The following is a 72,089-nucleotide window of genomic DNA, read 5'->3' as shown; positions in this document are numbered from 1 at the left end:
GTAGAATCGATTCATGGAACGCCTGGGGTACTCAAGCCGTCTAGATTGATGAACCTGCCCTTGCCTCAACGTAGAACGCCGAATATCAGTGGTTGATGGGGCGATTGGGGCATATGACTTAGTCGGCACCGAGCTGTTGACGCTTCAATATTAATGAGATTGCCTCAGAGGTGCTGCCCTCGTAGGGAATAAATGGACGTGTACTTCGTGAACGAGGGTCCTATTTATGTGCTCAGTCAGCAAATCAGTCCAGCTCTTTGAGGAAGATTAAACAAGTGAGAATGTCAAATAAGCTTTTCTTCAACAGCAGAGGTGAAGCGAAGACACTAGCTGAGCTGGGAGGTGCCATGAGTCGAAGCGGTGAACCTTTATGCACAAACAGTAGGACTTCGAGGGATCGGGAGAGACACCAATCTCCTTGTCGTCGAAGTAGGTTGCCCAGGAGGGACAAACAACCACAGCGTAAGTCTCCTCAACCCCGTCCTAGAAGGGAATCCGACGCGACTCCTCGCCCATTGAGTTTTGCGGTCTTCATGAGTAATAAACCAATGACAGAGGCGGATTCGATCATTTGAGATTCAATTGTGGTAGTCGAGTTTGCTCGACAGTTTGTTCCACCCGAAGTCTAGCAGTCGATGGTAGGTCGGCCGGACATCGAAGTGTTTCGTGAAGGCGTTCACGGGACGGTGAGGGGACTATACACGGCTTATGAGATCGACATGCGTCTCCGTGCCGCTCGCCGCGACATAGAACAGAGAGATGAACGCATACGGAAGTTAGAAGCTCAGGCCGAGAAGGCCGATCATGAGCTAAGGAAAACCAAGTCTGCCGAGCCCCAATCAACCAGCCACCCCAACCCGGTTGTCGAAGAGAGGGTTACTCAAAGGCTAATTGGTGATGCGATCACCGATCGTAATACGGCTAGCGTGTTCGCGATTAAGACTGCAAGAGCCGCGGCATATGAAAAAGGCTTTCATGACGGCCGACTGATCGGAATTTAGAAGACCAAAGAGAAACTCGCCGAAGAAGTTTACCGATGTGAAAATAGTGGCTTTAAGCACGATTGGATCAAGGCATCTCAAGCCACGGAAGCTCTCCGAGCGTCGAGCATTGATTCGGCATTGCCACTCTACTGACGTAAACATTTTCCGTTTGCCACTTTTGAAGTCGAGAAGAGTGATGAGGGCGACGCCGTATAAAAATACTATGTAATTATGTAATTATTGCTTGATTGAATAAAACGTCCTATTTTAAATGTTTTATTGTAATTTGCATTCCGCACATACGTGTTTGCGTGTGTTTCATTGTATAAACATTGACCGGCCCAAGTCAACTAGGTATTTAATTCCGAATGGTTATATGTCGGCTTGTCATGAGCATTCTTCATTAAATATATATTTGGTATACGTCAGGCATGGTCAATGCACCGATGAGGCTCCGAATTCGAAGGCTTAATCGGCCCAAAGGTGTCATGCACTAGGGGCTCCGAATCTGGAGACTGTCAGCCCATCTATAATTGCCGTTTAGATAATTAGGCCATTTTAACTCCAAAAAGCCGAAAATTAGTACATGGGGTGGCTGTGGCCAATATCGATCGGCGTCTGCCTTTTGGAGTTCTGTGTTAATGAAATCGCTTCGGGGTCACTGCAAGGATTATAAATAAATCGCCTCAGACTTTGTGCGCTAGTAATCTTCACTTACTGTGTTCAGACTCGATTTAAAACAATTTTGTTGCGTGGGGTTAGATAAGTGTGAATGTCAAATGGAGTTTTCTTCAACAGCAGAGGAGAAGCTCGAACTTTGGCTGAGCTTAATACTGTAATGAATCGCAGTAGAGAGCCCACCCGTGTGAGAGGTAGGGCGTTCAAAGAACGGGAAAAACGTTAGCCTCCAAGTTGTTGAAGCAGATCAACCCAAAAGGAGAAATAGCAACGGGGAAGTTCTCCGCAACCGCAACCCAAAAATGAGGCCGACGTAGCGCCGCGACCGTTGAGTTTTACTGTTTTCGTGGAGAATTCCTTTCTTGTCCTGGATCTTGGCCTTGGCGTTGTCTATGGTGTCAAAGCTCTCTACCTCGAGGGTGATTGTGTTGCTGGTGTGAACATCATGGATTCAAGCGCGGTCAGATCAAAGCATTTCAAGCTGCGGATGCTCTCCGTGCAACAGGCGTTGATTCGATGCCGTCGCTATACCAACGGGACCACTTCCCCTTTTTCGCCTTCGAAGAGATGGGTGAGGATGAAGGCGACGCCGTATGAAAATAGATATTGTAATGCTCGAACGCGGATTGCGTTTTTGTAATTATTGTTTAATCGAATAAAATGTTTTATTATAAAAGTTTACATCTCATTCTAAATTTTTATGTGCTTAATTAAACATCTAATTTCGAATGTTGGCACGTTTTGTTTTGTTTATGCGGTTGTGCCGGCACAACTTACATATCCTAGCTTTGATGTGTAAATATTTTTTCATTCTGGAGGGTGCTCCGAATTCAGAATATTACTCGGCCCTTGAGCGTCGCCCGGTGGGACACTATTTGGTCTGCCGAATTTGGAGGCTTTATCGGCCAAAGACGTCATGTGCCGATGGGGCTCCGAATCTGGAGGCTTTTCCATCCCAAAGGCGTCATGCGCCTAAGGGGGTCCGAATCCGGAGGCTTTTTGGCCGATCGTGATATCCACAAAGGGCGCTCTGAATCCGGAGGCATTTATGACCTAAAGACGTCATGCGCCGAGGGGGCTCCGAATCCGGAGACTTTGGCCAATCGTGATATCCACGAAGGGCGCTCCGAATCCGGAGGCTTTTTCGACCCAAAGGCGTCATGTGCCGAGGGGGATCCGAATCCGGAGGCTTTTTGGCCAATCGTGATATCCACGAAGGGCGCTTCAAATCTGGAGGCTTTTTCAGCCCAAAGGCATCATGCGCCGGTGAGGCTCCGAATCTGGAGACTTTTTGGCCAATCGTGATATCCACGAAGGGTGTTCCGAATCTGGAGGCTTTTTTGACCCAAAGGCATCATGCACCGACGGGGCTCCGAATCCGGAGACTTTTTGGCCAATCGTGATATCCATGAAGGGTGCTCCAAATCGGAGACTTTGTTTGCCCAAAGGCGTCATGCGCCAAGGGGGCTCCGAATCCAGAGGCTTTTTGGCCAATCGTGATATCCACGAAGGGCGCTCCGAATCCGGAGGCTTTTTCGACCCAAATGCATCATGCGCCGACGGGGCTCCGAATCTGGAGACTTTTTGGCCAATCGTGATATCCACAAAGGGCGCTCCGAATCCGGAGTCTTTTTCGGCCCAAAGATGTCATGCGCCGATGGGGCTCCGAATCCGGAGACTTTTTGGCCAATCGTGATATCCACAAAGGGCGCTCCGAATCCGGAGGCTTTTTGGACCTAAAGACGTCATGCGCCGACAGGGCTCCGAATCCGGAGACTTTTTAGCCAATCGTGATATTCACGAAGGGCGCTCCGAATCTGGAGGCTTTTTCGGCCCGAAGGCGTCATGTGCCGAGGGGGCTCTGAATCCGGAGGCTTTTTGGCCAATCGTGATATCCACGAAGGGCACTTCGAATCCGGAGGCTTTTTCGACTCAGAGGTGTCATGCCCTGACGGGGCTCCTAATCCGAAGACTTTTTAGCCAATCGTGATATCCACGAAGAGTGCTCTAAATCCGGAGGCTTTTTCAGCCCAAAGGCATCATGCACCGAGGGGGCTCCGAATCCGGATGCTTTTTTCGTCGGAGCACTTTTTAACTAGATTTCGCAGTGGGTGGGATTACAACTTTTTCAACAAGAATCCTTGCATTACAAAAATGGAACATGTACATGGCGAATCATTTAGAACTGGGATCATTCCCCACAAGTCGGGTTTAATGACAGAATTTTTGCACGTGCGCAAAGTTCCAGGGCCATGGCAGACTCCTTCCTGACATATTTCTGAGCTGATATGGAATCTATCTGATAATGGCCGTCTCAATTAGGACCCAATTTTTCATCAACTGGTTTCTTATCATCCAGAAGTACCTTCAGGATCAACTCTCCCGGTGTGTAGCGGCGCAACTGAACACGCTAATTATACGACTTGGCAAGCTGCTGCTGGTATCGCCTAGGGCTTCCGTGGCTTTTCACTAGGGAGCCGTCTGACATCGTCAAGGCTGTTTCGATTCGGCACTTCAGTGGAGTTGACCTGTGGCTCCGTTGGTGTCTTTCCAGAAAGGAGATAACATGCTTGTGCGGATTGCTGGGAACCACAGATTTGCTCAATGCCGTGTTCGGTCAGGAAGCGTAGCAGCTGATGATAGGTGCTTGGCACGGCCTGAATAATATGTAACCAAGTTCGCCCTATGATGAGATTATACGGCGAAGGGAGCTTGACGACCAAGAATTCCACATCCACTGTTTGGGAGCCCGCTCAAATGGGTAACGTGATTTTCCCCAACGGGTACTCTGGATTTGCAGTGAAGCCAAATAATGGATAAGGAGTCGGAGACAGGTCTGATTCGTTGAAGTCGAGTTTGGTGAAGGTCTCATAATACATAACCTCCGAAGTGCTTCCTTTGTCTATGAGGACACGTTCAACGGTAAATCGGTTAGGCGCGCCCTTGGGCTTCAATGCTACAGTTCAGACTCAAATGTCATGGTTCTTAATCTGATCTCACAATGTTCGATGTGAGATTGATAAATCACCAAAGAGTCCAAATCTGGCATATCGTTTTGGAAAACTGATTTTTGTAAAGAAGTGCCAAACATGGACTGCTTTGCCAAATACAGAGTCGCCACCTAAATATTTTATTTTGGGGGAATTTAGGAAACCCTGACTCGTGCCTAAGGCCATGTGTCCGTCATCACCAAAGTTGCCTCGGCTCGGGAACTTGGGTACGATTGGGGAAGGTCATTTAATGAGCACCCCCGCTCGCTTGATCAAAGATCGGCCTGTACTAAGCATGATATCTTGTTTTTGACAATACATGTGCTCTTATTCCGATTAATTAGCTAGAATTACTATGTGATGCGCACAACACATAAGTATAGACTAGATCGCCTAATTTGGAACAAAACATCGCATATCCGTTTGTTTGGAAAATGGTTTAAAGTTTGCTACTCATAAGTAGGCTAAAATGCGGATTTCAATGGATTGTCCCAATTCAAGTAATCCAACCTTCACCCACAGGCATTCGGGCAGTTAATCACGTAAGCAAATAGCCTCATGGCAAACATGCTTTCATGGCAACATTAACACACATGCAATATGCCAAAGCATAAACACTCACAATGTACTCCAAACCAAAACAAGGAACTAGTTAGAAATCAGTGTATGATCCTAGTTCATGTTAAAATGGCTAATGCAACACATACAAAAATGAAATTAAGATAGGCTCAGCTATCGTAAGAATGTCATGTGAGATGCAACTTGGTACATATATTCAAATTGGAATTGAAATACAATGCAGTTAACATGATGCGCCGAGCCCGGTGCATGCAATACAGATGAATGGGTGCAGACATGCTAGAATAAGGTATGCTAAATGAAATATGTCCTAAAACTAACCATCGTAAGCGGTTAAGTAAAAGGGAGAAAGAAATGGGGATTGGAAGACATGCATCACACACACGCACGCTTATTACAACAATACGCCCTCTCGAGGGAGGGACCAAACAAGAAGCTAACTGGCTAATCTAAGCTAATTAAACTAATTATTACTCAACAAATTAATTAACTAATCCTAGTTGACTAATTATTACAAAACGAATCGAATAGCTAACGCATTAACTAATTAAGAGTACAAACCAAAGCAGAAGCTAGCTATCTAAGCATGGCAGCTAAGGAAAGCAGTAAATCAGGAGGTTCTCGAAGGAAGAAGACTGGATGCCTGCTCGGTCGCCTCGTTCGGAAATCCAATGCTATGCCCCGATTTGCCTCTGTTTTCATTTGTTTTCAGAAACTTGCACCAAGCTCCAGAAAGATGAAACTCCACCTTAGGAATCCTGTGGGAGGGTGGCCGACCACTTTTGGTTCCTAGAAACACCTGCCAACCACTTTTGGTTGTTGAAAAACCAGAAAAGTGGTCGGCCAGCTACTTTTTCTGGCTGGCCGACCAGTTGTTGCTGCCAGACTCCAGTTTTCTGTAACAGAGAGCAAGAAAGGGCATGGCAATGTATTTGCAAGATATGTATGCACAACCACCCTCCCTATCATGTTATGAACTCAAGGGAGTGTGGTTCTCGACTCTCGGGCCACCAATCGTGCATTTTCATGCATGATGGCCAAGAGGCAAAGTTGCACAATTCAATATGAAAATGAATGCACAAGTAAACACATAAAGCCTAAAACTCTATCATGTATGATCAAGAGCGTCGGTGACCGAGAATTAAGGCACGTTTCATCACTTTAAGTATGAAACGCCCCTTGTTTCCCGTGTTTGAACTAACACCTATTCCAAACACGATGCAACACATAACATGGCATACACAATGCGAATAAACTACATGGCATACTCAATGCAATGTGACATGATTAACTTAACAAAGCTAATGGCATGCGAACAATGCTAATGCATGCATGCACAATGCAATGCTACAAGGACAAATTAGCAATGTTAGGGACATGCACACACAATGCAAATATTAGTTAGCATGCACAATGCAATGATGTAAACTAAGCATGCACAATGCAAAGTACAAGGCATACATAATGCGATGAACAATGTGGCATACTCAATGCAGTATACATGGCTTGTTCAATGGACTTAAACTAAAAAGGGTAGACCTCAGTCATGCCCAAATCAGTGGCCATTGGTGATGAAATGAAGGCACATAAAGCAAGGCATGCATGCACAATGCATTGGCCATCAAAGAGGCCAAAGAGCACAACTCTCAAGAGTGCTTGATGAGTGACAAAAGTGAAAGTGTAACAACACTAAGTGCACTAAAATGAAGCAAGAAATGATGCCAAATCATTCAAACAACATAAGTAAAGCATGCTAGGGTCCTAAGGCATGAAAGCTAGCAAAGAGCAACACAAAGGAGGCATGCAATACATGGCACAAATGCATGAGCTAAGCATGGACAGAGCTCAAGTAGGTCAAAACAAGGACCTAAACATGCTGAGATGAGGGCCCAAAAGCCTAGGCATGCAAGCATGCAAGCTAAGGCCATAATGCACAACCCTTAGAGGCATTCAAAGCATGAATGAAGTGGGAACATAAGCATGCTATAAGCACTGAAATGTCATGTTAAGTGATGCCAAATCATGTACACAACACAAATGAAGCATGCAATGGTGCTCAAAGCTTGAGGCAAGCAAGAGCATTTGTACTAAAAGTATACAAAATATGAAGCATGTGATCAAGGCAACCCAAAAAAGTCCTAGTACATGTTAGAATGAGTCTAAAACATGCATGGAAGTGGGCCAAAACATGCTAGCATGAAGGGCATAAGACATGATTCATACAAGGCAAATAAGACGGATTACACTGCACCTATTAAGACCAAGCATGGACTGACTTAAGCAATAAAAATAAGAGTTATATCATGTCAAAATAACCCCAAATAAATACTGAAGTGAGAGCTCACAAGCTATGGCATGAAGGCATACGCAATGATTCATGTTAAGGTATAAAGGTGGAAACCCTCCAACGCATTGAATGTGTGATAAATGCAAGTGCATGGCCATGAAACATGGACTGAAATCACATAACAAGTGATGCCAAATTATTCAAATAAGCCAAGTAGAGCATGCTAGTGGACTTGGTGTACAAAGCTAACAAGCTAGATTGAACTATAGCTATACAAAGCATGTCATGCATGACCAAGACAACCAAAATCAAACCTTAAAAATGGTAAAACATGAACAAAATCTTCTTTAAGTCAAGCCAAAAGCATGCTAAAAAGACAAGTCAAAGCATGAAGCATGTTAGGCTATTTCAAGGAAATGCACTACAAGTGCAAGGAGCATGCAAAGGCTAACCAAACCAAACCAAAATTGAGTCATGACATGGCAAAACATCACCAGAAACATGCTGAAATGGAAAGAAAACAAGCTAGAATGACATGCTACTTCATAAAGCATACAAAGCTAGCTTATGTGATTTACACTACAAGTGTATTAACCATGCAAGAGCCAACCAAACCAACCCAAAATAGATCTAAGGTATGTTAAAATAACACCAAAAACCTACTAATATGGCCCCAAAACAAGCTAGAAACACATGCTCAAACATGAGGCATATAAGACTAGATTGTGTGATTTACACTACAAGTGCATTAACCATGCATGGAGTGACCAAGACAAGCAAACACAGTGGTATGCCACAGCAAAATAACCACAAATACAAGCTAAGATATGGTCTACATACACTTCGTAAAGAGATTTCAGTGGTGAGAAGGCCAATACAAGGTGGTCCCGAAGCTCACAAAAAGGCTCAAAAACAAGGCCAAATAAGGCCTAAGAGGGGGTAAACAATCCCAAACACAAAAGTGATCTTAAACAAACTTTTTAAGTGTGCAAAAATAGAACTTTTATCAGTTATGAGCTAAGCTTAAAACAACATACAAGATAGGCTAAAATCTTAAGCAAGAAAGGGGGATTTAAAGGTCAAAAGCTGACCCTTGAAGACCCTCTTTATAACTGCAACTCCAGCAGGTTTTTCAAGCTCAAGGCAACTCAAGAACACCAAAATCAGCCCCTAAGCACCTCAGTAGAAAAAGGATGGTGATTGAGTGTGTGTTTCTGTGTTAAAGTAAGACAAATCTACACTTTCGAACACAAAAATGAAGAACAAGAGTGAAATAGAGACAAAGCTATATGTAACTCTCTTCCCTTAGATTTTCTGAACCTGGAGGAGGGAGGAGGAGCCTCCCTCTTATAGAAGAGGAAAGCCAAAGCTTCTTGGAGAAGCTAAGCTTGAATGCCATCCCTCCATACACGTGTATGGAGGATGGCTCAAATGCTCTCCAACTATGCCAGCTGTCCCAAAATATCTCCAAAAAGGTGCCAAAAAGCAACCGACCACCTGAAGTGGTCAGCCTGCTAGTAAAAGTGGTCGGCCGACCACTTTAAGTGGTCGACTAGAGCAAAAACTGGTCAGCCATAGGTAGGAGAGGTCAACACACTAAATGCAAGGTAGTAGTGTGGTGGTCGACCAAAAAAGATGGTCCAAAGACCAAGAAAGCCAGTTATCTGAGAAGAAAACTAGTTGTAAAAAGAAAAAGTGGTCAGCCAGGAGAAATATTGGTCTCCCACCCTTGTACCACCTTCCAAACAAGGAAAGCAAGGTTTGTACCGAAAACAAACCAAAGCGGATGCAAGACGAGAAATCGGGAGGCAAAACACGGGGCCAAAAGCCCCGAAAACTAGCTGACGAGCATCAAAAGTGGTATGCAACCACAAAAGTGGTCTCCCAGACCACAGTGTTCCTCTAGGCAAAGGTAACAAGGTGTGGTTCAAAAATCATGCCAAACGGAGAATGTTAAGCGGTCCCGAGACAAGACACGCGACCAAAGGCTCCAAAAATCGAAAACTAGTCTCCAAACGGGAAAACTGGCCTACGACCACGAAAAGTAGTCTACGACCACAGAGAGATGGTCTACAAGACCACTCCCTCCCTCCGAGAAGGGAAAACAAGACTTGGTCTGCAAACCGAGTCAAAGCACAAAGAGTTCAGAGGCCCGGAGGCAAGGCTCTCAGCCAAAACTCCGAAATCTCAGAACGAGCACAATATGCACCATCACCGAGCACTCAATCGATGACGTCTGAGTCTTAAGGTCGGTCAAAAATGGGGTGTCTACAATGTAGTTCAATGACCAATGGATCAATGTGGAGGAGTGTTATGCCGATAAGATCAGAATCGTCGAAGATAATACTCGAAGCTTCGTAGGGCCATTTTGTTGGTATGCGTTGCTTCGGGGGGGTTGACTGAATGGCGTGTATGGTAAGAGGCATTGGAAGGCTGTATATCATATGAATGACACCGAGCGGAGGTGAATCCTGACGAAGGGCAACTGTTTTCATTGCACTCTTTCAGACATGTTACTAGAGCTGACCATCTTGCACCAATTTCTCAAGGTGGTCTTTCAAAGCATAGCAACTGTCCGTATCATGACCGTGATCTTTGTGATATTCACACCACCTATCCCGTCTTCTCATGTCAGGAGGTCCCACCATTTTGGACGGCCATTTGAAGAACGGAAGATGTTGGATTTTGGACATAACTGAGCTGATTGGCTCTAACAGCTCTGTATATTTCTTGTTAGCGCACTTTGTGCACCTACTATCAATTTGCAGTTGCTCATTTGCTCAGTGTGAGCATTGATCGCTTGATCGGCGAGAATCCTGTCTCTTGTCTCGTTTAGCCCGCTGTCATGGTTCAGGGCTTTGAGGTGGTACGGAACTTATTGGCTGAGCAATTTCAGGAGGGGCCGTTTTGTTGGCCATGTGTCCGGCTTTAACCCGCAAGGCGTTATCTTCCACTTTGCAGTATTCCTCTACTTTCTTCATCAACCCCCAAACTATTTTTGGTGGTCTTCTAGTCAAAGAACTGCGGAGGGCACTATCTGGATGTAATCCCATTTTGAAGGCGGTGATGGCCATGGAGTCGTTGCAAGCGTCATCAATAAGATTAAAGCATTCCCAATATCACGCCAAATATGCTCTTAGTGTTTCTCCTGGCAGGATTTGCATTGCCCAGAGAGAGTCGGCTTGTTTTGGCTGGACCTCGTTGGTGATGAATTTGGCCCTGAAGTATTTTTGTAATTGCTGGAAAGTTTTGATCGAAGTCGGCTCCAGTTTATAATACCACTTGATAGCCAATGGTGCCAAACTGCTGGGAAATATTTGGCACATGAGGGCCTCGTCATCTGCATGCAATGTCATGGCTTGCTTGTAGTGGCGGATGTGGTCGGTGGGGTCTGATTTGCCGTTGTACAAGGTGAATGACGGTGCTTTGAATTTCTTGGGTAGCACTGCTTTTGCAATCCGTCATATGAAGGGATCATTTTGATCTTCGTCCGAGTTGTTTCTTCATCGCTTGTGCCTTATACGGGGACTTTCTTCAGAAGAACTGGTGGTTTCAGGTCGCCCCTTCTTCCTGGGCTTCGAGGATAATGAGTCGAAGTCGCTATCAGTGTCGTCTTGTCGGGGTCGAGGTCATCGACCACCTGCCTTCGGAGATCATTCCGGATTTAGGCGTACAACTTGTTTGGACTTTGCCACTTCCAAGGCCAAATCTTCACGAAGACGTTCGTTCTCAGCGATCATGTTCTCCAACCTCTGTTCATTTTTCTTTGCTTGTTCCATGATTGCCTGCATTGTCTCATAAGTCGAGGGTGAGGCGAAGTTCAAGGCACGTCTTGCGGCGATAGTCTCCGGTCCAAGCATGTTTGTTGGAGTGAGGTCATCTCTTTGCGTGCTTTCATCAGTGACTATTGGACGATCTTCTGTTACGCCTACCATGGATATATTTGAGTATTCCCACAGACGGTGCCAATTGTGGAGAAGTGGTTTAGGAATACTCTTCTGATCTTGGGGGACACTAGCGATCCTCTTCTAGTCACCTGAAAAGGAATAAACACTCCGGTCGGGGGTGCCGGAATTAGCACTCCGATGGGCAAGTCAGTTTCTAATCTCTGAATTGCTTATATTTTAAGTAAAGTGTAATAATTCTCACATACCTTTCTCTGATGGGTGATCCCGTATTTATAGTATTTTCTTTGGGCCTTTAGGCTGGGCCCATCCTTGTTCCGTCACATGTACCTCTACTCGGCGTCTGTTCTACTGACTGGGATACTGGTTATTTTATTCGGCTCCTTGATTGGCTGCGGTATATGCCGAATAGAGGTTATGTTTCAGACCAGACTCATATCCGTCCCTATGGGTCTAATATAATCCGGCTCCCACAGAAGTGATTACGGCCGATCTTCAAGATGAAGTTGCATACATATCCCAAAGATGGGAATCAAGCCTTACGTAGTTCGATTCAGGTTCACTCGAGTATTTACTCTCTCCTTTTGTGCTCCGACATTTGCCATAGTCACCCTTTAGGGTTTTCAACCTTGCGAGCTCAATTTTTCTTTGTTTCTAATTTTTCATGCTCTAACTTTTGTCTAGGTTGCCCTTCTGGGTTTTCGGCCTAGTGAACCTCTCAGGGATAGTATTTCTTCAACTTGTCCGTGTTGATCAGTTGTGAAAATTCAAAACCATCTAAGTCTATGAGAATAACAACTCCACCAGGCCAGATGGTTTTGATGATATAAGGACCAATCCAATTAGGTATGAACTTACCCGTAGGGTCAGGAATGAAAGCTCGGTTGTCTTTCAGCACCATATCCCCTTCTTTGAGATTCTGGGACTTAACGTTCTTGTTAAAAGCCCTAGCAATTCTACACTGGTAACCCTGAACGTGATACAATGCTTTCGGCCTTCTCTCGTCAAACAACATCAGCTCATCAAATCTGCTTTGTTGCCAATCCGCCTTTGTTATCTGACACTTAGCCATAACTCGCAGCAACAGGACTTCTATTTCAATTGGCAGAGTAGCTTTCATCCCGTAGATGAGAGGATAAGGAGTTGCCCCTGTAGACGTCCAGATTGAAGTTCTATAGCCCCAAAGTGCAAATGGCAATTTATTTGGCCAGTCCCTGTAGGTCTCAACCATCTTCTGCAAGATATTCTTGATGTTCTTGATGTTCTTGTTGGCAGCTTCAATGGCTCTATTGGTTTGTGGCCGGTATGTAGATGACTTATGAAAAGCCACATTGTACTTCTCCAACAAGTCTATCACCTCTTTCTTGAAGTGGGAGCCATTATCTGATATAACCTTGTTTGGGACTCCGTATCAACAAATGATATTGTTTCTGATGAACTTGGCCACATGCGATGCTTTCAACACTGCATAAGACTAAGCTTCCACCCACTTTGTAAAGTGATCAATTGCCACCAAGATATATTCATGCCCATTGGACCCTTTTGGTGTGACTACGCCGATGACGTCGATGCCCTAGACTGAGAAAGGCCATGGCGAAGTCATGTTGTACAGTTTTGACAGCGGGATGTTCATGCGATTATCATGAATTTGGCATTTGTGGTATCGCTGAACAAAACCAATACAATCCTCCTCCATAGTGGACCAGTAGTAACCTTGCCTGAGAATCTTTCGGGCTAACATCACTCCATTCATGTGCGCTCTGTACTCTCCTCCATGGATGGCCTCCATCAAGCGCTTTGGCTCCTCTTCTTCGACACATAACTTGTGCAATCCCAGATAACCTTTTTTATACAGTTTACCTCCGCAGATGATAAATTGGACGGCCATTCGCCGTATTCCTCTTTTGTCCTTGGCATTCGCCCCTGGTGGATAAATCTCTTTTTCCAAGAAGTTCCAAATATCGTAGTACCAAGGGTTTTTGTCTTGTACTTCATCTATTATGGCGATAGTTTTATAAGCCGACGTATATCTCTGCTCAATGACAATCGGACGCATCCGGACTCCAAGTGGGATGTCTACCATAGAAGATAGAGTTACTAAAGCATCAGCGAACCTGTTGTTCTCTCTCAGTAGATGCATGAAAGTCAGCTTTTCAAACCTAGGAATCAGAACATCCAAGGTCTAGTGATAAGCCTTTATCTTTTCTTCTTTGACTTTCCAGTCTCCATTTTCTTGAGAAACAGCTAAGTTCGAGTCCCCGATGACATCCAATCTTTTTGTCCCTAATTCCAGGGCAGCTTCCAAACTAGCGATACACACCTCATATTCTGCTTTGTTATTGGACACCTTGAATCGGAATTTGAAGGCTAAAGGTATATGTGAGTCATCAGGTGCTATCAGCAACACACCTATCCTATAGCCATACTGATTGGACACTCCATCAAAGTACATCATCCAAGTCTCCTCATCGACTTGCAGAATGACTTCATCTGTGAACAGGTATTCCACTACCTCATCCCCCTCTACTAGGTGGTCTGCCAGGAACTCCGCTACGGCTCTTCCCTTGACTGACTTGCGGGTGACATATTTGAGATCAAATTCGAAGAGGAGACGCAACCAACGGGCTAGCCTACCCGTAAGCGTTGGTTTCTCAAAGAGATATTTTATTGGATCTAATCTCGAAACCAAGATTACAAAGTGAGCTAACAAGTAGTGCCTCAACTTCCTCGTAGCCCATACCAAGTCTAGGCAAGCTTTCTCCAACGGAGTATAGCGGGTCTCGTGATCTAGCATTTTCTTGCTCAAATAGCAGATGGATTTCTCTATCCTATCCTCAGATTCCTGAGCAAACATGGATCCCATAGTCGTGTCTATTACTGACAGGTACAAAATCAAAGACTTCCCCAGCTCTAGCGACGACAACACAAGCTGATTTTAAAGGTACTGTATAATCTCTTCAAAGGCGAATTGACATCGATCATCCCATTAGAATTTTTTCCCTTTCTTCGGGAGACCAAAAAGTGGTTCACAAGTCAAGGTTAATTTGGAAATAAACCGTCTTATGAATTGCACTTTACCTAGAAAGCCTTGTACCTCTTTTTCAGTCCTTGGTGGTGGCATTTATAGAATGGCCTTGATTTTGGAAAGATCTACTTCGATGCCCCTCTGTGTGATAAAAAAGCCCAACATTTTTCCTGTTGTTACACCGACAGTACATTTTTGCGAATTCAACCTCAGTCTGTATTCTCTGATTTATTGAAAGAATTTCTTCAAGGCGGTGTAGTGGCCCTCTCTTTCTTTGGACTTGACAATCATGTCGTCCACGTACACCTCGACCTCTGTGTGGATCATGTCATGCAAAATAGTGGTTGCAGCCCTCTGATACGTAGCCCCAGCATTCTTCAGCCCAAACGGCATAACTCGATAGTAGTAAGTACCCCACGGCGTAGTAAATGCATTTTTCTCTCTGTCCTCGGGCGCTATCAGAATCTGGTTATACCCGAAAAACCCGTCCATGAAGGATAGCGATGCATAGCCCGTAGTGAAGTCCACTAACTCATCAATGTGTGGTAAAGGAAAATCGTCATTCGAACTGGCTCTGTTCAAATCCCGGAAGTCCATATACACTCGAATTCTACCATCCTTTTTTGGCACTGGGACGATGTTAGCCAACCAAGTCGGATATTCAGATACTAACAAGAAACCTGCCTCGATCTGCTTGGTGACAGCTTCTCTGATTTTCAACACCCAATCCTGATGGATTCTTCGCAATTTCTACTTGATAGGTCAGGCCTCAGGGTCAAGAGGGATCCGATGATGTACAATCTCAGGATCGATTCCAAGCATGTCTTCATAGGACCACGCGAAAACATCTTTGAAATCTTTTAATAAAGCGACTAAGCGCTCACACTCCTCCAAAGACAACATGGACCCGATCTGGACCAGACACGGATCCTTCTCAGTACCTACATTAATAGGAATGATTTCATCAGCACAGGGTTTTGCAAACCTCTCATCCTCTCGATTAATCAAGTTTTTCAAAACCAAAGGAATTCCTTCCTCTTTGTTTTCTTTAAAATTCTGAAAATCTTGGTTAATACAATAAATAAGCGGCACAGAGAAATACTCAAAATCGACAGCGCTTTCATTCATAAGGTCTAACTCTTTAGTTAGAACCAACCCGAAAGCAAAAGAAAATGAGGACCTGAACAAGACCTTGGCATTCGGGTTATCACCCCCAAGAATACCAAACTTAGACTCAGAAGAACCGGAATCTGATTTTGACTCCACAGCCTCTGTGGAATCAGATTCTAGCTCATCACCCGACTCAAAACTAGATAAGTAGCCCTCTTCCAGCAACCAAATAAGAGATGGTGCCTTCGATGCATCCAAAATGTTGCTGGATGGGTTCACACCGGGTTGGTCCCCAATTATGGAGATGGTAAGGTTATCCCTCAAGTTCTCTGAGTTAGCCGGAGGATCTATTAGGAGATACGCCAATGCTGTCCCTATTCCAAGCTCACTGTTGTCGGAGTCATTTTCCATGCTCTGTTCAACTTCAGCACTTGCCTTAGCCTTTTCCACGACATCACTATCTTGCAACTACAGGTCAAAGAAGATTTCAAAGCCGGAGATACGCTGCTTTGCAAAATTCATCCAGGGCTCGGGAAAGCTGCAAAAGGGGAAATCTTCTCCCTCCCGAACAAAGAAATCATTCAGCGTTCCCCGAATTGGCCTATGAATGAGCTTGTAGTGTTTCCCGGCCTGCTTGGCTCTGGCTCTGCCAGTCATCTCTTCTCTTTTCCTGATCCAGTCTTCTTTAGTGGGTACATATCCCAGACCGAAGGCATGTGCATTATGTGACACATTGGCCAATGTCGTGACGCCTTTCCAGACATTTCTTCCAAACCCCATTCCTGGCAGATGCTGCAGTTTGTTCATGACATAGATAGATTGGACGCTGACATACATACCCTCATCAACGGTAAAGATGGTTTGCACTACTCGAGCCTCGGCTAAAGTGAACCCTGAGAGGAATACATCCTTCTCGCCATGAGCGATCTCCAGCACTAGTGTAGTTACTTCTGGCGGCGGGTGAATGGATGAATTCCCAAAAATAATCGCCACTCTTTTCTCGTGAGGGTACTTCAACATTTAGTGGAAGGTGGAGGAGACAACTTTCACTAGATGCAACCAAGGTCTCCCTAGCAGTAAGTTGAAGGTGGCTGGGACATCCAAGACATGGAACTCGACATCCTGCTGAGCCTACCTAGACTCTGATTTGTATTATGCCCATGACCTCCCTTCTTGAATTATCATATGCCCGGATTATTTGGGCTCTGGGCACAAAGTTTTCCAGTCTAAGGCTGATGGCATAAGTTATGCGAGAAGGACAGACAATAATAGCTGAACTGGTGTCTATCAACACCACTGGTACCCATATTTCCCTGCACTCAACAGCTATGTACAGGGGTTTGTTGTGAGCCGATCCTTCCAGCGACAGTTCTTTGTTAGAAAAGGTTAGGGTTGGCCTAGCACCACCTGGGAAGACCAATCCCACAAGTCGTTTAGGGGTAGTGTCAATGGACAATTTAGCTTTGTCCATTGCTGACAGTACTACCTGTCGATGCACCCAGGAGGCCATGAGAAGACCCCAAATTGAGATGTCAACTTGGATTTTCTTCAGTTGCTTCAACACTGCCTCTTCTTCTAACTATTTCTCTTTCTGTTTCTTAACCGCTCTGTCTTTCTTAGATGCCTCAGCTTGATCTAAGTCCGGTGGCCTGAAATACCACCCACTTCTTGTCATGTGATCTATCTCTTCTGCATACCAGGTGTTGTTTAGGAGGCACTCACCCTAGTCCACATCGGTGTGGGCAAAAAGTAGATCATCATCCTCCCACCATACACCTCCGGCAGCCAACAAACAATTGTCCGGCGCCGTTTCTATCGATTTCACTTCACAGGCTTCCGGCACAGGGTGTTGGGCCATTACAGCTTTCTGGTTGTCTTCAACCCTCTCTTGTGCAAACTGCTTCAGTGCAGCTTCATGTTCTGTATCCACAGTACTCACAATGCCCAGTTCCTGAGCTGAATTTCCCACGCTGATGTTCTCCAGCAGTTTCTCCTTTTCAACGGTCGTTTCGGCCACTACAGCAATTCTTGCTCCCTTTTCCTCCGGTTTTGTTTTAGCTCCTTTCTCCCTGTCTAGTTCATCACTCAACCACCTAGAGTTGTCCGTTGATCCATTCAAATCGAACCAATCAATCTACACATCCCTTTGATCTTGTTCGTCGAAGAACTGCAGGTTGTCAAAGTCGTCCTCAAGTTCCACCAAATCATCTAACCCTTGGCTCGGGCTATCCTATCTAACCACATTGACCTCCACTACAGTTGGCAATATCACTTCCGGCTTGGCTTGATCAATCGGCACAATGTAGTAGCTTGGATTATACACCCCTTTAAGCAAGTCCTCAGAGCACTCAGGCAACGAACTCATACTCTCCTCTAAGGCCAACCTCCTTTTTTCCTACAACTGTCACCACCACAAGCTTAGGTTGAAGTGCAGACATGTCCATCATGCATAAATTTGTGCTTTTAGGAATGAACACCGTCAGTCTGTATAGGTGGGAAGGGGTAAGATATACACTGGGGTCATAGGGGATGGCCAGTGTATGGATTAGATTTAGATTTTGAGGTGGGGGAACTTGATTGTGAGCCGGGAGAAGGTTTGTAGTTACATTTGCTTTCTGGGGTGGTGCGATCACCTTATTATCAATGAGGTCTTGAATCTCATGATGCAGCCTGAAGCATTGGTCGATGTCGTGACCATGCTGTTGGTGAAACACACAGTACTTTGCTGGGTTGTGTTTCGATGGAAGAGGATCAAGTAGTAGGTGTGGCTCTAATGGTTTTGTAACTCCCCAAACTCGCCCCTAAAAGTTCTGGCATGACCTATGCAGATACGGACACATAACCTGATATACATAATATATGGGGCCTGAACGGAAGCATTTACTATTACAAAATAATATAGAATAACATCCATTGAGCTAAAACTAACATGCCAGGATCACATACGTGAGAGCCATTGATCTATATACATACCCATACACATAAATGAGCGTATATCCAAACATTGGTAAAGAAGGGGTATATACATACATTTTAACCTTAAATAAATAAATAAAGTGCAAGCCAAAATTTTAACAAAACTTCACATAAATGCATGGGCTTGGTCTGGGAGTCTGGGCATACTGAGGTTAACAATTGAAGGGTGAGCGTCAAGGGTTAAGACGGACTTCCAAGTAATTACCTACAGAACAGACATAACACAGGGTGAGCAAAGCTCAGTGAGTAATAGTACATAAATGATTCAATGCTCAACTTGAAGTATAATACATATCAATGCATGCATAAATAAAGAGGGCATAAGGTTAATTGATTCTGCACTAATTTCATAACGGCCTTAGGCCCAGTCTTGAAACATAATGACTTAAAATATAATATCTTGAAACATAATGGCCTTAAGCCCTTGAACATAGTGGCATCAAGCCCTTGAACATAATGGCATCAAGCCCTTGGACATAATGGCACGAAGCCATGGACATAATGGCACGAAACCCTTGAACATAATGGCATGAAGCCCTTGAACAATTTGGCATTAAGCCCTTGAACATACTTATATGAATTCAAGAGTTGTCTCACGCGGATTCTAGAGGTGACTCACATCGTAGCACTTAGTTCCGCGTAGCACTTTGTTTCATATCATAACAACTTATACGGAATGGCCATAGGCCTCATAACTTTCACATATGTATGGACTCAAGAGGTGGCTCGTACGAATTCTAGAGGTGGCTCGCCTTGCAGCACTTAGTTTCGTACAGCACTTTGTTCCATATTAGAAATACAACATGGCCATAGGCCCAGATTGGCTTTAAGCCTAGTTCATATATGTATGGACTCAAGAGGTGTCTCACGCGGATTCTAGAGGTGGCTTACAATGTAGCAATTAGTTCCGAGTAGCACTTAGTTCCATTCCCTTAATCAGTAGGTCTTACAGACCCAACCATTCATATCATGACATAACATACTTGGAAACAAATTCATACATATTCTTTATACTTGAATCATAATTAGAAATCATACTTGATTATACGTGGCACGTCAATAGCACTAACAAATCAATATAAAGCATTCTTGCTAGTTCCATAAAGGAATCCCCCGATACTGAGAACTTATAACATACATGAACTTGTAACATACCTAAACTCATGCATACTTGAACTTGTAACATATGTAAACTTGTAACATACGTAAACTTGTAATATCCTTGAACCACGGTATTATTACCCCCGGGTAAGGGCCGTGTGCTACAGATGTCATGAGTACTTTACATATATGGACAACTGTTCATTAAGTCAAAACGTAACATATCAGAACATAGAGCCTTTCTTGAGCCTTTCTTGAGCCTTTCTTGAGCCTTTCTTGTTATATCATGTCATTACAGTACACTTAGCAAGGACAAAACAGTTTACATCATAACGTGAGTCACATGACAAGGTTGTTGATATTTAATTCTGTCTTCAGGTTGAGTCATCCGTAAATCAATCTGTGGTCTTAACTAATTATTCATTAAGAGATGGCGTAGTTCACTTGATCTATTAATAGCATATAGACGCATACACCTTTGTTTGATCGTTCATATATGTTACCATAGTTGACTTGTACTTAACAGAGCACTAATGGTAGCCGTTACATTATTCACATGAGTTAACATAGTTAACTTAAGTTTAGCAGGACATTCCTGATAATTATTAATGAGAGATAAGCACATTTACAGATTGAATGATTTCAGAGATACGTGAATACCATGGTTCCATAGTGCTTGTACGTTCCCTTTGTTCATCATGAATCACTATAGCTATCTTGCAAATAACAGAATGGTAGTTTTCTTTGTCAACAGTAATACCACTCAATAATGCCTCTAGCTTTTCCAATCAACACATTGTTAACTTAATTACTTGCAAGGAGCAGCATATTAACGATAAAAATCATTAATGATAATTGAATGTACGACTACCGTACTACTACTCACATCATTGTGGCGGAGCACTACTTCCCCCTGAAGCGTGTCCTACACACATGCAAAGTTCACAAATTAACTTCCCTTTTTCCTTGTCAAATTACTTCCTAACTCATTACGTTTCGAATGAATTTACAGCCATCCTAAGATCATCATAAAAATATTTTAAAAATATCAGAGGGTCAAGCATGTGAAACAAAGCCAAACATTTTTTTCAGCTTGGGCCGCACATGCAGCAGTGAGCCCCGCACGTGCGGCGATCTGGGCAGATTACAGTTCGAAATTTCAGCAAAACTCAATTTTTGGTGAGTATTTTTTAGGCTCAAAATAGATCTTTTAATTGATGAAACATGGTTCAAAAATCATAAACATAAACATTACAAACATATATCAATCCCAACATAAACATTACATAACTTATCTTGACCACATCTCCAATCAACCAAATGACAAGAGCATTCTTCAATTCAACAATTGGCACACACAACTTTAATTACAACCCCAAATCTTACAAATGAAAGGGGGAATTCTTACTCAAAGTTAAGAAAAGACTTAATTAAAACAAAATTCGCATACCTTGAACTTTAAACCCTACAACTCCTCTCAATTCCCCCATCTTTCGTCTTGATGAGTTTCTTCCTTTCAAACCCTTTCTTTCCTTCTCTAATTTTCTTCTCCCAGGAGATATTTGAGCTAAAAGGCTCTTAAGTCCCAATATATTATATATATATATATATATAAAGTTAAGTTATATAAGACAAACCTTAATCAATTTTATCTCTCCAAATCAAATTTCTACAAACATACTTATTAGTACATAAAAATTATGACGATCTCAAATATAAAATAAATTTCAGATTATCAAGACTCTAAGGTGTTCAATTTCTGATCTGAACATCATAATTGTGACAGATATGTTTTCTTAAAACAGATATGGATCTATAATTACAAGGTTCACTTAATGTAACTTAATTTCTCATGAACCTTCATAATAAGCATTTAAAGGCACAGAATAAAGGGACTAAAAATATATCAGAAAACATATACGAGGGTCGGGTTATTACAGGTTTGAGGTGCTCTTTTTTTATCGACACCTTCATGGCTTTAGATAAGGGCATGTAGAGTTGGGTAAAGGTCCTTTAGGATCAAGCAGGGTTGTTTCAAGTTTGTGGAGCTGTATTGGCAAAGGGATTGGTGGTCTTGGTTGTGGTGGTGACAACGCTCACATCCAATGGCCGCTCAACTGTGCTACCACTAGTGGTTGCATTGGAACTACGCACAAAATGCCTTTTGGCCTGCTCTTTCTCATCAGTAGTCAGCCCTTGTTTCATGGCGTCTTCAATCTGAACCCCTATCTCATGGAGCTCGGTGAATGTCAACAGAGGTAGGACAATCATTTTCTGCAACAATTTCTTATGCAGATTACAGACTACCATCCTTATCTAGTCTTTCTTGGAAGGCCATATTGTCACGCCTCCAAACCGCCCCTAGTAGTTTGGTGCCGTGATGGCCAGTAATCCGAGATTACCGGAGGCCGACTTATAAGAATCACACACAATCAGAGTATGAAATATGGGGCTTACAAGTGCGGAAGCAATATATATATATACAGAATCTAAATAGTCCATGAGAGCCGTGCTTACGTCCAATGAAATGACATACATTTTTACAAAGTCTTATAACTTAGATACAGTAAGGAAATGAGATACAAAATACATCTTGACCAAAAGGCTTCTCAAGCCGACATATACAAGTGCACATGAAATATAAGCTAAGAAGCATAATCTTCAAGATGGTACAAAATGCTAATCCAAAACACGTCGGCAATGCACCCAAAAACACATCGGCTACACGTCTAGGCCTCATTGCCTTCTTGCTCATCACCTACATATATATAGAGGGGGTGAGCTTGGATACTCAGTGAATGATATTAAAAATAAAGGTTTTGCATGATTGATATCCAAGATTCTTTCAAAACAATACATAGCATACTTTACAATCAAGGGGGAAATCAAGTTCATTGCCGGCCTTTCAAGTTCCTTGGATGTTATTACATCTACATATTACAAGTGCGATGACATATCAAGACAAGAGTGCAGTTGCATTATAGTCCCCTGCAACTAAGGACTTTCAAGACAAGAGTGCAGTTGCATTATAGTCCCCTGCAGCTAAGGACTTTCAAGACAAGAGTGCAGTTGCATTATAGTCCCCTGCAGCTAAGGACTTTCAAGACAAGAGTGCAGTTGCATTATAGTCCCCTACAACTAAGGACTTTCAAGACAAGAGTGCAGTTGCATTATAGTCCCCTGCAGCTAAGGACTTTCAAGACATGTCATCAAAACAAGATAGTGTTTAATATACAAGTAGGGATAGTCATTCATGCTAGATCAAGTACTTTTCAAAACAAGGCAAGACGAGATTTATGAAAGCAAGTGTAACATAGCTTTATTAAAAATACCACTCACATAGTTTCTTCACACGTCGGGGTCGAGATGAGCCCAAGTCCTACAAACACAGGGCAAGCCTATTGAATGCACTTCAACAAGTTTCGTATGTATACAAATGATTTCGGAAAACATGCTGGGCACCAACCAGGTCTAGGCCGAGGTTCCACACCTCCTCGCCGAGGTGTGTTCCCGAGGGCCACATGCAAGGAAAAGAGGTCGGGAAACTCTGGGTTTCCCTCTGCTGATGAACACGAAGAACATGAGTGTGAAAACATGAAAAATACGAATGTTCAATCATAATCTGTCATCACAAATCTGGAATTTTCATGCTATGAGTTTGAAAACACGGACCTGGGTACCCGTACTTGGAACTCTTGCGAAAATAAACACAAAAACATGATTCTTTATGCAAGTTTTCGGATCAAAACAAGACTTTCTTGAAGAACACATGAATGTCATTTTCTCTTTCTAAAATCGAACTTCAAAACAATGCATGGTTTACAAATCGTATCCGATCATGCAATGCAATAACATGAACATAGAGGACATCATGAGCAGATCAAGAATCTAACCTTAGAACACGGGTCTAACGGTTCGATCTCTAGGAATCAAGCTTGAAGATCTACTTCCTCACTCTAAAACTCCTTCTTCCTCCTAGAGCTTCTCTCTCTACAAGGCAAGGTTATGATACCAAATGATAGTTTTCTTTACCCGGTTTTGGGGTTAACCCTCTGCTAAGACACGTGGCGGCGACTGGTTGGGTTTCCCTGAAAAAGGTGGCTGACAGACCAGACAAAGCATGGTGGAAGGGTGTTCAACAAGTAAAGCGGTATGGGCTCTCTGACGAGGCAATGACATCGGCTAGTAACAAGGCGTATTTAACAAGCTACACAGAATGGCACTCCGGCAAGGGGTGACATCGGCTAACAAAAGGACTTCGGCAACTAAGGTGACAATGACCCCGGCTAGGAAGGACAACACTTGACTAAGCTGTGCCACATCTTGGCCTAGATGCGCCACACCTCGGCCTAGGTCATACCACTCCAGGACGAGATCACTTGGGTGCAAGGTAACATCTCGGCTAATGTGGCAAGGCGAGAACGGAGGTCAACAAGGGGTCCCAAGATATTTCTAGACTGAGGATGACCTCGGCTTGGAATGATCTAGGCGTAACGTAACCTAGGCTTGGAATAACATCGGCTAGTATAACTCAGGCAAGGTGTGACCTAAGTTTCACATCAAGGAAGGAACAAGACAAGCACACTACACTTAGACAAATCACAAGGCTTCAAAACAAGGCACGGATCACATCCGCTCAAGCGAAACAAGTCACAAACATACACATGCAAGCTTAACAAGTCATAATTATACCGATGCTCATGAACACGATGAGGACATAAAATGTGGGTTCCTACAATCTACCCTCCTTGAAGAAGTTTGGTCCCCAAACTTAAGTTACCTTGTCCTACGAATAACTCCGGGTAACGGATTTTCATCTCCTCTTCCTTTTCCCATGTGGCCTCCTCGCCATAATGCTCCTCCCATTCGATTTTCACCATTGATATCGACTTGTTTCTCAACTGTCTCACTTGTCTATCGATAATTCTCATCGGCTTCTCTTCGTAGCCCAGGTCTTCATTAACTACAACCCCGGAGTAATCTATTACATGCAATGGGTCTCGGATATATTTTCTCAGCATTGAAACATGGAACACGCTGTGGACTTGGCTCAATTCTGGCGGCAAAGCGAGTCTGTAAGCAACGGTGTTAACTTTCTCAAGAATTTCAAACGGCCCAATATATCGGGGTGCAAGTTTACCCTTCTTCCCAAATCTCGAAACTCCTGTCATCGGTGAGACCTTCAGAAATACGTGATCCCCAATTTCAAATTCTAACTCCCTCCTTCTTTGGTCGGCATAACACTTCTGTCGACTCTGTGCAGTTTTAATCCTCTGCTGAATGAGTTTGATCTTTTCGGTTGTCATCTGAACCAACTCGGGGCCAATTACAGCTTTGTCTCCTACTTCAGCCCAACATATCGGCGATCTGCACTCCCTTCCATACAAAGCTTCATACGGCGCCATGCCTATGCTGGCTTGATAACTGTTGTTGTACGCGAACTCTACTAATGGCAAATGCGATTCCCAACTTCCCTGGAGATCCAACACGCACAGTCTGAGCATGTCTTCGAGTGTCTGAATCGTTCTTTCTGTCTGCCCGTCGGTCTGGGGGTGAAAGGTTGTGCTAAATCTCAACTCTGTTCCCAAGGCTCCTTATAGACTCTGCCAAAATCTAGAAACGAACTTCGGATCTCGGTCTGACACAATGGACATCGGCACTCCATGAAGCCTAACGATCTCATTCATGTACAATTCGGCAAGTCGGTCGGCATTGAATGTAGTCTTGACAGGCAAGAAGTGAGCTGACTTAGTAAACATGTCGACTATAACCCAAATGGAATCCATACGTCTTTGCGTCCTCGACAAACCCACTACGAAATCCATGGAGATGTGCTCCCATTTCCACTCAGGAATTGACAAGGGTTGAAGAAGTCCTGCCGGTCTCTGGTGTTCTGCCTTCACTTGCTGACAACACAGACACTGAAATACAAACTCGGCTATCTCTCTTTTCATGTTTGGCCACCAAAAGGTCCGCTTTACGTCTTGATACATCTTGGTGCTCCCTGGATGAATGGCAAACTTGGAACTATGGGCCTCTTGCAATATCTTCCTTTTTAACTCTGGTACGTCGGCCACGCACAATCTTCCTTCAAACTTAAGCACTTGATTCTCCATAGTGTATCCCGGCCTCGGCTTTGTGACGAATTCATCAATTACCTTCTTGAGGAATTTATCCTCCCTCTGTCTGGTCTTCACTTCCTCAATAATGGTCGGTTCCACCGAAACTGCTGTCACGCACGCCAAACTTCCAACTAACTTCCTGCTCAATGCGTCGGCTACGGAATTTGCCTTACCTGGGTGATACTGAATCTGCATGTCATAATCCTTCAGTAGCTCGAGCCATCTTCTCTGCCTCATATTTAACTCTTTCTGAGTGAACAAGTACTTCAGACTCTTGTGGTCGGTGAAGACTTGGCAAGATGTTCCATACAAGTAATGACGCCATATCTTCAAAGCAAAAACCACAGCAGCTAGCTCCAGATCATGGGTAGGATAATTCTTTTCATTGGGCTTCAACTGACGTGACGCGTACGCTATGACTTTACCTTCTTGCATTAACACGCAACCCAAACCTTTATGTGAAGCATCACTGTAAATCTGAAATTCCTCATTAGCTGATGGTAGTACCAAAACTGGTGCTGTAACTAACCTCGTCTTCAGCTCCTGGAAGGCCGATTCTCTTTCATTGGTCCATTCGTAAGCTGCTCCCTTCTTAGTTAGTTGTGTCAGTGGTACTGCAATCCTCGAGAAGTCCTTCACAAACTTTCTGTAATAACCTGCCAAACCCAGAAAACTACGAACCTCGGACACGTTGGTCGGCGTCGGCCAATTCACAATGGCTTCGATCTTACTGGGGTCAACTGATATACCGTCTTCATTAATCACATGCCCTAGAAATGAAATGTTGGAAAGCCAAAACTCGCATTTACTTAGCTTGGCGTACAACTTTTTATCCCTCAAGGTCTGCAGGGCAAGTCTCAGATGATTCTCGTGCTCGCTCGTACTCCCGGAATAGATCAATATGTCGTCGATAAAAATAATGACAAACTCATCTAGGTACGGTTTAAAGACTCTGTTCATCAAGTCCATGAATGCTGCTGGGGCATTGGTTACTCCGAAGGGCATTACCAAAAATTCGTAGTGGCCATATCTTGTCCGAAAAGCAGTTTTCTCGATGTCCTCGGCTTTAACCTTCAACTGGTGGTAGCCTGACCTAAGGTCAATCTTGGAAAAGACTCGTGCTCCTCGTAGTTGATCAAGCAAATCATCGATTCTAGGCAATGGGTACTTGTTCTTAATGGTCACCTTATTAAGTTCTCTGTAGTCAATGCAAAGACGAAGTGTGCCATCCTTTTTCTTAACAAATAGAACGGGTGCTCCCCACGGTGAAGTGCTCGGCCTAACAAATCCTTTGTCCAACAATTCTTGTAATTGCGATTTCAGTTCTCTAAGTTCGGCTGGGGCCATTCTGTAGGGTGTTTTGGAGATGGGTTGTGTTCCTGACAGGATGTCCACGGTAAACTCTATTTCCCTATCGACAAGGTGGCCAGGCAACTCATTCGGAAAGACATCGGGGAATTCCTCAACAACGGGTATGTCGGCTAACTCAACACTTCCATTCAAATCACTTAATATACTGCATAAATAACCCTGACATCCTTTTTGGATCAACCTGTAGGCCTTCATGGATGAGATTAAGTAAGGTGGGGGTACTACTCCTTTACCTTGGAAAATGACCTCAGCTTGACTTGGGGTCTTCAATGTGACGCTCTTAGTAACACAATTAATGGATGCTTGGTTCGCTACTAACCAATCCATTCCCAATATGACATCGAAATGGGTCATGCTTAATGGCATCAAATCAACTAACAACTCTACACTCTCAATCATAACAATACACGCCCTATAAATGGATGTAACAATCATATTTCTCCCAGATGGAGTAGACACAGATAATACGTAATCAAGGGGTTCTAATTCTCTATTCAACTTCTCGGCGAATATAGTGGACACAAATGAATGCGTAGAACCCGAATCAATCAATACGTATGCATCTTGAGAACAAATTGAAAGGGTACCTGACACTACCGCCTCGGCATTCTGGGCGTCTCCGGGCACCAATGCAAAAACTCTGCCTTGCCTTGCCTGTATTCTCCCGACGTTGTTGTTCTGTGCAGAGCCCGAGGTGCTTCCATTCCTCTTTCCATTGTCAGTCCCTGCCTTCGGGCAGTCCTTCACACGATGACCTATCTCGCCGCACTCATAGCAAGCTCCTGTTGCCCAACGACAAACCCCGAAATGTAGCTTTCCACAACTTGCGCACACCGGCTTGGCGTTACCTTCCTGATTTGAGTTGCTGGAACTGTTTGTGCTCATTCTCTTCTTGGCATTGAACGGAACTCAGCGATTATCATAATTCTGTCTCTTCCTCTGACCCTCACCTGAACTCTGGTATCGGTTCAAATTGGCTTCAGCCAGGATGGCCTTGTCCAGTACTCCGGCGTATGTCGGCATATTGAGCATATTGACCCGATCTTGTATCGGTCCACGTAACCCACTTTCGAACTTCCTCGCCTTTCGGTATTCGTCGTCAACCATATGAGGCGCATATCTCGCCAGTTCAGTAAAGGCACGATCGTATTCTGCGACTGTCTTGTTCCCTTGCATCAGATTCTGAAACTCCGTGGTCTTTCGGTCTCGGACGCTAAGGGGGAAATGCTTGTTATAGAACAACTCCAAAAATTTTGCCCAAGTCAGACCCGGATTGCTTTCTCGGACCATCATCCACCACCTACGAGCATCGTCGTCTAATGTGAATGCTGCCAGAGATACCTTCTGGGCGTCTGTACTGGGGAAGATCTCAAACAACTTCTCCATCTCTAAAACCCACGCCTCGGCTTTCATTGGTTCTATACCTCCTTGAAATCTCGGCGGTTTCATTTTCTTGAACTCTCTGATCAGGGTTATCATGTCGTTCCCATACAAAGCCTGCTGTAGAGGCACTTGTGGCACTGGAGGGGGTGGAGCTGTATAACAGCCATTCGTCCGCTCAACCTGCGCGGAAGTCGTACCAGTATCCTGTGGCCTAGGTTGTCTCTGCTCACGAACCAAGCCTTCGACTAACCTTTCCAACCTCTCCAATCTATCTTCTGAACGATCTCGGCCAACTGGAGGTCTACCTCTCCTCATGATGCTAGGAGGATGCAAGATGAACTTTAAAAATAACTGAACAGATAATACGTATACAAGTAACAAATGTCTATGCCGAAATGATGCACACGTAGTCAAGTAGCAAGTAATATGATGCAATCCTAACATCATTCTAAGGAAAATCCTATGCTCTTTAGGACTCAAGGTGGGTGATTAACGTACTATAAGGAACGCGTGCTCTGATACCATTCTGTCACGCCCCCAAACCGCCCCTAGTAGTTTGGTGTCGTGATGGCCAGTAATCCGAGATTACCGAAGGCCGACTTACAAGAATCACACACAATCAGAGTATGAAATATGGGGCTTACAAGTGCGGAAGCAATATATATATATATATAGAATCTAAATAGTCCATGAGAGCCGTGCTTACATCCAATGAAATGACATACATTTTTACAAAGTCTTACAACTTAGATACAGTAAGGAAATGAGATACAAAATACATCTTGACCAAAAGGCTTCTCAAGCCGACATATACAAGTGCACATGAAATATAAGCTAAGAAGCATAATCTTCAAGATGGTACAAAATGCTAATCCAAAACACGTCGGCAATGCACCCAAAAACACATCGGCTACACGTCTAGGCCTCATTGCCTTCTTGCTCATCACCTACATATATGTAGAGGGGGTGAGCTTGGATACTCAGTGAATGATATTAAAAATAAAGGTTTTGCATGATTGATATCCAAGATTCTTTCAAAACAATACATAGCATACTTTACAATCAAGGGGGAAATCAAGTTCATTGCCGGCCTTTCAAGTTCCTTGGATGTTATTACATCTACATATTACAAGTGCGATGACATATCAAGACAAGAGTGCAGTTGCATTATAGTCCCCTGCAACTAAGGACTTTCAAGACAAGAGTGCAGTTGCATTATAGTCCCCTGCAGCTAAGGACTTTCAAGACAAGAGTGCAGTTGCATTATAGTCCCCTGCAGCTAAGGACTTTCAAGACAAGAGTGCAGTTGCATTATAGTCCCCTGCAACTAAGGACTTTCAAGACAAGAGTGCAGTTGCATTATAGTCCCCTGCAGCTAAGGACTTTCAAGACATGTCATCAAAACAAGATAGTGTTTAATATACAAGTAGGGATAGTCATTCATGCTAGATCAAGTACTTTTCAAAACAAGGCAAGACGAGATTTATGAAAGCAAGTGTAACATAGCTTTATTAAAAATACCACTCACATAGTTTCTTCACACGTTGGGGTCGAGACGAGCCCAAGTCCTACAAACACATGGCAAGCCTATTGAATGCACTTCAACAAGTTTCGTATGTATACAAATGATTTCGGAAAACATGCTGGGCACCAACCAGGTCTAGGCCGAGGTTCCACACCTCCTCGCCGAGGTGTGTTCCCGAGGGCCACATGCAAGGAAAAGAGGTCGGGAAACTCTGGGTTTCCCTCTGCTGATGAACACGAAGAACATGAGTGTGAAAACATGAAAAATACGAATGTTCAATCATAATCTGTCATCACAAATCTGGGATTTTCATGCTATGAGTTTGAAAACACGGACCTGGGTACCCGTACTTGGAACTCTTGCGGAAATAAACACAAAAACATGATTCTTTATGCAAGTTTTCGGATCAAAACAAGACTTTCTTGAAGAACACATGAATGTCATTTTCTCTTTCTAAAATCGAACTTCAAAACAATGCATGGTTTACAAATCGTATCCGATCATGCAATGCAATAACATGAACATAGAGGACATCATGAGCAGATCAAGAATCTAACCTTAGAACACGGGTCTAACGATTCGATCTCTAGGAATCAAGCTTGAAGATCTACTTCCTCACTCTAAAACTCCTTCTTCCTCCTAGAGCTTCTCTCTCTACAAGGCAAGGTTATGATACCGAATGATAGTTTTCTTTACCCGGTTTTGGGGTTAACCCTCTGCTAAGACACGTGGCGGCGACTGGTTGGGTTTCCCTGAAAAAGGTGGCTGACAGACCAGACAAAGCATGGTGGAAGGGTGTTCAACAAGTAAAGCGGTATGGGCTCTCTGACGAGGCAATGACATCGGCTAGTAACAAGGCGTATTTAACAAGCTACACGGAATGGCACTCCGGCAAGGGGTGACATCGGCTAACAAAAGGACTTCGGCAACTAAGGTGACAATGACCCCGGCTAGGAAGGACAACACTTGACTAAGCTGTGCCACATCTTGGCCTAGATGCGCCACACCTCGGCCTAGGTCATACCACTCCAGGACGAGATCACTTGGGTGCAAGGTAACATCTCGGCTAATGTGGCAAGGCGAGAACGGAGGTCAACAAGGGGTCCCAAGATATTTCTAGACTGAGGATGACCTCGGCTTGGAATGATCTAGGCGTAACGTAACCTAGGCTTGGAATAACATCGGCTAGTATAACTCAGGCAAGGTGTGACCTAAGTTTCACATCAAGGAAGGAACAAGACAAGCACACTACACTTAGACAAATCACAAGGCTTCAAAACAAGGCACGGATCACATCCGCTCAAGCGAAACAAGTCACAAACATACACATGCAAGCTTAACAAGTCATAATTATACCGATGCTCATGAACATGATGAGGACATAAAATGTGGGTTCCTACACATATGATCATCACTGAAGCCTTAGCCCTCCACCTCATCACAATTTTGAAAAGTCCTCCTTCAGCTCCTGGCGCGTTGCCTCGAGATCTCGAGTTATGACCTCGATTTGTGTGTTATACGTATACTGTGCAACGAAGGCCTCGGCTATTTCCTCCCAACTCTACTTCACAGAATCCTCCACCTTCGCATACCATAAAGTTGCTATTCGTGACATGGTCTGACCAGAGAGAGAGAGAGAGCTTCTGCAATCTGATCAGGCCCATCGGCCACAGGATGTCTGAAAATAGCCGAAGATGAACCATAGGGTCTTCGAAGCCGTCGAATCAATCAATGTGTGGCATTTTGAACCAATCTGGCAATGTCACTGCAGAGTCGGTATACTCGTCTTCTATGTCGAGAATAGAATTAACACCTTGTGCTCTCTTGAAGAGCTTCTCCAGTTTGTTGACCTTAAGCACAGTCAGGTCAACCTCAGACTCAAATGGAGCCTCAGTTTGATACATAGGTGCTTTGGAGGCTTGTAGTGGGATCGGCTCTACCAGATTGCCCTGATTCTTAACATGGGTAGTGGCTCCGAGTGCTGGGATACTTGTAGGAGGTGCATGAGATGCAGAAACTGCTGCCGACTGTGGTTGTTGTTGTTGCAGCCTGTTTATTACCTCAACTTGATGTGTCGTGACCTCGACTTGATGAGCAATGTCTTGCTGCATGGTTTTAACTGTTTGCTAAAGGTGGTAGATTAGTTCTTCCATGCTCACTGGGGGATATTGTGCCATCGGGATTGGCGAGTGATCTCGTACTAGACTAGATGTAGAAGACTATCCCTAAGCCTGACTAGATGCAGGTGAATTGAAGGGTGACTGCTGTAGAAATTGGATTGGTGAACTCTCCCTAACTCTTCTCCGTCTAGTAACCAATAGGAGCGGAGTAAACAAGGGTTGTCCCCTAACAAGATCTCTGGCTTTGCAAATCCTTCTAACTCGAGTCCAAAGCGCTTGGGGGATATCCGAACTTTCCCAAGCTATGGTGTTAAACTACCTAGCAAAAAGAAATAAAGCAAAAAAAAAAAGCAATAATCAGAAACCGCACAGCATCTTAGCTCAGATGTTAACAACACACAGATGTAATCAAAGCTGTAGGACTGCACTCAACACTGAATTCTACCCCAAAAATGAATACCCAACTTGCAACTGATACGCCCATTCCTGTACAGTTTCATTGTAAAGCACATACCAGTTAAGTGAGAACCAAAACAGCCCTATGAGGGGGTAGGGTTACCCTATCCTAGTTTCGTTAGGAACTAGGGTTCACTATTCAAACAAAGTGGTTTCACATAATCCTGTATTCGGGTGAGCATCCTGTCCTAGTTTGGAATAGTCTCTACGGCTTTCGATATGCAACTAGGCCAAATGGTCAAAAAGGTACCTTAGCAAGACTACCTAATATACCTCTCGCACCTAACACCGAGAAGTAAAAGAAGGATCAAACGGTACAGCGATAGTCCAGATCCAAGGATTGTGCTCCCATCATGGCAAAGCTCATGACCGGTTAGCCTTTTAGCAAGCTTTTCAGGCAAGCCCCCGGCAAACCGTCCAGGAATAGCAGATGGTAAACATAGTGACTTAAACGCACCAATGCAAATGCAATGCAAAGAAACGTATAAGTATAGATAAAATTTCACATCAAAAAGTTCAAGTCAAATTCTTTAATTCCCCAACAGAGTCGCCAAAAACTGTAGCTCGACTTTTTTGCGCCCCTTTTCAGAAGTCGAAATAAGCCCTACAGTATTGAACTTCGGCGGTTCTAAATCTGATCTTACAAGTGCAATGTGAAATAAATAAACACCAAAGAGTCCAAATTTGGCAAATCTTTTGGAAAATCGATTTTGAATCAAATTGCCAAAAATGGACTGCTTTGCCAGATACAGAGTCTCCACCTAAATATTTTTGAAAAATTTAGGAAACCCATGACTCGTGCCAAAGGCCACGTATCCGTCATCACCAAGATTGTATCAATTCGGAAACTTAGGTACGAGAGGGGAAGGTCATGAATTGAGCATCCCTGCTCGCCCGATCAAACATTGGTCTCTACTAATTATGATATGAATCTTATTTACATTATATGCTCTTGTTTCGGTTTATTAGGCTAGCATTACTATGTGATGCAAACATACACAAGTATAGGCCAATTTGCAAGAATTGGAACACTTGATTCATGTTTGTTTTGAAAATTGTTTCGAATATATACCACTTGAAAAAGTGATTGCCTATGAACATTACTCAAATTATTCCAATTCAAGCAACTAGCCTTCATCCACAAGCATTCAAGCAATTTATCACTTAAGCAATTAGCCTTATGGAAAGCATGCTAAACATGGCAACAATCATATTCGTGCAATATGTTAAAGAAGGTAAAGGCTCACCTAGTACTCCAAGCTAGAAGAAAAATGAGTTAGAAAAATGCATGATCCTAACTTATGTGATATGACTAACGCGATACATGAGATATGCAACTAATACTCTACACTACTAATATGACATATGAATCAATTAAATAACATGCGGTCTAAGCACATATTCAAAGAAGCACTAAACTAATAATGCAAGTTAGAATGATGAACCGAGCCTCGGTGCATGCAATACAAGTGGATGGAAACATGAAGTATGCTAAACAAAATGTGATGTCGTAAACTAACCATCATAAACTAGTAAATAAAAGGGAGAAAGATGTGGGGTTAGAAGACATACACGTTATTACAACATTGCACTCTCCCAAAGGAGAATGCAAATGGATTAACTAACTAACTAAAGCTAAGCTAATTATTACAAAACAAATTAAATTAGCTAAACTTCTTAACTAATTATTACAACAAATGAATTAACTATTCTAGTTAACTAAAATAATTACAACACAAAAACGAACAACTAATTAATTATAACACTTTACAAAATTAACTAGCTACTGTAGACACCCCATTTTTGACCGACCTTAAGACTCAGACGTCACCAATTGAGCGCTTGGTGATATTACATAATGTGCTCGTTCAGAAGTTTCAGAGTCGCGGCCGTGAGCCCTGCCTCCGGACTTCCGAACCCTCTTTTGTGCTTTGTCTCGGTTTGAGAACCAGGCTCGGTTTTCGTTGTTTCTTTTCCTGAGGGGAGGGAGAGGTCCCGCAGACCATCTCTCAGTGGCCGTGGGCTACATTTTGTGGCCGCAGGCCATTTTGCCCATTTCAGAGTCTGGTTTCCAGTTTTTCGGGACCGTTGGCCGTGTGTCTCGGTTCGGGACCACCTAACCATCTCCGTTTGTTCTGATTTTTGGCATACTTCCTTTCTACTCCCCTTTTGAGGGACACTGGGGTCCAAGAAACCCACTTCGTGCCCGAATACCACTTTCGGTGCTTAATAGGCAGTTTTCGGGGCCTCGAACTGCGCGTTCTGGCCCCCGAGCTTTCGTTTTGCATCGGTTTTTGTTCATTTTTGGCAGGTACCTCTGTTTTATCACCGGGAAGGCCGTAGAAAGGTGGAAGGCCAGCAATTGTTTCAACAACCAGTTTTTGCTCCTCCGGCGCCCTCCGACGCCCGTTTTTTCTCACTTCCGAGCTGATATTGAACAACCTGGAGCCACTTTCTTGAACTTTGAACCACATACTTGTGATGTACACACATGGGAGGACCCTAAAAGTTGGTGGCCGGCCACTAATTCCATTTGACCCTTTTGAACCCCTCCTTCCGAGCCAATGTTGAACACCCTTGGGCCACTTTCTTGAACTTTGAACCACATACTTGTGATGTACACACATGGGAGGACCCTAAAAGTTGGTGGCCAGCCACTAATTCCATTTGACCCTTTTGAACCCCTCTTTCTGAGCCAATGTTGAACACCCTTGGGCCACTTTCTTGAATTTTGAACCACATATTTGTGATGTACACACTTGGGAGGATCCTAAAAAGTGGTGGCCGGCCATTAATTCAACTTGACCCTTTTGACCCCTAGCCGGCCGGCTAGGGGTGGTGGCTGGCCGGCCACCTTCAAGTCCAAAAACCAGCCGGCCGTGATCCTCACAAATCACACTTTACAGCTGTATAGCTTTATCCCCCAGAAAATATCTGTATCCGGGGGATATTTTTTGGGGGAAAACTTACCTCCTTTTCCCCCACCTTTTCCCCACCTTTACACCCTCCTCTTGTTCCATATAACCAGCTGCAAGCCTTTGTATTAGGGGTTAGAAAAATTGTCTTCAAGTCTTGCATCCAAATCTCCCTCTATCTCTCTCATTTTCTCAAAAACATCCAAGTTCTATACCTCATTTCTTCATCAACACCAAACACCATCACCACCATTCCATTTCCAGCATTAAGGAGTGTTTCTCAGAGGCAAAAGGTGCTGCAACTTGGTCCAAGAAGCAGCCAAAGAGTGGTCTACAAGGGTGAGTTGCCATTTCCCCCTTTTGAGCTTATTTTTGGTATCATTTCTTAGACATATATGATTTTTGCTTTGAGCTCCAGCCATAACTGAAAGTGGCCTTATTTTGAGCTCTTTTTCACTTTTTCTTAAGGGCTCAACCCTGTTTGAGCCCCCCATCTTGCACTTGCTTCAATGTCTTCCTTAAATGCTATTTTCTTGCATGCTTTGGCAGCCTATCATGCTTCGGTTTTTGGTCTTTTTACAGTACTAAAAATATTCTTATTTTGGTCCATTATTCATGTTTTATTAAGGGCCTTTCATGGTTTGGGACCTCCATATGCTACTTCATGTTATATCCCTCCTTGGTCCCCTTTTCTTGCATGCTTTGGAAGCCCATTATGATTTCATTTTTGGGTGTTTTACAGAACTAAAAACAGGCTTATTTTGAGCCCCTCTTCAACATTTAAGAAGGGCTCAACACTGTTTGGGACCTCCATGCTACACTTGCCTTTATATTCCCTCTTTGGTCCCCATTTTTGCATGTTTTGGCAGCCTATCATGCTTCGGTTTTTGGCCTTTTTACAGTACTAAAAATAGTCTTATTTTGGTCCATTCTTCATATTTCATTAAGGGTCTTTGGCCGTTTGTGGAATATTTTGTATACTTTGTGTTATAGCCTCTTTAGAGCCTCATTTTGCATTGCATTTCTAGCATGTTTGTATACTGTTTTGGGTTTTTTACAGTTCTATAAATATGCATATTTTTAGTCCCTCTTCAATGTTGTAGAAGGGAATTTTTCAGTTTGGGCTGTGCATATACCACTTGCCTCTTTGGCCACCTTTTGGCCCATTTTCTTGCATAAGAGCTTAGCCATATCTATATTTGTTTTTGGGATTTTTACAGTTCTATAAATGTGCATATTTTTGGTCCCTCTTAAATGTTGTAGAAGGGAATTTTTCAGTTTGGGATTTGCATATACCACTTGTTTCATTGCCCTCTCTTGGCCCCTATTTTTGCATGCCATTGTTGCCCTATCCTTGCTTGCTGTTTGGCCATGATTTGTACTGGTAAAATGCTTATTTTGGGGCTGCCTTGCTTCTGTCTTTTCATTCAATGTACCAATTATGCATGCTTCGTATAGCGGTAGTTCATTCTATGCGCCTAATTTGCATTTCGGGAGAGATTCCATGCATCGGGTGTGTTTTCGCCTCATTTCGAGGCTATTTTTCCCCACTTTTCATTGCTGAAAATCCATTAACATGTTTGCATGTCATTTTTGCCATATTGCATTGCATATACCATTGCCTCGGTTTGCGTGCCCACGTGCACGCATTTCGAGGCACTTCATTTTCATCCATCGGCCTCTTATGTGAGTGTGGCTGAGGCTCTCTCATGTTAGTATAAGTCCATGTTGCATTCTATATGCCATTTTTACCATATTGCATTGCATATGCCATTGCCTCGGTTTGCGTGCCCGTGTGCACGCATTTCGAGGCACTTCATTTTCATCCATCGGCCTCTTATGTGAGTGTGGCTGAGGCTCTCTCATGTTAGTGTAAGCCCATATCATATTTTCATGTCATTTGCATTGCGTATGTCATTTTCTCAGTTTGCGTGCCCGTGTGCACGCATCTCGAGGCATCTCATTTTCACAGCATAGTGCATACTAAGTTGTATCTTAGATCGCATTCATGCATTTCCTCAGTTTGCGTGCCCGTGTGCACGCATTTCGAGGCATCTCATTTTCATAGCATTGTGTATGTTAGGATTGTATCTTAGTTGCATTTCATGCATGTCATGTATATTGCATCGTGTTCGGGATAGGAGTTAGCCCGGGCACGGGAAACGAGGTGCGTTTCGTACTCCGAGTGACGGAACGTGTCTCAATTCCCTAGTCACCGACACTCCGGATCATCCATGATGGAGTTAGGTTCTTGTTGTGTTTATACAAGCATTCATTCTATATTGAGTTGTGCAATTCGACTCCTCGGCCATCATGCCTCGGTATGCGTGATTGGTGGCACGAGGATCGAGGCATGCATATATTTGTGAAAATACATTGCTATGCCCCTTTCCTGCTCTCTGTTGCAGCAAAATGAAGAATCAGCAACTTTTCGGGACTTGGCACGCGTTTCAAGAATAACTGCTAAACAGAGGCTAATTGGGGCATCCCGGTGGATTTCCGCGCAAGACAGCCCAGACATGCATCATTCATCAAAAGCAAGGTAGACCCTGGCTTGCATGCCAGTTTTTCAGTTTTCTTAGTTAATTTGTTAATTAATTAGGAATTTGTACATTTATTTGGACTGTAATATTTGGACTGTAATATTCTTTCATTTGGGACTGTATATTTATTCGGACCCTCTGCGCGAGGGCATAATTGTAATAAGTGTGCGTGAGTGTGTTGTATGTCTTCCAACCCCACGTCTTTCTCCCTTTTATTTATCCACTTTTGATGGTTAGATTAGGGCATATTTCAATTAGCATACAGTATGATAGCATGTTTGCATTCATTCATCTGTTTTGCATGCACCGGGCTCGGCGCATCATACTAACTGCATTGTATTTCAAATTTCAAAGTTGAATACATGATAGTTGTAGCATTTCATATGCCATCTTAGAATAGCCGAGCCTGCTATAGTTGCATTTTTGCATGTGTTGCATTAGGCATTTCTGTATACTTAGGATCATGCATGATTTCTATTGAAGTTTCTATTTTGGCTTGGAGTACTCGGTAAGTTTTATGCTTTAGCATCCTTGCATGCGTGTGAGTGACTGCCATGAATAGCATGCTTACCATGAGGCTAATTGCTTATGTGATATAACTGCCTGAATGCCTGTGGGTGAAGGTTGAGTTATCTGGATTGGAATGAATCATCAAATGTTTGTTTTAAGCCCGCTAGGTAGTGGCAACACCATCTTTTATAAGCCCACCCGAGGGTGGCAAAATCTGCATTTTAAGCCTACCTGCGAGTAGCAAACCATCTTTCAAACAAACAAACATGAAATGTTTTGTTCCAATTCAGGCGACTCAGTCTATACTTGTATGCTGTGCGCATCACATAGTAACCTAGGCTAATAACCGGAATAAGAACATACAATGTTTTCAAAAATAGATATCATGGTTAGTAGAGGCCGGTCTATGACCGGGCGAGCGGGGGTGCTCACGAAGTGACCTTCCCCAATCATACCCAAGTTCCCGAGCCGAGGCAACTTTGGTGATGACGGACACGTGGCCTTTGGCAACGAGTCAGGGTTTCCTAAATTTCCCAAAATAAAATATTTAGGTGGCGACTCTGTATCTGGCAAAGCAGTCCATGTTTGGCACTTCTTTCAAAAATCTGTTTTCTCAAAACGATTTGCCGGATTTGGACTCTTTGGTTCAGATTTAGAACCGTGACTACAAATCGAGTACGAGCTGTAGCGAGGTCCCCCGCGGGCTGGTTACAGTTTCTGGCGACTCTGCTGGGGATTTAGAGAACTTGACTCGAACTCATGATATCTGTTTTTGACTACACTTCTGTGTTTCTTTGCATTGCATTTGCATTGGTGCGCCTAGGACACCGTGTTTGCCATCTGCTATTCCTGAACGGTTTGCCGGAGGCTTGTCTTGTCAAGGCATGACCATAAGGCTGACCGGTTGTGGGCTCTGCCAGTATGGGAACACAAACCCCGGTTTTACCGGGGCACCCTCTTTGACCATTCGACCTAGTGCATATTCGGATCCATAGTGACCATTCCAAATTAGGACAGGTTGCTTACCCGTTTATAGGTTGTTTGAAACCGCTGCGTGCGTAGTGAAACCCTAGCTCCTGACAAAATAGGACAGGGAAACCCTACACCAACATAGGGGTGTTTTGGCTCTCACTTATCTGTTATGTGCTTTAGAGTGCGTCTCTACAGAAATGCATGTATCAGTATATGAGTTTGGGCATCAGGCCTACGGGCATCAGTTCAGTATTGTCAGTATCAGGCCTGCGGGCATCAGTTCAGTATTGTCAGTATCATGCATTTTATTTTAAGCTGTTATGCTGTCCGTTTATCTGTTTATTTATTTCCTTTTCGCTTTATTTATCTTTTGCTAGGTCAGTTCTAGCACAATTGCTTCCAACCCAGCAGGCATTCCCTAAGCACTTTGGACACGAGGTCGTCGACTCAATCGATCTGAGGATCTAATCGACGGACAGCCAGTGTTCCATTCTCTACCCCCCGTTACCAAAAGAAAGCCGAAAAAGCGCAGTGTGTCAGAACAGAGGTCGTCAGAGCAGTGGGTTACTTCATCAGAGGACTATAGGACTGAGGTCTCAATTACTGCGGTAGAAATAGACATACCAGTTAGACAGATGGATCAGCAAAATACATCAAGGATGGAGGCTCTAATGCGCCAGATACAGGAGAGCATGAGACAGATGCATGATGATGCCGCCCGTCAAACGGAGTTCTCCAAACAGCAGGCCGCGATCATGGCCCAACAGGCCGAACTAATCACCAGACTGCAACAGCAGAATGCGGCATCTGCTTCACACCAAATTCCTCCTCCGGTAGGGGCTCCATTACCTGAGCAAACACCTACTGTTCAGAACGCTCCGCCAAACACCCAGAACGCTGTGCCAAATCTCCAAAACTTACAAGAGGACACGAATCTTCCAATGGGGCCAGCTCCGCCCCCGCTTCCACCACAACTGTCCAAGGTCCATACACCCAATCACCCGGACTCTCCCTTCGAGTTCGAGGTTGATCATACAGCTCTGAAATTGAGCAAACTGGAGAAGCTCTTCAAAAAATCCCAAGGGGTCAAGGCTATCCCGGATATCGAGGATGGATATACTGACGTGGCCGTAACATTGCCCGATAGGTTCAAAATGCCTCAAATTGACCGCTTTGACGGGTCCGGGGACCCCATGGTCCATCTCCGACTGTTCTCAGACATCTTGCGGCCAATGGGCCTAACGCGACCACAGAAGCTTTCATTATTCGGCCGAACCCTATCGGGTGTGGCCGCCCACTGGTACGCAAAGTTAGAGGATGAAGTGAAGAAGAATTGGGATGAAATGGCTGAGGCCTTTGTCGCGCAATATTCGTACAACACTCAGATCGAGATTACAACTCGTGATCTTGAAACGACAAGGCAAGAGCCCAAGGAAACTTTCTCGGACTTTGTAATCCGATGGAGGGCAAAGGCGTCAATGATGACTCTAAGGCCCACGGATAAGGACCAAATCCGGATGATTGTGCGCAATCTCCACCCAAAGTTGATGCAGGGAATGATTGTAATCCCCTTTCCTACTTTCTCAGATTTACACGAGATGGGGGTGCAAATCGAAGATGCAATGAAACAAGGTCTGTTTGACCACGATAGGGAACAACCGAGGAGGACTTTCAACCGTAACAACAATGCGGGCCCGAGTGGCGCTGCAAATACAAGAGCCTCGGAAGTCAGTATGGTCACCACCACTCCCCCTCCCCCTCCAAGGCCCATGGCTGCCACACCCTTCTCCGGCGCATCCGGAAGCAACACACAAACCACCAGATTCCAACCTCGAGGCCAAAGAACCTTCACCCCATTATATATGCCCCTGTCCAAAGCTCTAGGGGTATTGATCAGGAAAAAGCATTTGAAACCCCTGGAGCCAAAGCCACTACCGAATCCACTCCCTCCCTCTCATGACCTAGCAAAGTACTGCGCGTATCACCAACAACACGGTCACGACACCGACCGTTGTTTCAGATTGCGTCATGAGATCCAAGATCTTATTGACAAACAGGTGATCGCGCCTCCTGATAAACCCAATGTCACAACCAACCCTCTCCCACCACATAACCAAGCTCCCCCTCCCAATAGAATCAATTTTATCCAGACTGGGGTCGTGTCTTACGATCCTAGCATCTATATTACTCCCACCCACCTACCCAGGCCGGAGGTGTTCCTCCCCGATTGCACTGACTTCTTGTGCATGGTGGACATCTCCAAAACCCAACCAGAGCCGGTAGTGGTAACCGTCGAAGATGGGGCAGGGCAGATTTCGGGAGAGAATGAGGTTGTTGAATCCGAGATTGGACAGAGTTTTGCTGGGAGAGCCTATGATCCAAGCGAGTACATCCTATCAACGAGCCGAATTGGGCTAGGTATAGAATTGCCAGAGACAGGAGAGCTGTGCATGATCCGGGGGGATGGATCTGGGTTAGGGGCAGATGATCTGACAGCCGTAGAGAAGGACTTTGCCAACCTACAATTTTTCGATGACCAGGAACCGGAGGATTCGACAATCAACTGGTTCGACTATGAGGAATCGGCAGAGGCCACTGGATGGCTCGAGGATCAACCAGATGAAGTGGGGGAAGCCCAACCAGAACAGAGCCCGGCAGGGGCAGGAGTATTAGCTGTGGCCGGAATGGCCGGAAGTCAAGTTGTATCGCCGGAGAGCGCCGGTGCAAAGAATTCCGCTCGAGACTTGGGCATTATGGATACGGGAATTGTTGAATAACCAGCTGTACTGATGCAGCTGGAACGAGAAAAGTTTGAGGATGCCGAGAGAATTAGGAAAGCTAAGGGCCCTGAGGGGACTGAAAGTGCTGTGTGCACGAAGATAGAGAATGCTGCGAGCATGTGGACAGGAAGTACTGCGAGTGCAACTAAACCGGAGCCAGACAGGTGTCTGTTGGTTGCCGACGGAATGTGGTGGGAAGACGATGACTTATGTCTTGCCCACACGGATGAAGACTGGGGAAATAATCAACCGGATGACACTTGGTACCTCGATGAGGTTGACCATATGACGAGAAGTGGGCGGTACTTCAAACCCCCACACCTGGACCAACCCGAGGCATTCGGGAAGGATAGAGAAGCGGAGAAACAGAAGGAGAAGCAGATTGAAGATGAAGCTGTGCTGAAACAGTTAAAAAAGATACAAGCAGACATCTCCATCTGGGGACTGCTAATGGCATCACGAGTACATAGGGATGCTGTCCTGTCTGCTATGGACAAGTCCAAACTCTCCATAGACACCACGCCTGAACAGCTGGTTGGGCTGGTTTTTCCGGGAGGAGGTTCCCCGGCATTAACCTTTTCGGACAAGGAACTACCGCCTGAGGGCACAAATCATAACAAACCTCTCTATATTTCTGTGGAATGTAGAGATAAGTGGATTCTGGTGGTACTTGTTGATACCGGGTCTGCAATTAATGTCTGCCCGACCAGAACGGCATATGCAATCGGGTTGAAGACCGTGGACTTCGTCCCAACTACTCAAGTGATCAGAGCATACGACAATACCAGCAGAGAAGTGATGGGGACTGTTAAAATTCAAACCAAGGTTGGTCCAGGACAACATAGCATTGAATTTCATATCTTGGACGTTCCCGCAACCTTTAACCTACTTTTGGGGCGACCGTGGTTGCACCAGGTCAAAGCAGTCTCTTCCACTCTACATCAGATGCTAAAGTACCCTCACGGGAAAGGGGTAGCGATCGTTTTTGGGAATTCATCAATCCATCCGCCGCCGGAAGTGTCCACACCTGTCTTGGAGATCGAGCACGGCACGGAGGATGTGTTTTTATCGGGGTTCACTTTGGCCGAGGCTCAAGTGGTGCAGAATGTCATGGCTGTAAATGAAGGTATGTACGTCAGTGCTCAATCTGTCTACCTCATGAACAAGCTACAACATATCCCCGGAATGGGATTAGGAAGAAGCGGCCGGAAAGGCGCCGCGGTATCGGCCCAAGTGCCACACAACCCTCACACCTTTGGATTGGGTTATCTGCCCACCAAAGAGGACTGGGTGAGGAAAGGGAAAGAAATGGCCGGAAGGGCCAGAGCAAAGAAGGCTGGGAAGCCATTTGAGTTAATGCATAGGCCCATCTGGGGTACCCTAAACGGACGCTTCGTCCGGGAGGGGGAAGACTTTCCATTCTGCGGCTTCCCAGAACCATGGCTGAACACGGAGAAGAAGCGCGTGCCTGGTTTCGAAATCTTCTTCGATTTACAATTACCTGGGGATGACGTTGCCGAAGAGCAGACAGACCCACCAACTGAGGTTGAGCAGTGTAAAGCAGTGGATTCTGAGAGTACCGAGCTTGAAATGGGGGTAGCACTGGCGTGTCTACTTTCAGATCCTCTGATCGACCAAGAGTGCTTGGGGGATAACTCTTCGGTTTCCATGATTGGAGATGAAATAGCTGCGGGCTTTCCAGCGCCGATCTTGGATGCATCTATCGCACCTTCTCTCATCTGGCAATATGAAGAAGGCTTTTTATCTAGCAGCTCCGGGTTAGGTAGTGAGCCGGGATCTGATTCCACCGAATCTTGTGCGTCGGAATCAGGTTCCAGCTCGACTGAGTCTGAGTCCGGTATTCCTGGGGGTGATAACCCGGATGCCACAGTCCTGTCTAGGTCGTCATTTTCATTTTCTTTTGAGTCTGTTGTAACAGAGGAATCTGACGGCTTGGAAATATTTAATGAGAATGATGTGGATGTGGTTTCTGAGTATTTTTCTATGCCTTTGATTTATTGCTTAAACCAGGATTTTCAAAATTTTGATGAAAACAACAAGGGAGAAATTCCTCCGGTTTTGCAACGGTTAACTGATCAAGAGCAGGAAAGATTCGTTAAACCCTTAATGGATGAAATCACTACTGTGAATGTTGGTACTGAGAAGGACCCACAGCTGGTCCAGATCGGGTCCACGTTGTCTTCGGAGGAACGCGAGCGCTTAGTCGCTTTATTAAAAGATTTCAAAGATGTTTTCGCGTGGTCCTACGAAGACATGCCTGGAATCGATCCTGAGATTGTACAGCACTGGATCCCTCTTGATCCCGAGGCCCGCCCTGTCAAACAGAAACTCAGAAGGATCCGCCCGGACTGGGCTCTCAAAATTAAGGAAGAAGTCACCAAGCAAATTGACGCAGGGTTCCTGCTGGTATCCGAATACCCAACTTGGTTGGCCAACATTGTTCCGGTGCCAAAGAAGGATGGCAGAATTCGGGTCTGTGTAGACTTCAGAGATTTGAACAGGGCCTGTCCGAAGGACGACTTTCCCTTGCCACACATTGATGAATTGGTAGATTTCACGGCAGGACACGCCTTGCTTTCATTTATGGATGGCTTTTCAGGCTATAATCAGATAGTAATGGCACCCGAAGACCGGGAGAAGACTGCATTCACTACCCCGTGGGGTACATATTGTTATAGAGTGATGCCATTCGGGTTGAAAAACGCTGGAGCTACTTATCAACGGGCAGCAACTACAATATTGCATGATATGATCCATAAAGAGGTCGAGGTGTATGTGGACGACATGATTGTCAAGTCCAAAGAAAGAGAAGGCCACTACACCGCCTTACAAAAATTCTTTCAAAGGATCAGAGAGTTTCGGCTGCGATTGAATCCCCAGAAGTGCACGTTTGGTGTTACAGCAGGGAAGATGCTAGGGTTTCTGATTACACAAAGGGGCATCGAGGTCGACCCTTCCAAAATCAAGGCCATCTTAGAAATGCCACCACCAAGGACTGAAAAGGAAGTGCGAGGCTTTCTGGGTAAAGTGCAATTCATAAGACGGTTTATCTCTAAATTAACCTTGACTTGTGAACCACTTTTTGGTCTCCTGAAGAAAGGAAAGAAATTCCAATGGGACGGCCGATGTCAAGCAGCTTTTGAACAGATCAAAGAATATCTACAGAACCCACCGTGTTATCACCACCAGAGCCGGGGAGACCGTTGATATTGTACCTTTCAGTAACTGAGACTACCATGGGCTGCATGCTCGCGCAGGAGTCAGAAGACAAAGTGGAAAGGGCCATCTACTATCTGAGCAAAAAGATGCTGGATTACGAGACCCGCTATACACCGCTGGAGAAGGCTTGTTTGGCCTTGGTATGGGCTACCAGGAAGCTGCGGCACTACCTGTTAGCTCACTCTGTAATGTTGGTTTCACGTTTGGATCCCATCAAATATCTTTTCGAGAAACCAGCACTTACAGGTAGGCTAGCTCGTTGGCTGCTGTTGCTCTCCGAATTTGATTTGAAGTATGTAACGCGCAAGTCAGTAAAAGGAAGAGCGGTAGCAGAGTTCCTTGCCGACCACCCGGTTGAAGGGGATGAAGCGGTTGAGTACCTATTCCCAAATGAAGCCATTCTGCACATCGAAGATGAAACTTGGACGATGTACTTTGACGGAGCGTCAAACCAGTATGGGTATGGGATAGGCGTGTTGCTGATAGCGGCTGACGATTCTCATATCCCTTTAGCATTCAAGCTCCGGTTCAAAGTCTCGAACAATGAAGCAGAGTATGAGGCATGTATTGCTGGCCTGGAAGTAGCCCTAGAACTAGGGGCAAGACGGTTGGACGTCATTGGGGACTCAAACCTTGTTGTGTCTCAAGCAAAAGGAGATTGGAAAGTCAAGGAGAAAAGGATGATAATTTACCACCAAACCTTGGATTTGTTAATTCCTCGGTTTGAGAAGCTAAAATTCACCCACCTCGTAAGAGAGAACAACAGGTTTGCAGATTCACTAGCAACTCTATCTTCCATGATAGACATCCCGTCTGGAGTCCGGATGCGTCCAATCATTATTGATCAAAAGTTTGCGCCAGCATACGAGTCGATTTCCGTCATAGATGAGGCTCAAGACGACAACCCCTGGTATTACGACATCTGGAACTTCTTGGAAAAGGAGACATATCCACTAGGGGCAAATGCCAAGGATAAGAGGGCCATCAGAAGAATGGCTGCTCAATTCATCATCTGCGGGGGTAAGCTGTACAAAAGGGGTCATCTGGGAATGCATAAGCTCTGTGTAGAAGCTGAAGAGTCGAAGCGCCTGATGGAGGCCATCCATGGAGGGGAGTGCGGTGCACACATGAATGGAGTAATGCTGGCCAGAAAGATCCTCAGACAGGGCTACTACTGGTCAACCATGGAGAAGGATTGTATTAGTTTTGTTCGGCGATGCCACAAGTGTCAAATTCATGCAAACCGCATGAACATCCCGCCGTCAAAGCTGTACAACATGACTTCGCCATGGCCTTTTTCAGTTTGGGGAATTGATGTGATCGGAGCTGTTACCCCAAAGGGGTCCAACGGGCATGAGTTTATCCTGGTAGCGATAGATTATTTCACAAAGTGGGTCGAGGCCCAATCATACGCGGTGTTGAAGGCGTCGCACGTCGCAAAGTTCATCAGAAACAACATCATCTGTCGCTACGGGTTGCCAAACGAGATAATTTCAGATAATGGTTCCCACTTCAAGAAAGAAGTGATAGACTTGTTGGAAAAATACAATGTGGCTTTCCATAAGTCATCTACATACCGGCCGCAAACCAACGGAGCGGTTGAGGCCGCCAACAAGAATATCAAACATATACTGCAAAAGATGGTGGGAACCTACCGGGATTGGCCAGACAAGCTGCCATTTGCTCTGTGGGGCTACAGGACTTCAATCAGAACTTCTACTGGAGCGACTCCGTATTCATTGGTCTATGGAATGGAGGCTGTTCTACCCATCGAGATTGAGGTTCCGTCGTTACGAGTATTGGCTGAGTGCCAAATAGCCGAAACAGATTGGCAGCAGAGCAGATTTGAAGAACTCATGCTCTTTGATGAAAGAAGACTGAAAGCACTGTACCATATCCAAGGCTATCAACGCAGAATTGCCCGGGCTTTCAATAAGAAGGTTAAGTCCAGGAATCTAAAAGAAGGAGATTTGGTGCTCAAAGACAACCGAGCTCCCATCCACGACCCAAGGGGCAAGTTCAAACCCAATTGAACTGGTCCATACATCATCAAAGCTATCTGGTCAGGTGGGGCTGTGGTTCTGATGGATCTAGATGGCCTAGAGTTTTCACAACCGATCAACATGGACAAGTTGAAGAAATATTATCCTTGAGAGGCTCGCTAGGCCAAAAACCCGAAAGGGCGACCTAGGCAAAAGTCAGAGCACAAAAAAAAATTAGAAAATATAAAAACTGAGCTCGCAAGGTTGAAAACCCGCAAAGGGCGGCCTTGGCAAAAGTTAGAGCGCGAAAGGAGAGCGAAAATACTCGAGTGAACCTCGGCCTGAACTATGTAAGGCTTGATTCCCATCTTTCGGATACGTAGGCAACTTCACCTTGAAGTTCAGCCATAAAATTTTCCCCGATCAACTCTGTCCATTTTAATCGTCTCAGTCATCTTTATCCATCAGCATTTATCGCGATCTCCGGTACAGTGCTATTCAGACTAGGGGCAACTTTCCGTTGCCGCGACGGTGCAAAGTTACTCAGACTAGGGGCAACTTTCCGTTGCCAGGAAGTGCCGCATTGTTCTTCAGACTAGGGGCAACTTTCCAGTTGCAGGGATCTGGGGTTGTGCATCTCAGTGACAGATCTTCGGCGTGTCCAGTTCTGATCCACATCGAAAATAGTTTTGAAAAGTTTTAATAAAAGTTGACTTTGTTCAAATTAATCTTCTTACGACTAAGACCATTTTTGGACCAAAGCGGAAAATTTTCAGTACCATAACCTTCAATTTCATTGATTTCAAAACAGAGTTCTCCTGCTCTTGCATACAATCGAGGTTGCTTTTTTATTACATTCATAAAGAAGACTTGAAAATGCTAAATAAGCAATAAATTTGGGGCATAGTTGAGTCAAGTATCTCTGCGCCCCCTCCCAGAGCTGGTCGAAGCATCTGATGCCAAGCTAGGCCCAACCTGTGCCTCCTCGTTGAGCCAATCCAAGCACTCGTCGGACAAAGTGCAACTGAAAGTGGGAGCAGGAGCCAGGAGCTCTCTAGTTCTCCATGCTGTGGCATATCGGGCAAGCTGTGCACCCCGGACCAGGAAAGCAGCTGGGTACTCAATCCCCTCCAGTGGGCGGATCTGATCGTGACCAAACTGGCGCAGGAACCGGAACGGAAAATAGAATACGCAGTGGGTTAGACCAATCAACTGGATCCCAATCAGCCGGGACATACTATAGCTCATTGCCGGGAGGTTGAGCCAAGGGCAACGCCAAGCAATACGATCTGCGGACAGATTACACATCCAGTCAAACCACCATCTTTCATCAAGAGCATTGACTAGGCGCTGCCGAAAGAAGTAGCCTTGAGCTGAATAGGCCGGGCAAGAGTCCACGACCTGTAACTTGTCCATTAACCATACCTGGGGAGGGATGGAAAATGAGAGAATAAAGAATAGAGAGGTGTACGATGAGAGAAAAGTAAGACAAGGGTTTTGTGAGAAAAACCGAGCCTGAGGGTCGAGTGATGTGAGCAAATATATATGTAAGGTCGGGTGGGAAACATTACCTGCAGTAGCAGTGGACTCCCAGCAAACCTAGTCGTCTCCCGGCGATAGACAGAATCCAAGCCCATCAGCGTCTCAGCCAACGTCATGGCAATACAGCTCTTTCCTTCTCTCAAGCCTTGGGCAACTTCAATCAGACGGATGCTAGCTCCGCCGAAGCCCGAGGAAAGCAGAAAGTGAGACAACAAACACAAGCAGAGGGCGTGTTGCCGGAAACCCTGCCAATAATGGTTGCTGCGGTCACCGGCGTCGGAAAAACGATGGATCAAGCCAAGGATGTCCAGTTCCCCACTACAGATCAGAGATCGAGCATCATGCGCTGTGAGCCCACACATCCGCCCTAAAGCCTGGGCATGGCCAAAACGGAGCTGGGGCAAGATCACTTCAGAACATTCAGACTCCATCAAAACCTAAAAATCTTCGAAAGTGGGACATACCTCTTGGCCGCCGAAGCTAAAAACGTGCGTCACTGGGTTCCAGAACCTTGCCGCGGCATGGAGAAAAGGGAGATGTAGCGGAGTATGGCTCAGCGTGAATAGTGCATTCAAACCGAAACCCCGGAAGTTCAGCTTTTCCGAGCCATCTAGAGAAGAGATCCAAGATGTGAGATTTTTCGCGAGAAACGCCTCCATCTTTGTGTAAAACTAAGATGAAATGAATGTTCCCGAAGTTGAGGCTTTTATAGAGGAAAAAACACTATTCACGGGGACACGTGTCAAAAACTAGGTGGCTGCAGGAATAAGTGGCCGGCCGGCCACCTTTTCCGGCTGGCCGGCCATTCTCTTTTTCAAAACTGGCCGGCCGGCTCCCACTCTCCATAAAATTGGCTGGCCGGCTCCCAAAGGTGGCCGGCAATGCTCCAGTGTATCTCCTTAGCCCTGTTTTACCCTTCGAGGGAAAGTTTCAAGCATTTCCATGCAACGGGAGAGTCAAAGGCCTTCATTTCCCTCTGTTTCGGATGCGTTCCGGTGCCCAGATCGTCCGAAGTACACTCTGTTGTTGTTGAGTTTTGTTTATCGAGTTGTTGTTTTGTTTATCGAGTTGTTATTTTGCTTATGGAGTTGTTTGTCGAGCGGACGTGTTTCACGTTTTTGAGTCATTGCTCTCTGTTTAAGCAATCTTTGTTTAAGTCTTGTTTATTTGCGTTGTCAACGTTATTGTATTTTGATTATCGAGTTGTAAACTTGCTGGGGTTCTGTTATATCTTAGTAAGTCGAGTTGCTTAGTTTGTTGCGTCGGTTCACTGCCTGACTTGGTGATTACACAATGCACATTCCCATTCGATTTTATTTTTGTGCGAAATAAAATGATGCGATACGATGCTAAAAGTTTAAAATACAAACACCTTTTCAAAAGCTGTTTCATTCCATCATGTTTTACAACGAACAAAGGTACAAGTTTTACAAAAAATAAAACTACCTGACAATGTGCAAAGTGCTACAAACTACTAGCAAAAAGAAAAATAAAGCAGGAAACAGCAGTATCAATGTCCTCGAGAGCGGGAACGAGAAGCACTCCTCATCCTCTTCTGCGGGACAACCTCTGCACCATCATCATCATCCGGGTCGGAGCTGTCATCTTCAGAATCCCCCTCAGCCTCGCCTCTGTTCCCTGAACCAAGACCGGAGCCCCCCTCCTCAACAGATGTCTCTGACTGGCGGTCGGTAACCTCCTCCTCCTCCTCCTCGGGCTCCGCCTCTACAACGTGTGCCCTGCGTCTGCGGGAGGACCCTCCTCGAGCTCCTCGAAAAGGCCTGGATGGCCCAGCTCCTAGGAAAGGCCTGGATGGCCCAGCTCCCTGAGAAGGCCCAGATGGCCCAGCTCCGTAAAAAGGCCCAGATGGCCCAGCTCCCCAAGGAGGCCCAGGTGGCCCGGCCCGCGGCTGAGCATATACAGGAGGCATCTGAAAATGAAAAGTTCAATACATCAGTTCAAACATGAAAATCAGATACGAGTACAGTATGTGAGTGGGGTGTGTGTAGGATGTGCTCTACAATGCAGAAAAATGTTCAAAACTAGTGTGTCATCAGAAGTGTGATAAATACAAGAAAGATGAACGGTACCTGCACACCCATAACGGATAGGTGTGTCTCTCTCAGAAGGACCATGCCCTCAAGTGCGGCCATCACCCCGAGAATCTCGTCCACATACTCAACCGGAGGCTGCAGATACAAATGCAAAACTATCAGTAAAGGAATGAATGTCTAAGTACTCGACTGATAAATCAAAGCTATAAATCATACCGGTGGTGAATCAGGATCCCTGACATATCTATGGTCAGGAAGTGGAGGCTCTAGCGGAATCGGGTAAGGAGTCCCAAAACGCCATCCCGTCAACACGGACGGCATGTCCGGCCATCCAGGATGAGGATAAGTCGGAGGAGTCGGAGGAACCGATCTACCCCCACCTCTCGATGTACCAGCCCTACTAGTAGAAGGGGCGTCTGCAGCCCGAGCCCGGGCCTGGCTCAAAGATGACGTACCAGCAGACCTCATCATCGGGGTGCGAGCCCCCGCTAGTGGAGGCATCAAATATGTATGACGGTAAGTGGCGTAGTCCCCCTCCTCGAGGTGCAACAGGGCATCACTACCCAGCATAGCGCCAACTATCTCCTGGTAAGAGAACCTATCAGCAGTCCGCATACTGACTGGGGGTGCTGCGGGAGGGTCCTGAGAAGTATACCCCCATACCTGACGCAGAAAGCGTTCCCCCAGAAACCATGCTCTACCAACAGGTCCTTCGAGCAGGAACCTGTACTGGGAGGTGCCCAACCCTCCGGGATATTGAAATCGGAGACCATCACCCAAGAGTGCCCAAGGCTGCCATGTGATCTGCGGATAACAAGTGAATAAACCAATCAGAAATCAGGAACGTGCAGGGCAAATCAGAGATAAAAATGGGAAGAATTGAGGGTTCTGAAGTACCTCCGATGGGCGCACAGTGTCAAAATACTGTCGCAGATAAATGAGAGTCTCTCGGGGTCTCGGCCGGTGCGGGCCCTCGAACACCAGTGAATATGGGGTCATGGGGGGCCCTGCCACCTCCAACTCTGGGGCTAATGCTGGGAAGTATACATAGACCCATAGCTGAGGAAAGCAGTGCAGAATGTAAGTACAAAGTACTGAGAGCAAAATACAGACTGTAAAGTGCGCTGTGTGTGCAATGTACAAGTAATGAAGAGCAGAAATGTAAATCAAGGGGACAGAAAAGTACCTCTCAGGCTCTCCAATAACCGCCAAGTAAGTCTCCCCGCCCGCAGGAGGTCGCGCTCATATAATAGTAAAGGGTAGCCAGGCCGGCGCCACCCCAGTCGTATCGACTGACCTGTGATAGGTCAACCAGAGCGCTCAACAGATATAGCCCGACTGTGTTCCCTCTATCGGCGAACAGGGTAGTCCCGAAGAGGAACATAAGGAAACCACGGGCGTACTGCTCCGTCTCCTCAGGAGTCTCGGGCACCATCTCCGCCCGCCGGAAGTGGGAAGAGAACCAAGTCTATCGGACTCTCCCAGAAACCCTGTCAACAGGCGGGCGAGTCGCCAGCAGATATGTCCAAGCGGCCTCCCACTCGCCCATGTCCTCGTCATAGGGGATGGACCAACCTCCTATGTCCAGGCTAGTCAACACAGCGAAGTCCAGAGGGGTCATAGTCATGTCCCCGGTGGCAGAGAAATGAAAGAGTTGGTGGTGTCCCACCATCTCTCTACCAGTGCCGCCATCAGTGTCCTCCGGGTAGGACAACGTGACAACCCAATGCAGAAGGCCCCGAACCCTGACAAGTCTACTAAATCCCGGACAGCCTCTGGGAGCTCAACATACCAGTCCCGCGCGGCGGTGGAGCCATACCCCCGCACACTGCGAGAACCAACCTGCATTCAGAATGAATACATGTGTCAGTATGAAATGAATACATGTGTCAGTATGAAATGAATACATGTGTCAGTATGAAATGAATCTATGTGTCAGTATAAAATGAATGAGCTGTGTGCCAATGAAATGAATGAACTGCTTGTTCAACTTTCAATCAGTGTGGGCTGCGTGTTCACTATCAATCTGGGCTGCGTGTTTAGGAAATTTAAGTTTGGACTGCGTGTTCAACTTTCAATCAGTGTGGGCTGCGTGTTCACTATCAATCTGGGCTGCGTGTTCAGGAAATTTAAGTTTGGGCTGCGTGTTCAACTTTCAACTAGTGTGGGCTACGTGTTCACAATCAAATCTGGGCTGCGTGTTCAGGAAATTTAAGTTTGGGCTGCGTGTTCAACTTTCAATCAGTGTGGGCTGCGTGTTCACTATCAATCTGGGCTATGTGTTCAGGAAATTTAAGTTTGGGCTGCGTGTTCAACTTTCAACTAGTGTGGGCTGCATGTTCACAGTCAAATCTGGGCTGCGTGTTCAGGAAATTTAAGTTTGGGCTGCGTGTTCAACTTTCAACTAGTGTGGGCTGCGTGTTCACAATCAAATCTGGGCTGCGTGTTCAGGAAATTTAAGTTTGGGCTGCGTGTTCACTATCAATCTGGGCTGTGTGTTCAGGAAATTTAAGTTTGGGCTGCATGTTCAACTTTCAACTAGTGTGGGCTGCGTGTTCACTATCAATCTGGGCTGCATGTTCAGGAAATTAAAGTTTAGGCTGCGTGTTCAACTTTCAACTAGTGTGGGCTGCGTGTTCAGGAAATTAAAGTTTGGGCTGCGTGTTCAACTGTCAACTAGTGTGGGCTGCGTGTTCACTATCAATCTGGGCTGCGTGTTCAGGAAATTAAAGTTTGGGCTGCGTGTTCAACTTTCAACTAGTGTGGGCTGCGTGTTCACTATCAATCTGGGCTGCGTGTTCAGGAAATTAAAGTTTGGGCTGCGTGTTCAACTCTCAATTAGTGTGGGCTGCGTGTTCACTATCAATCTGGGCTGCGTGTTCAGAAAATCGGAGTTCGGGCTGTGCGTTCTACTCTAAGTCAGTGAGTGCTGTGTGTTCACTTTCAAATTCGGGCTGTGTGTTCGACAAATCAGTGTGTGAGCCGTGTGTTCATTTCTTAACTAATGTGTGCCATGCGTTCGCAATCAATTAATGAGCCGAGTGTTCAGAAATTCAAGTGTTTAAGCTACATATTCAAGATGCAAATAAAGTACTAGGTCATAAGCTAAACTGTGTGTTCAAGCATGGCAAAGGCACGAAATGTACGAAAAATGCAGAAAATGAAGTAAATACCTCTCGGGCCTCATAGGAGAGGTGATGCTCTGGCTCTCGAAGAAGTAGATCCCCAGGTGCTCGCTCATCAAAATCAGTGAAATGACGGAAAACAGCACGAGGAAGGACATGTGCTGGCGGAGCGTACCTCCCGGGAATAAAAGGTCGGACCCTCGGGGGCAAAGTCATGGGATCAAAATCGTCCCCGGCACCTGGAAAGCCTCCACCACGAGGAGAATGACCCGCCATTTTCAGAAAATCTGCAAAAGGAGCAAAAATGAGCCAAAATGAGCCAAAATTGGAAAAAGTCAACAAAAGTCAACTCTCGAGAAATGAAAAAGTCAACAAAAGTCAACTCCCGAGAAAATCTTCCAAATATAGAGACAAACTCACCTCAAGTGGCGAAAATGAGAAAAGAAGCTCCGAAACCAAAATTTAATCAGTTCAAAGTGCTTGAAACTGAATGTTTTTGCGAAAACAACTTGCGTGGGGCGTTGGAAAACGTGTATGGAACTCAGATCTGGAGAAGAAAGTGGTGTAGGAGGCAAGAAAAGAGAAGATCTCGGCTGCATTTATAGGCTCAAAGTCTTGGGATCAAGGAGCATAAAGAAAGGAGGTGAAAGGACCAAAATGCCCTCGGATTTGGGCAGATGGCCGGCCGGCCACCTTTTCTAGCCGGCCAGCCATTTCCTTTTTGGAAAACCGGCCGGCCAGCCATTCTCTTTTTGTAAAACCAGCCGGCCAGCTCTCATCCCTCATAAAACTAGCCGGCCATGTCCCTCACAGGCTCACCAAGCTCCCTGCAAATTTTGAGGAAGATTGGAGTTCCCGGGACCTGAAAAAGTTCAAGAAAGGTACACTTCCGGTCGCGAAATTGCTCCGCCGGAACTTCAGCTTTAAGTTCTGACATGTGTCTCATCATTATTCATCAAAATCAAGATGTATCCTGTTGAATATGATTGTAGTCTTTCCAGGAAATTGAATCAAAGGCCGTCATCGAAGTCGCCTTCGCCGAAACACGCGTTTCCTTGCTCGTCATTTCGTAACAAACGGGCACCATGATTTATGCTCGTTTTGCACTATCATGCACATAACTTGCATTCTCATGAGCATACTTGCATTTTCATGCACATTTCTTGATATTGCCTTACCTCTGTGCTTGAGCATGCGTTGTCACGCATGTTCCCTTCTCGCATCGCGATGCATTCACTTGCCGACACTGCGTGTGTCAAACTTTCGGGATCACATTGAATATATGTTGTTAGCATATTGTGCTTGTTGAATTTCTCTCTTTTACAGGCACGATATTGTATGTACGGTTCATTTGAGGCTGGTGCGACCAGACGAATCGCGCAGGTATCGTATCTTCTCCGTGTGAGACACGACGAGAATTGAACAATTCTCCGCATTCTTAACTGCATGAAATGTAGTTGTTGCTTTGCATTCTTGCTTAAAACTGTTGCATCTATTTGCGAATACTTGCTTCATTACAGCTTGCTGCATTTGCATGATCATTGAGTTATGTCCGGCTCTGTGCATATTGTTTTGCATTTTGCCCCCTCGCCTGCGAGCATGCCTACGGGCACATCTCTGTTTATTTTGTACGTTTGTCTAAGTCTTCGGCCTTGTCAAAAATGGGTCGTCTCTGGGCTTTGACATTCACTCCCGTCACTTGTGACTTCCGAGTTCTGACAAAGAGGGGCAACTGTAGACACCCCATTTTTGACCGACCTTAAGACTCAGACGTCACCGATTGAGCGCTTGGTGATATTACATAATGTGCTCGTTCAGAAGTTTCAGAGTCGCAGCCGTGAGCCCTGCCTCCGGACTTCCGAACCCTCTTTTGTGCTTTGCCTCGGTTTGCGAACCAGGCTCGGTTTTCGCTGTTTCTTTTCCTGAGGGGAGGGAGAGGTCCCGCAGACCATCTCTTAGTGGCCGTGGGCTACATTTTGTGGCCGCAGGCCATTTTGCCCATTTCGGAGTCCGGTTTCCGATTTTTCGGGACCGTTGGCCGTGTGCCTCGGTTCGGGACCACCTAACCATCTCTGTTTGTTCTGATTTTTGGCATACTTCCTTTCTACTCCCTTTTGAGGGACACTGGGGTCTGAGAAACCCACTTCGTGCCCGAATACCACTTTCGGTGCTTAATAGGCAGTTTTCGGGGCCTCGAACTGCGCGTTCTGGCCCCCGAGCATTCGTTTTGCATCGGTTTTTATTCATTTTTGGCAGGTACCTCTGTTTTATCACCGGAAAGGCCGTAGAAGGGTGGGAGGCCATCAATTGTTTCAACAACCAGTTTTTGCTCCTCCGGCGCCCTCCGACGCCCGTTTTTTCTTACTTCCGAGCTGATGTTGAACAACCTGGAGCCACTTTCTTGAACTTTGAACCACAAACTTGTGATGTACACACATGGGAGGACCCTAAAAGTTGGTGGCCGGCCACTAATTCCATTTGACCCTTTTGAACCCCTCCTTCCGAGCCAATGTTGAACAACCTTGGGCCACTTTCTTGAACTTTGAACCACATACTTGTGATGTACACACATGGGAGGACCCTAAAAGTTGGTGGCCGGCCACTAATTCCATTTGACCCTTTTGAACCCCTCTTTCCGAGCCAATGTTGAACACCCTTGGGCCACTTTCTTGAACTTTGAACCACATATTTGTGATGTGCACACTTGGGAGGATCCTAAAAAGTGGTGGCCGGCCATTAATTCAACTTGACCCTTTTGACCCCTAGCCGGCCGGCTAGGGGTGGTGGCCGGCTGGCCACCTTCAAGTCCAAAAACCAGCCGGCCGTGATCCTCACAAATCACACTTTACAGCTGTATAGCTTTATCCCCCAGAAAATATCTGTATCCGGGGGATATTTTTTGGGGGAAAACTTACCTCCTTTCCCCCACCTTTTCCCCACCTTTACACCCTCCTCTTGTTCCATATAACCAGCTGCAAGCCTTTGTATTAGGGGTTAGAAAAATTGTCTTCAAGTCTTGCATCCAAATCTCCCTCTATCTCTCTCATTTTCTCAAAAACATCCAAGTTCTATACCTCATTTCTTCATCAACACCAAACACCATCACCACCATTCCATTTCCAGCATTAAGGAGGGTTTCTCAGAGGCAAAAGGTGCTGCAACTTGGTCCAAGAAGCAACCAAAGAGTGGTCTACAAGGGTGAGTTGCCATTTCCCTTTTTGAGCTTATTTTTGGTATCATTTCTTAGCCATATATGCTTTTTGCTTTGAGCTCCGGCCATAACTGAAAGTGGCCTTCTTTTGAGCTCTTTTTCACTTTTTCTTAAGGGCTCGACCCTGTTTGAGCCCCCCATCTTGCACTTGCTTCAATGTCTTCCTTAAATGCTATTTTCTTGCATGCTTTGGCAGCCTATCATGCTTCGGTTTTTGGTCTTTTTATAGTACTAAAAATAGTCTTATTTTGGTCCATTATTCATGTTTTATTAAGGGCCTTTCATGGTTTGGGACCTCCATATGCTACTTCATGTTATATCCCTCTTTGGTCCCCTTTTCTTGCATGCTTTGGCAGCCCATTATGCTTTCATTTTTGGGCATTTTACAGAACTAAAAACAGGCTTATTTTGAGTCCCTCTTCAACATTTAAGAAGGGCTCAACACTGTTTGGGACCTCCATGCTACACTTGCCTTTATATTCCCTCTTTGGTCCCCATTTTTGCATGTTTTGGCATCCTATCATGCTTCGGTTTTTGGCCTTTTTACAGTACTAAAAATAGTCTTATTTTGGCCCATTATTCATATTTCATTAAGGGTCTTTGGCCGTTTGTGGAATATTTTGTATACTTTGTGTTATAGCCTCTTTAGAGCCTCATTTTGCATTGCATTTCTAGCATGTTTGTATACTGTTTTGGGTTTTTTACAGTTCTGTAAATATGCATATTTTTGGTCCCTCTTCAATGTTGTAGAAATGAATTTTTCAGTTTGGGCTGTGCATATACCACTTGCCTCTTTGGCGACCTTTTGGCCCATTTTCTTGCATAAGAGCTTAGCCATATCTATATTTGTTTTTGCGATTTTTACAGTTCTGTAAATGTGCATATTTTTGGTCCCTCTTAAATGTTGTAGAAGGGAATTTTTCAGTTTGGGCTTTGCATATACCACTTGTTTCATTGCCCTCTCTTGGCCCCTAATTTTGCATGCCATTGTTGCCCTATCCTTGCTTGCTGTTTGGCCATGATTTGTACTGGTAAAATGCTTATTTTGGGGCTGCCTTGCTTCTGTCTTTTCATTCCATGTACCAATTATGCATGCTTCGTATAGCTGTAGTTCATTCTATGCGCCTAATTTGCATTTCGGGAGAGATTCCATGCATCGGGTGTGTTTTCGCCTCATTTCGGGGCTGTTTTCCCCCACTTTTCATTGCTGAAAATCCATTAACATGTTTGCATGTCATTTTTGCCATATTGCATTGCATATACCATTGCCTCGGTTTGCGTGCCCGTGTGCACGCATTTCGAGGCACTTCATTTTCATCCATCGGCCTCTTATGTGAGTGTGGCTGAGGCTCTCTCATGTTAGTATAAGTCCATGTTGCATTCTATATGCCATTTTTGCCATATTGCATTGCATATGCCATTGCCTCGATTTGCGTGCCCGTGTGCACGCATTTCGAGGCACTTCATTTTCATCCATCGGCCTCTTATGTGAGTGTGGCTGAGGCTCTCTCATGTTAGTGTAAGCCCATATCATATTTCCATGTCATTTGCATTGCGTATGTCATTTTCTCGGTTTGCGTGCCCGTGTGCACGCATCTCGAGGCATCTCATTTTCACAGCATAGTGCATACTAAGTTGTATCTTAGATCGCATTCATGCATTTCCTCGGTTTGCGTGCCCGTGTGCACGCATTTCGAGGCATCTCATTTTCATAGCATTGTGTATGTTAGGATTGTATCTTAGTTGCATTTCATGCATGTCATGCATATTGCATCGTGTTCGGGATAGGAGTTAGCCCGGGCACGGGAAACGAGGTGCGTTTCGTACTCAGAGTGACGGAACGTGTCTCAATTCCCTAGTCACCGACACTCCGGATCATCCATGATGGAGTTATGTTCTTATTGTGTTTATACAGGCATTCATTCTATATTGAGTTGTGCAATTCGACTCCTCGGCCATCATGCCTCGGTATGCGTGATTGGTGGCACGAGGATCGAGGCATGCATATATTTGTGAAAATACATTGCTATGCCCCTTTCCTGCTCTCTGTTGCAGCAAAATGAAGAATCAGCAACTTTTCGGGACTTGGCACGCGTTTCAAGAATAACTGCTAAACATAGGCTAATTGGGGCATCCCGGTGGATTTCCGCGCAAGACAGCCCAGACATGCATCATTCATCAGAAGCAAGGCAGTCCCTGGCTTGCATGCCAGTTTTTCAGTTTTCTTAGTTAATTTGTTAATTAATTAGGAATTTGTACATTTATTTGGACTGTAATATTTGGACTGTAATATTCTTTCATTTGGGACTGTATATTTATTCGGACCCTCTGCGCGAGGGCATAATTGTAATAAGTGTGCGTGAGTGTGTTGTATGTCTTCCAACCCCATGTCTTTCTCCCTTTTATTTATCCACTTTTGATGGTTAGATTAGGGCATATTCCAATTAGCATACAGTATGATAGCATGTTTGCATTCATTCATCTGTTTTGCATGCACCGGGCTCGGCGCATCATACTAACTGCATTGTATTTCAAATTTCAAAGTTGAATACATGATAGTTGTAGCATTTCATATGCCATCTTAGAATAGCCGAGCCTGCTATAGTTGCATTTTTGCATGTGTTGCATTAGGCATTTCTGTATACTTAGGATCATGCATGATTTCTAATTAAGTTTCTATTTTGGCTTGGAGTACTCGGTAAGTTTTATGCTTTAGCATCCTTGCATGCGTGTGAGTGACTGCCATGAATAGCATGCTTACCATGAGGCTGATTGCTTATGTGATATAACTGCCTGAATGCCTGTGGGTGAAGGTTGAGTTATCTGGATTGGAATGAATCACCAAATGTTTGTTTTAAGCCCGCTAGGTAGTGGCAACACCATCTTTTATAAGCCCACCCGAGGGTGGCAAAATTTGCATTTTAAGCCTACCTGCGAGTAGCAAACCATCTTTCAAACAAACAAACATGAAATGTTTTGTTCCAATTCAGGCGACTCAGTCTATACTTGTATGCTGTGCGCATCACATAGTAACCTAGGCTAATAACCGGAATAAGAACATACAATGTTTTCAAAAATAGATATCATGGTTAGTAGAGGCCGGTCTATGACCGGGCGAGCGGGGGTGCTCACGAAGTGACCTTCCCCAATCGTACCCAAGTTCCCGAGCCGATGCAACTTTGGTGATGACAGACACGTGGCCTTTGGCAACGAGTCAGGGTTTCCTAAATTTCCCAAAATAAAATATTTAGGTGGCGACTCTGTATCTGGCAAAGCAGTCCATGTTTGGCACTTCTTTCAAAAATCTGTTTTCTCAAAACGATTTGCCGGATTTGGACTCTTTGGTTCAGATTTAGAACCGTGACTACAAATCGAGTCCGAGCTGTAGCGAGGTCCCCCGCGGGCTGGTTACAGCTACAACTAATTAGTTACAACAAATATCTAAGCTAAATATTTAAACTAAACATGCTCGGTACGCGAGGAATGCTCATGCACAAGCTCGGTTTCCACCCAAAAAGCCACTGTTTTGCTTCCAGAAGGTCTCTGTTGCATAGTAGAAAACCAACACCTTTGTCCACTTCTAGAATAGCTCTGCTCTGCTCAAAAAACACATTGCTGGATTTTGCATTAGTGGCCGGCCAGCCAGGAGTGAGGCCCTGCAGGCCATAGAAAGTGGCCTACCGACCATTGCTGCAGGGTTCATCTTGTTGTAATAGAGAACAAATAGAGCATGCACAAGGTATTCTAAAGGGTTGTCTGCACAACTCACCCCTCCTTATCATGAACAAATCAAAGGAGAGACAAAACTTGGTCCATAAACCATAAACTCAAGTAATTTCATTGCATGATGGCTCATGAACCAAAATGTGCAAGTTTAATAAATGTAACAAAACAAGACTCAAACCTCCTCCCTTTCATGAATTGATCAAGAGAAGTGGCGACCTTGGAAACTTGAATCATTTCATCCCTAATGAGTATGAAATGCCTCAAGCTTCCATGTGTTCAAATAACGTCCGATTGAACACAAAACCAATTATTATCTTACACCATTTTAGTCTCATTTTAATTACCAATCATCCTTTAATTCATTAAGTCCAATGGTGAGTTTAAGTCCTCTAAATGAAAGAAGGCTCAAACCAAGTGTTGTCTTGGGCATGAAAGAGACATCATACGTTGGTAATGAACCCCAAAGGGATTAAACCATTAAGCATGACATCTCAATCTCATACTTAAACAAACAAGTTGTTTGAAACCACTTTCAAATAAAAACAAAAGCCAAGAAAGAAGGGAGGTTGCAGAGGTGATTAAGAGTGATCACAAGTATGGAAAGCCATAAATAAGTGCAATCAACTCAAATAAGATGGTGTCTAAGGCCTAGAACACCAAATTCAAGAGGACAATTACACTATAAGCATACAAAACAAAGCTCAAATGAAACTATCAACCAAAAATAGTGCTAAAACAGTCTAAAAACAATCCTAAAACATGCTGGAATTAAGACAAAAATAGCTAGTTTAATATACTAAAACATAGCACAAGCTAGGCTAGTAAGCAACCAACAAGGAGGGGAGGCTAACCCCTCCAAATTTGGACTTCAAAACATGATTTTGGTCACTGAAATAACTCTAAAAAATAGTGTTTAAAAACTCAAAAACAGATTAGTAAAAGGATGGGAAACACAAGGGAAAAAGCCTCCAATACAAGGTGCAAAGAAGGATGAACCACCCCTCAACCTTTAATGGCCTTAAACCCCAAGTTTTAGCCCAAAAATACTGAGTTTTTACTGCCCAAAAGCAGTTGGAAAATAACAAGAAAAAGAGTGACTAAAGCAAGTAAAGAGGCAAGGCTTTATACCTTTGAAAAGGAAAACCAATTCCAAGCAGTAAACTAAGGCAAACACACCCTCAAGAGCTCAAACAAGTCTCTAAGATACCTCAACTCAAAGATGAAGAGGTTTGGTCAAGGGTGTATAGGCGAAGATGAAAGATATGTAGGCTAAAGTGTAGAAATTTGCTAGAGAGAGAGCGTATTGTAGAGAGATAGGAAAAATTTTGCTCAAAAATTTTTCAAACCTTAAAACATGAGAGGGAGGTCTTCTATATATAGAAAACATGAATTTCCATCGAGAACATCTAGCCATACACGTGGGAGCAGATGCAAGCATCTGTGCAAACAACTGGCACAACTGTCACAAAATATCTGTAAAAGACACTGGTGACCGGCCGGCCATCACTGGTGGCTGACAAGCCACATCAGTGGTCGACAACCAAGAGTGATGGCCGGAAGCCCAAAAGAGGTGGCCGGCAGGCCACCAAAGGCTGCAGGCTTGAAGAACCAAGGTTTGGTTAAGAATGAGGAAACAGGGGTGTAGGGTTTGAAGGGCTCAAAGTTGTGACATTCCGCTGAGGACTTCAAGCACTTGACAAGCATGTAGACCCATCATTGGGTGTGCAACCGATGGCGTCCAAGTTATAAGGGCAGTCAAAAATAAGGTGTCTACATAAGCACTTAGTTTTATTTCATTTTCATCCAAACGTTGAAGTACATGGTACTTGTAATGTGAAAAGAAAAAGATGAGTTAGCAAACTCTTAATAAGCTTACAATTGGGTTATTAGGGTATTGTAAATTACAGGGGTACTCTCAGTAAGCTTACCTATGTGAGTGTAGGAGGTGGTGCTGCTTCCTATGAGTTCAAAGGCTTGACTCTAGTACGCTCATGAAACAGGATATAGACACAAGACCAATCCACGTGTCGATTTGTTTGAATACTTGAGGTAACCTGTGTTGTACGTGAGACATGTCTGGTTAGTCGTATAAGATTGCTAGTTCAAAGACAAGTCTACTATGCCATCTTGACTAACTTTGAGGTGTCTTCACTAAGTGAATGATTCAAATTGTAAGATATCTTCACCTATGCGTAAGGCTGCCAAGTGAACCAAGAATCATCATCTGGTATTTTGAAAATGGTGGGGGAATGTTGGGGAATTTTCAAAATGGTTTTCAAATTTTATAGTTTAATTTTTGGGTGTTTTCAAAACCTTCCTTGTTTTTCTTTGGAAAGCTTGAAATAAGCTTAGGAACTTTGTCCCACGTTAGAAAGAGAGAAAAACATCGAGCACTCAATAAAGTGCAATATGGAATATTCCTTTGAATATGGAATTGTGAGGTGAAAGCTAGTATGCATACACCCACACCACAAGGATGGTGCGTCGTACCATCCACACACGCACACGCACGCGCGGTGTGGGCAGTGGGTTATGTGGCATTTGATGGTGCACTTTGCATGGACGCAAAGGTGCAATGAGGGCGCTTTCCTATGTGTATCAGACAAGTTTGAGCAATGACGTGGATCCAACGTGGGATGGGTAACGTGGAATACAGTTAGCTCCACGTGGCAGTGATGTGGCGTCCGTTGGCAACGAGTCAACCAACCGATCAAACGGTTGCGTGTCCGATCTGGAGCGATTTGATCATAGTCGTTGATTGGAGATGCGGGTGATCATATGGATGAGATGGCACCCGATCGTGATCAAGTGTGACAATCAAGGTAGCTATTCGGTGTGAGAATGATCTGCACCATAGATCGTCGATCCAATGGTCAAATCTGATATGCGATCAAGGGACATGACCATTCAATCAGATGTATCAAGGCCTATAAATAGGTTATGAATTCAGCCATTTCATTCCATCCAAAATTCAGAAAGCAATCCTGCAAAACTCTCTCTCTCTCTCTCTCCCCCTTCTTGATTTAGAGTTTTCGATCAAGAGTTTCTTAAGCAAATTTATGCTTTTCTTACTGGTAATCAAGTTCTGCAAATTTGATTATTAGTGTCTTGGTTTTCTTGATTATGTCAAGAGTATTCTAATTTATTATCGTCAATGTAGACACCGATAAGCTTGATCTTTAGATCAGGCTTCATTATATCCTGGAGGCGAATTTACTGTAACCCCCTGTACACCTTTTGCTGAGTGCAAATATTGTCTTTAGGAAAGCGACCAAGTAACGCGACATAAAGCACAAAATTTTCTGTTCGACATAGACAAGATCATCGCCAAGTTTTAAAGACCCAAAGACCAGCAACTGAAGAATTCAAGGCGAATTGTTCTAACAAGAACTAAATTAACCAAAAATGAACTATAAGGACTGAATTAAGAAAAAATAAATTTTAAAGATCAAAGTGAAAATTTACCAATACTTTGGAGGCAAAGCAATATTTATCCTCATTTCATTTTTATCGATTACTGTTAATATATATATGGTATATATTCCTACATATATTAGGTATTGATTTCCTAGATATATTAGGTATTGCCATAGTTAGGTCTCTTATAGGATACTCCTCCTTATAGTTAGATTTCTAGTAGGATACTCTTTCTCAACCTATATATACATGCCTTCTATTGTATAGGACAATTCATTCAATACAATACATATTATTTCCTCTCTCTCTCTCTCTCTCTCTCTCTCTCTCTACTATTCTAACATGGTATCAAAGCTATAGGTTAAGCTCTTGGTGTTCTTCACCTTACTAGCGGGTGGCAGCCTTACCTTAGCCGCCAGCCAGACCTCAACCTATTCTATTGTCATTTTTTCCTTTCAATATCGCTTTGTGATGATCTCTTCCTCTATCCGCTTGTTTATTTCTACCCCAAATATCTCTATCATATATATATATATATATATATTTGCTTGTTATCCTCTTTTTTTTTTTTTTTTGTATTTCTATTCCACTTTCTCTTTCCCTCTGTTTCAACCTCAAATAAGTTTCTATCTTCAAACCTATTTGAGTTTGAGGGGGGTATTATACCAACATCATGGTGAACATGGTTATACACCATCCAAACTCCCTAAGTCGTCTCCCTTGGCGCACTCTCTAAGCCATCTTTTTGGTGCAGATTGCGGCCATCCCAGACATGGTTCGGCCGGATAGTGACAACTTTTGGGCCGTGGTCAAGCCCATTGGCCTCAGGATATCAGAAAACAGGTAGAGGTGCACCATTAGGTCTCCAGAGCCATCGAAGCAGTCGATATGTGGCATTTTAAACCGGTCTGACAATGTCACCGATGAGTCAGTATAACCATCCTCTATGTGTGGAATGGAATTCACACTTTGAGCCCTCTTGAATAGCTTCTCAAGCTTACTGACCTTTAGGCCAGTTGGGTCCATCTCAGATTCAAAAGGTGTATCTGTTGAAAAGGCCGGTGCCTTTGAAATTTGTGATAGAACTGGTAGCGGAACTGGTCCTGTTGGGGCGTCCGTATCTTCCCGGACATTTGTAGTCTCCCCGAGTGGTAGAACTCTAGGTAGGGTTGGGGGTGGATGTGAAGCAGATGCTCCAATTTGCTATTGTAGCTTGGTAATTAACTCTGCCTGTTGGGCCACTACTTCTGCTTGATGTGCAGCCACTTCTGCCTGGCGGGCAGCATCCTGCTACATGGCTTGCATAGTCTCCTGGAGCTGACGCATCATCTCCTCTAAGCCTGCCATATTGTGTTGATCCAGCTGAATAACAGGTGTATCTCCCTGAGGTAAAAGTAGATATCTCAACCCAACTGCGCACAGGTGAGATGGATAATGACCGCTGATCCGAAAACTGTTGAACTGATGATCTGTGCCTGACTGGCCCTTTTACCCTGCCTCTGGCGAAGGAACACTGATTTGCCCTTGAACTGAATCTCTGACCTGACAAAGTCTATCAATACAAGTCCGGTGTACTCGGGGGATATTGGAGCCTTTTGAAGCTATAGTTCTAGGACTACCTATCAAAAGAGAAAATAGGCAGCATCTCAGCCCAATTTCACCTGAACAAATTTAAGCATAGCTGAATGACTGTACTCTTTACTGAATTTTGCCCAAAATTCTGCCTGTAAACTGATACCCTTAGGTAAAACTGATTCCAAAATACTGATGCCCGCAAGCCTGATACCTAAACTCGCAAACTGATACATGCATTCCTGTAGAGGCCAACTCTAAAAGCACATAATCAAAGCAAGTAAGAGCCAAAACACCCCTATGGAGGGGTAGGGTTTCCCTATCCTATTGTCAGGAGCTAGGGTTTCACTACGCACGCAGCGGTTTCAAACAACCTATAATCGGGTAAGTAACCTGTCCTAGCTTGGAATGGTCACTACAGTTTCCAATATGCACTAGGTCGAATGGTCAAAAAGGGTGCCCCGGTAACAACTGGGGTTTGTGTTACCGTCGTGGCAGAGCCCGCAACCGGTCAGCCTTATGGCATGCTTCTCAAAGCAAGCCTCCGACAAACCATTCAGGAATAGCATGCGGCAAACACGGTGTCCTAGGCGCACCAATGCACATACAATGCGAAGAAACACATAAGTGTAATCAAAATAAGATATTATGAGTTCGAGTCAAGTTCTCTAAATCCCCAGCAAAGTCGCCAGAAATTGTAGACGCACCCTCAGGCTTTGCTTCTATAGTTCGGACTCAAATGTCACGGTTCTGAATCTAATCCTGCAAAGTGCAATGCGAGACCGATAAATCACCAAAGAGTCCAAATCCGGCAAATCGTTTTGGAAAACTAACTTTTAAGAAAGAAGTGCCAAACATGGACTGCTTTGCCAGAGACAGAGTCGCCACCTAAATATTTTATTTTGGGAGAATTTAGGAAACCCTGACTCATTGCTTAAGGCCATGTGTCCGTCATCACCAAAGTTGCCTCGGCTCGGGAACTTGGGTACAATTGGGAAAGGTTATCTATGAGCACCCCCGCTCGTCCGATCAAAGATCGGCCTATACTAAGTATGATATCTTGTTTTTGAAAACATATGCGTTCTTATTCCGGTTAATAGCTAGAATTTACTATGTGATGCGCACAACACACAATTATAGACTAGATCGCCTAATTTGGAACAAAGCATTGTATTTTCATTTGTTTGAAAATGGTTTGAAGTTTGCTACTCGCGAGTAGGCTAAAATGCGGATTTCAATGAATTGTCCCAATTCAAGTAATCCAACTTTCACCCACAGGCATTCAGGCAGTTAATCACGTAAGCAAATAGCCTCATGGCAATCATGTTGTTATGGCAATATTAACACACATGCAGTATGCTAAAGCGTAAACACTTACCTAGTACTCCGAGCCAAAACAATAGCTAATTAGTAATCAATGCATGATCCTAGCTATGTTAAGATGCCTAATGCAACACATGCAAAATGCAACTAGAATAGGCTCGGCCATCTAAGAATGGCATGTGAAATGCGACGACTCGATACATGTATTCAAGTTGGAATTGAAATGCTACGCGGTTAGTATGATGCGCCGAGCTCGGTGCATGCAATACAAATGAATGATGCAAACATGCGAGCATAAGGATGCTAATTGAAACATGACCTAAAACTAACCATTGAAAGCAGGTAAGTAAAAGGGAGAAAGACGTGGGGTTGGAAGACATTCACACACTCACGCACACTTATTACAAAATTGGCCCTCTCGACGGAGGGTCTGAATAAATAATACAAACCGAATAAATAATCAACTACCCTAGCTAATTGAACATTACAAAACCCTTAACTAATTTAACAAATTAATTAAGCTATGAAACTAAAGAGGCCGCCGCAGCTTCGCCTCGGAATGATTGAATGATGCATGCTCGATCGCTTCGCTCGGAAACCCGTTGCCATGCCACATGTTGTCTCTGTTTGCACTGTTCTGTACCACTGAAAATTGCACAAGTCCCAAAGATGCTTCCAAACCACTCCCTGAACACTGTGAGATGTCACCGGCCAAGATATAGGAACACCGGCCATGTGGAATTGGTCATCGACCATTTATGAGGATCTCGGCCAACAATGTTTAGTCGATCAACACTGAAGATAGCCGGCCAGCCATATCTTCCTGCAGAATGCTGTTTTACTGCAGTAGAAGACAAACAGAGCATGGCAATGCATTTTCAAGGCAATGTGTGCACAAACACCCCTTATCATGTTTAAGGCTCAAAGGAGTGTAATGCTCGACCCTCGGTCCACCAATTACGCATTCCAATGCATGATGGCCAAAAGAGCCAAGTGTGCAAATCAATATGAAATGAATGCACCAAAACACACATATGCCTCACACTCTATCATGTTGGATCAAGAGTGCCGGCGGCCGAGGATTGAAGCACGTTCGTCACTTCGAGTACGAAACGTCCCTCGTTCCTCGTGTTTGGTTTGACACCCCAAACCAAACACAATGCAATGCATGCAAGTATGCCAAATACAATGTAATGCATGCAAACAATGTAATGTAACATGAGCATGCCAACTCAACGCAATGCAATGCAACCTAAGCATGCAAGCTAAGCTAATGTAACATGAGCATGCAAAGTATGCAACAATGTTTTGTAATGCAACTAGCTAAACATCATGCAATATACCAAATATGCAAACATGATACAATACAAGCATACAAATATCATGAAAGTAACACATGCTCAAATGGACTTAAACCAAAAGGGCAAGCCTCAACCATGCCCAAACCAATGGCCAAAATGGTGAAATGATGGCTTGAAAAGTAAGGAAATGCATGCTCAATGCATTGGCCCATGGCTTAAACATAATAGTACAACTCTCAAACATGATGAAGATGTGACAAATGTGAGAATGTAACAATGAAGCAAGCTTTGAAATTACATTCCAAAGGATGCTAAATCATGAAAATAGCTCAAAGAAAGCATGTCAAGAAGCTTGAAACACAAAGCTAGTCAAGGGCTTTACACTACAACCATACTAAGTAATGCTCAGATGACCTAAAGCACTCAAAACAAACCTAAGGTAGGTCAAAATGGTAGCAAAAACATGCTGGACTCGCAACAAAGATGGCAAGAAATATAGGCTCCTGAATTAGCTCACAAGCAAGGCATAATGGCACAACTCTTAAACACAATTAAAGAGTGATAAATATGAGAGCATGGCAGAAGTTTATGGTCTGAAATTACCTACCAAATGATGCCATATCATGCAAATAACTCAAATATGACATGCTAGGGGGCCCAAAGTGCAAGGCTAGCAAAGCCAAATACACTATAGCTATACAAAACAAGCCTCAAAAGGCCAAGAACAATCAAAATAGTCCTAAAGCATGTCAAAATAATGCTAAAACATGTATGGAGTATAGCCAAGACAAGCTAGCATGAAGGGCTAAAACATCAAGTAAGCTAGGCCAATGAGCATGTTTACACTACACCTACCAAAGCCAAGCATGAGATGACTTCACCAACTAAAATCAGAGTCAAGGCATGTTAAATAATGACCAAAAACATGTTGGAATGGAGCCAACACATGCTAGAAAGATAAGCCAAAAGCTTAAGCATACAAGGCTAGTTTGCAAGGATTACACTATAAGTGTAAAAAGCATGCATGGAGTGAGCAAGACAGCCCAAAATAGAGTTATGGCAGATCTAGAAAGTCACAAAAATGAGCCTTAACAAAGCCTTCAAGAAGTAGAAACACATGCTCTTTTGGAGGGCCATCAATACAAGCAAACAAGAGAAGAGGAGGAGGGACAACCCCCTCCTATTTTGAGCCTCAAAACAAGTTTTCTACTACTGAAATTCCTCTGGAATTTAGTGGTTTTAAGGCCAAAAGATGTTTGAAAAGTTTGAAAGTTAGCTCACAAGGCCTTACAAGCCAAGGAGCAAAAGGGAGGACAACCCCCTAGCCAACCAAGGCACAAACCAAGACTTTTAGGACTGAAAAACCAGAGGAAAAATAGAGGTTTTTGTAGTTCAACACCACCCCAAAAAATAGCCCCAAAGTAGTGTGCAAAGGTGGTGAAGTAATTGTGCAAAACAAATACAAAAGAGGAGAGGTGCTTACCCTTGTAGCACAGCAGCAAAAGGGTTCCAAACTCTGAGTTAAAACCAGCTTTTGGAGCTCAAAATGATCCTCAAAGAACCTCAGCCCAATGGTTATTGAGTTTGATCAAGGATGCCTAGGCAAAGGTGAGGTATATCTTCAAGTATACCTCTTGCATGCACACAAGGTCAAGAAGGAGAACAAGCTTGAGTGAAAAGCTGAACTTTTGCTCTGAAATTTCTAGAGAGAGAGAACTTTTCTAGAGAGAGAGGCTTCTAAAACTTGTTCAAGAAGTTCCTCTTTGAAAATGAGAGATATAGCCTCATATATAGCAAAAATGAGCTCAAGGTCGAAAATATCTGATTATAGGACAGCGGAGCTTGCTGGAAATAGCTGGAGGAGAAATATCTACCAATTCTGGGCTTTCTGGACACTTCTGGCTGACCGACTATCTTTGGTGCCGACCGGCCATCATTTTTGGCCGATAAGGTTCACTTTTGGCCGACCTATGGCCGATGCACTTCCATAGAGGCCGATGGAAAAAATCAGTCCTGGTCCCTGACTTGAAGCAAGCATAATTCCTTCATCTGGACTACTTTTCAGGTCATTCTTGAGCCTAAACTATAGCCCCAGAAGTCTTCTTTCCAAATTTGGCAGCCTTAACTCAAAATCCCATTTGTGCTAAGAGATATCCCTCTTTTAGTGAAGGTTTCTCAGTTTCAATCCAACCGAAATGATGCCCAACTTCAACCAATCATATCTCCCCTATCCGGATATGGCTTTAGGAGATTCTTAAGTGAAAAATGAAGCCCCGGAAGTAAGATTTCCAATGATGGTGGCCTCATAGCTGAAATCCAAGTATTCAAAAGGATAGGCCTAATTTAGCGAGGGTTGCTCGACTCTCTCTTAGCTATTCATGCCCATCTTCTTCTCCAACTAGGTTTCTTCCCTCTTCTCCTCTTTTCTTCAACTCCAAACCCCTAAGCAAGGTGTTTTGAAAGATTTTTCAGAGATTTCACCTCTCTTTCATTCATTTCCACTTTGTCCTTGCTTAGTTTACCGAAAAGCGCAACATTTTAACGAAATGCGAGCGTCGGAACATCGTAGGAACCTATTTTCAAAAATGTTTTGAAAGAGAGGGTTTTAAGGTCTAAAAACCATTCACAATAGTTTTGGTCCAAAAAGGGTGTGAGGTTTGGATTTGACTCTATCTTTGCTGAAGAAATCGAACCCTTGCACTGCACAACTTTCACCACCAAGTAAACCATCAGTGGTGCCCAAGTCTTAAGGGCGGTCAAAAACGGGGTGTCTACAACTCCCTATAAAGCCATCTCCTTTGGCGCACTCTCTAAGTTGCCCCATTGCTGCTCCTTGGCACACTCTCTTATAAGCTGCCTCCTAGTGCACTCAATCATCTATTACCATCATCGTTCAACACCATGTCATAAGTTATGTGTGTGCTACACTTGCTGGTTCAACACACGTTCTCTACATCGGTTCGGCATGACCCTTTTAAACTGTCTCAACATTGATTCCGGTTAGCCAATCTCTACAACGGTTTGACATAACCCTGTAAACTGTCTCGACATTGATTCTGGTTAGCTCCTACAACAGTTTGGCATGACCATAAACTATCTCCTGGCATTAGTTCCGACCTTTGATCTATTTCAAGCGCCCTTGCGCTCCCGTTTGGATTTTGCAATCTGTTTGCCTTTGATTTTATTTAGTTTATTTCATGTTTTAGTTAATCTCTCCAAACTCAAGATGTTTATCTTCCTTAAGTTTGAGAGGGGGTGTTAATGT

The 72,089-nt window shown here is 44.4% G+C and overlaps 1 protein-coding gene across 1 annotated transcript; it reads right to left on the bottom strand.

The window, feature by feature from the left end:
- Positions 1 to 31,759: 31,759 nt before the first annotated feature.
- On the bottom strand, positions 31,760 to 51,617 carry LOC145802588 (uncharacterized). The gene is made up of 4 exons (XM_082895323.1): positions 51,366 to 51,617; positions 51,186 to 51,284; positions 50,725 to 51,025; positions 31,760 to 32,154 (listed from the first exon to the last, which is right to left on the bottom strand). The coding sequence occupies exons 1-4, from the start codon at positions 51,615 to 51,617 to the stop codon at positions 31,760 to 31,762; spliced, it is 1,047 nt and encodes a 348-aa protein (XP_082751449.1).
- Positions 51,618 to 72,089: the final 20,472 nt, after the last annotated feature.

This window comes from Camellia sinensis, chromosome 11, assembly GCF_055761805.1.
Source record: "Camellia sinensis isolate YWXY chromosome 11, ASM5576180v1, whole genome shotgun sequence".
In the NCBI taxonomy this organism is placed as follows: domain Eukaryota; kingdom Viridiplantae; phylum Streptophyta; class Magnoliopsida; order Ericales; family Theaceae; genus Camellia; species Camellia sinensis.
Note: the sequence above shows the minus strand (reverse complement) of the source record. Positions and strands in the feature narration are given on the sequence as shown.

Excerpts from the sequence above, each read along its gene's own strand:
- LOC145802588 (XM_082895323.1), bottom strand. The coding sequence starts at position 51,617 with ATGAGGTCTGCTGGTACGTCATCTTTGAGCCAGGCCCGGGCTCGGGCT. Across the intron at positions 51,285-51,365 it reads GGGATCCTGATTCACCACCG|CCTCCGGTTGAGTATGTGGA; the intron begins GTATGATTTATA and ends TTGTATCTGCAG. Across the intron at positions 32,155-50,724 it reads TCTTGGTTCAGGGAACAGAG|TTAAAACCATGCAGCAAGAC; the intron begins GCGAGGCTGAGG and ends TTTAGCAAACAG.